A 72,089-nucleotide genomic window follows, 5' to 3' on the forward strand; every position below is an offset into this window, starting at 1 on the left:
ACTCAAGTCGTCCAGGACGAACTCGTTAACCATGGTTAGTTGTTGGAAAGCCTATAAATAGAGCTTGATGTTTTCATTTGAAAACAACTACACACTTTGTAAGTGCACACACAATACACATTCTCGAGAGTTAAATTTGAATATCGTTTTTATCGAGAGTTTGTATTAGAGTGATTGTAGTCTCTGCAGCCGACACTTGTGTTGGAATTTGTAGCACCCGAGGATTATTTCTAATACAAAGAATATTCCCCGACTTGCCGGAGTTGTTTATTTACGATTGATTTAACATGGACTGAAACAGAATTATCCGCAATTAAATTAAATCGAAGAAAATTGGTATAGACGTATTCAACCCCCTTCTACGTCTGATTGGACCTAACAATTGGTATCAGAGCGACGCTGATCGATATACAGATCTGAGATCCGTTACCAATATGAAAAGCTAGCTGTCCGTCCAATCGTAATTTTATCTGATAACAATGTGGACACACAAGTTAGGAATCAAAGTACCTCCATTTGACAAAGATGACTACAACAACTGGAAGATGAAGATGTTGCTGTACATCAGAGTTGCTAATCCCATGTACATTGGGATTCTGGAAAATGGTCCGTTTATGCCTATGAAGATTATTCCTGAATCTGTTGAAAATGGTGTTCGTATTCCACAGAAGTCTGTTCCCAAAGAGAAAAGCGAATACACTGAGACTGATAAGGAATATATTGCACATGACCATAATCTGCAACTCATAATTGTTGAATCAATGACCAAGACTATGACACATCTGATACTGAGTCTGAAAACTTCAAAGCAGATGTGGGATACTATAGAGGCATTGATGGAGGGATCTGAAGAAGTCAGGGAAAATAGATACGATATGCTAATTGCCAGATATGAAGCATTTCAGGCAATACCTGGAGAGAACATTTCTCAAATCTATGAAAGGTTCATGTTGCTGTTGAATGAACTCACCCTGCATGGAAAGACTTATCCACAGAAAGAGATTAACAGAAAGTTCTCATTTGTGATGCCACCCCATCTAGTTGTAAAGACTGAGACCATCCGGGAAAGAAGCGACTTCAGAACTATGACTTTGGAAAAGCTGTTTGGAAAACTGAAGACGTTTGAGATGGAACTTGAACAAAGAAAGATCATCTATGGTGGTGGATCATCTGAAGCCAAGAGTATGGCCTTACAAAAGACCACTGCACTTATTGCTGATCAACCATACTTTGGTTATCAACAATTAGTTGAATATGGTATTAATGATCACACTGTTACTCAGAGTAATTGTTCATCCATCAAAGCTGATTATCCTTCTACAAATACTGAGATTGTAGAAGCTGAAATTGATGAAGTTTCTGGTGAACCGGAGGATGAGTTCTATACTCAGGAAGAGCTGGAGCAGCTGGAAGATAAGTCTATGGCTTATATGGCTGCAAGGTTCAAGCATATCAAGTTCAGGAAGAACCCCCGGTACAAGAAAACTTCAGGGAACAAGTTTCAGGGTAGAGGAGGATATTCAGGGTCAGGGTCTTAGAGTACTGGCAGTTACAAATCAAACATGTATGACAAGAGCAAGGTCAGATGCTACAACTGCAATGACTTAGGGCACTTTGCAACAGAATGCAGGAAACCTAAAGCGGCTCCTGTCAAAGAAAGAAGGAACTCATATGATAAGAAGAATTCTTCTGAGGATCTGAAAAAAGAAAATGAAAAGCTGAAAGCTAAGTTGGAAGCAATGGTGGCCAAGCATAAAGGAAGGGCTTACATTGCTGAGGGAAAAAGCTGGGATGACACAGATTCTGATGATGAACCTGTCCAGAGCAATTATGCATTTGCATTAATGGCTGACACTGTCGAGGAATCTCTATCTCAGGTATCTCCTGAAATTTCTGTTGATGACATGACTACTGCTGATTATAAAAAGACTATAAATGAACTAGGTCAAGAGATGTATAACTTGCACACTAGTTTATTAGCTTCAGAATCAGACAACTGTAGTCTCTCTCTAAAGATAGCTAAACTTGAAGAACGAGTAGATGAATTAGCTTTAGAGAAACTCATGAACACTAACCTTAAAGATAGAATTGAATATCTAGAGAATAAGGAGAAGTGTAGTGCAGAAATTGAGGAATCCCTTAGGTCTCAGATTGCTGACCGAGAAACTAAGCTTAGGGCCTATCAGAATTCTGCTTTTCTACAGAAAGAGATCTTGGATAGTCAACGGGTTGATAAGAAGGTTGCTATTGGCCTTGACTATAGTTCTTTGGAAAGTGCTAAAAGAAAGAAGAGAAAAGAGAATGAAGGCATATTTGTTTCAGCAGGAACTGAGAATGCTCCTGAAGGAACAAATGTACCTAAAATTCTAAAGAACACCAAGACCCCTATCTTTAGAAAGGCACAAACAGAACCTCTGATAGAAGAAGACCTTGTCATCAAGGAAGAGTTGAAAAATGAGGAAGTTGTTAAGCCTCAAGTAAAACAGGAATCACATGATGTACCTTCTAATTCCCAAGTCAGAGAAGATTCAGATAAAACTGGATTAGGAAGTACTAGTTCCAACAAAAAGAAGAACAACAGAAATGGCAAGCTAGATCCTAAGAACACCAACTCTAGGAATTCTAATGCTAGAAAGGTTTGTAATAATTGCAATTCTACTAATCATCTTACTCATGCATGTAAAGTGATTAAAGTAGATAATTCTGTTACTAGCATGCCTAATACTGTTAACATGAATGCTGTTCATTTGCCATGTGGTAGAGTAGGTTGCATGCAATGTGCTATGAATATGATGTCTGCATGTTTTACCATGTTAAATGCATCTTTTTCTGCACCATCTACCATGAATATGAATATGCCTGCACCTTCTATTGCCCCTGTGGCAAAGACTGCTAGTCCTTCTAAGAAGAAGGAAACTCCAAACTCCAAGTCTAAAAGCACTTCTGCTAAGACTAAAAAGGAGAAGAGTCTAGTCACCCCTGAACAAGCACATGTTAAAACAGATTCTGTTGATAATCCTGTTTCTACTAAACCACCTGGACCCAAGAGTGTCTGGGTACCAAAGAAAGTTTAATCCATTTGTGAATGCAGGGCACAGGAAAGAAAAGTAAAGTTGTGTGGGTTCTTGATAGTGGTTGTTCAAGACATATGACTGGAGAAAAGTCCCTGCTCACAGATGTGGTGATGAGAACCGGCCCAATTAAAATCTTTGGAGATGACAGCAAAGGATTTACAACGGGATATGGTAAGCTGAAAGTTGGAAATGTCATCATTGAAGATATCTCTCTGGTAGAAGGACTCAAGCACAACTTACTGAGTATCAGTCAGTTCTGTGACAAAGGATACGACGTAATCTTTTAGAAGAAAGTTTGCTTGATCCAGAACCGGAAGAACAAGGATTTTACACTCCGTGGTGTAAGAAAATCAAGTTTGTTTATAGCCGACATAGATTCAGCAAGTAAGGGGGAGGTCAAGTGTTTCTACAGCAAGGCCTCTGCTGATGATAGTTGGTTATGGCATCGGAAGCTCTCACACTTGAACTTTAAGACTATGAACTCTTTAGTCAAAAGAGAACTTGTGAGAGGTCTGCCACAGAAAGAATTCTGTCAAGAAGGACTCTGTGATGCATGTGAAAAAGGGAAGTCAAAGAAAGCATCACACAGGAGCAAAGGCATGACTGACATTGGTTCACCCCTTCAACTGATTCATATGGATCTGTTTGGACCAGTCAACATTCCTTCTATATCAAGGAAAAGATATGCTCTTGTGATCGTCGATGACTACTCAAAATACACATGGGTATTATTCTTACATTCAAAGGATGAAGCAGAACTCGTCATCATTGATCATATTAAGAAGATTGAAAAGGAAGCAAATATGCCAGTAAGGGCAATCAGATCAGATAATGGAACAGAGTTTCGCAATGCTGTTCTTAATGACTTCTGTACTGATAAGGGCATCTCTCGTTAGTATTCAGCTCCAAGGACTCCACAACAAAATGGTGTCGTAGAAAGGAAGAACAGAACCTTGATTGAAGCAGCAAGGACTATGATTAGTCAATCAAGACTTCCAATCTATTTCTGGGCTGAAGTTGTAAGTACTGCTTGCTACACTCAAAATCGTACCCTGATTAACAAGGATTTGGATAAGACTCCTTATGAAGTAATGGCCAACAGAAAACCATCACTGAGTTACTTTCCTGTGTTTGGTGCAAAATGCTTTGTGTTAAAAGAAGAGCATCTGGGAAAGTTTGATGCCAAAGCTGAAGAAGGCATCTTTCTGGGTTATTCTTTAGAGTCTAAGACCTACAGGGTTTATCTGATCAATGACGACAAGCTGATTGAAAGCATCAATGTAAGATTTGATGATACCAAGCTCCCAAGTCTCCAAAAGGAAAATGAATCTGATTCTCTGGAGTTTGAGAATTTAGAAGACATCTATATAGGAGAAGATGTACCTGAAGCTGATGCTAGGGAACCTAATGTAAATAGAGGAAATGCTGATCCTGAACCATCTGGAGGAAGTATTGGCAACAATACAAATGATCATCATGATCACAGTGGTCAAAGTGGAGGATCATCAAATAGAATTAGCATCAGCTCAGGGGGAGCAAGTCAAAGTGGATCTACTAGTCATCACACTCAACACAACTATGATTATGGTGAATCATCAAGATTGAATCTGCCAAGACAAAGGGTATGGAGTAGAGCCCATCCTGTTGAACAAATCATTGGTGATCCAGACACAGGAGTGCAGACTAGAAGAGCAACTCAGAATGAATGCAACTTTGCTGGATTCTTGTCTCAGACAGAACCAAAGAAATTTGAAGAGGCTCTAAGTGATCCAGATTGGGTATCTGCAATGCAGGAAGAACTCAATCAATTTGAAAGGCAGAAAGTATGGAAGCTGGTGCCAAGACCTAAAGGAAAATCTATAGTTGGCACTAGATGGGTTTTTAGAAACAAACTGGATGAAGATGGTATTGTTACGAGGAATAAGGCAAGACTGGTTGCAAAGGGTTATTCACAAGAAGAAGGAATTGATTATGATGAAACCTATGCTCCAGTTGCTAGGCTTGAAGCAATCAGAATGTTCTTAGCATTTGCTGCACACTCCAACTTCAAAGTATATCAGATGGATGTGAAAACTGCATTCCTGAATGGTGATCTGGAAGAGGAAGTCTATGTTGAACAACCCCCTGGGTTTGAAGACAAGGAATTCGAAGACTTCGTATACTTTCTCTTCAAAGCACTCTATGGCCTGAAGCAAGCCCTTCGAACCTGGTATGACACTCTTTCCAAGTTCTTGCTTGAAAATGGTTTCACCAGAGGTATCATCGATAAAACTCTTTTCCATAAAAAGCATAAGGATGATATAATTCTTGTACAAGTATATGTCGATGACATTATATTTGGTTCTACTAATGATCTTTTGTGCGAGAGATTTGCTAAGCTGATGCAGAGCAGGTATGAGATGAGCATGATGGGAGAATTGTCCTTCTTCCTAGGACTTCAAGTTATTCAGAAGCTGACGGTATTTTTATCTGCCAATCTAAATACATCAAGGATCTTCTGAAGAAATATGGAATGGAAGAAGCATCTCCTGCCAAAACCCCTATGCCAACTGCTGTCAAACTTGATCAGGATAAATCTGGTAAGTCAGTTGACATCACGAAGTATCGAGGTATGATTGGCTCTCTCTTGTACCTAACTGCTAGTAGACCAGATATCATGTTCGCAACTTGTTTATGTGCTAGATTCCAGGCTGATCCTAAAGAGTCTCATCTTATAGCTGTTAAGCGTATTTTTAGGTATCTTAAGGGAACCCCCAATCTAGGGATTTGGTACCCTAAAGATACAGGTTTTGATCTAATTGGCTATACAGATTCTGACTTTGCAGGATGTAAGATTGATAGGAAAAGTACTTCAGGAAGCTGTCAGTTTCTTGGACGACGGTTGGTGTCATGGTATAGCAAGAAGCAACACTCCGTGTCTACGTCTACAGCGGAAGCTGAATACATAGCTGCTAGAAGTTGCTGTGCTCAAATCTTGTGGATGAGGAATCAACTACAAGATTATGGACTCATGTTGGATAAAATTCCGATTCTGTGTGATAACACTAGTGCCATTGCCATTGCCAACAATCCTGTTCAACACACCAGGACAAAGCACATTGATATCAGGTATCATTTCCTTCGCGAGCATGTCATGAATGGAACAGTAGAGTTACACTTTGTACCTACTGATCAACAAATTGCAGACATCTTCACTAAACCACTAGACGAATCCACTTTCTCTAGATTGGTTGGTGAACTTGGGATGTTAAATATGTCTAATTAATTAGACAAGAGATAACTGCAATTTGTTCGTAAGTTCACAAGTTTTAAAATGTACATATTTTCAGGACTTGTGAATTTACAAAGAGCGTCCAGTATTTTACATAATTATCTGTTAATTAGTTTTAATTATTTGCCATGATTTATATGATTTGCATGATTTTATGTGATTATGTGATTATTTGCTAAGTGGTAGATATTTAGAATTAATTTTCTTGAATTAATTAAGTGCTTATATTCAGTTAATGAATATTAGTGTTTATTTGATTCGTATTTTAATTATATTTGATTAATGGAGTTGAAGCAATTCAAATTATTTTAATTTAGTTACATTTTATTTAATTTAGTTGTGATATCAATTTGTTAGAACATTTGATTTTAATCAAATACGTTTAAAAAATTGATATGATTTTGAGAGTGTTCGTTTATTATTTGTCCAAGTATATATACATACTGATGTTAACACCTGATAGGCGCAACATTTGACCTGGTCAAATGTTGCGCCCCTGATTAACACATATATATACATATGCAATATACTCTAACTCCTCTCTAATCAGTTGGGCGCCACTGTGCTAGGCGCAACATTTGACTAAGTCAAATGCTGCGCTAGGGTCCTCTTATGTATCTACTGTGGCTTTAGACTTAGTTGTTTAGTCTAAGTCCCAAGTTGCGCCACTTATACACTGTTTGTGTATAAGGGGCAATACAGTAAATTCACATGTTGCGCCTCTCTCGTCCCTCTGTGTGACCCATGGAGGGCAACTTGGTAAATAACCAAGTTGCGCCTCGGTATACTGTGAGTGTATATATGCACGACTTGTGTTTTCTTTTCTCATCTCTCAGCCGTATACACACAAATACATACACACGAACGCACCTCTCCTTTTTCATTCAAACTGCCGAGTTCTTGTTATTTCAATCGAACAAATTACCGACAAAATCTTGCCCATTTTGCGTTTTGAAACTAGTTCTGGAATCCCTGAGTCGAGACCTACACTTTCATATAAGCTTTTTCACGATCCATTACGGTTTTTCGAGAGGTTTTTTCGAGCCTTTTCATATTCTAGGACTGATTTGTTCGTGATCTAAGTGTCAATAATTTGCATAACCGATCCCATAATTCTTAGAATTTCGAGAGGAACAACATACGTTAATTTCATCGAAATCTGAAATTCTTGGAATTAGGGTTTTACGGAGTGTTATTAATTAATTATTTTCGTAACATAAGTGACAATTTGTTCGTAATTATTCAGGAAATGAAATTTATAATCATTTTTAATTCTAATTAAAAATGGCTGCAAATTTTGATATTCTGAAAACAAATTTCACAATTGTTGAGAATAATAATTTAATTACGCAAGCAAATTATCGACGCTGAGTTCGATATATGTCTGAATTTTCATTTGCACGATTTGCTATGACAGAGTCTGTTTATCTTAACAAATCTCTTCTACGAGATTTCTTGTCTTCTTTTTCTGTTGTGAACGCAGGACAGGTACTTGGTCTTACTTGTCAAATTCAGGGACGAACACTGTCAATTACTGAGAACACCCTGAACTCTGCTCTCCAATTACCAACAGAGGACTTTGAAGCAGTTCCTGATAGAGCTGAAAGGGCTAATTTCTTCTTTGCTATCCACTGCCAAAGGGAGCCAACTGGTGATCTTCCATCAAAAATGTATGTCAAGCACTTACCTCGAGAATGAAATTTCTTCTTTAATTCCATCTCTCATGTATTTGCACCAAAGACTGGAGGGTTCCATGGAATCACTACCTTCAACCAGGAAATTGGGATTGCAATAGCACAGAACACAAGGATTAATCTGGGTCATCTGATCATGGGAGCTTTTCAGGAATCTCTAAGGAAGAACAGACATGTACTTCTCTATCCTTGATTCTTCCAGATAGTGCTGAATCAGATGCTGACCCCTGCTGAAAGAGCTGTCTATCCAAATATCGACAATGTCATTTGTTCTTTCATGACCACAAGGGTAATCTCAATGCTGGAGAGTCATCAGAACTACACCAACAATGAACATGTGGTGCTTCCTGAGGCGATGCAAGACTTTCTTAATCTCCAGAACTTGCCTCCACCTCATGTTCAGAATGTTGTTCCTCCTGAGGTTGCTGAAGAGACCCTTGAAGCACAAGCTGAGACAGTCACTGAGCCACTTATTCAAGCCAATATTCCTGAGGCTCAAACTACTCCAGTTGAAAAAGAGGTGATAGTGGAAGATGCTGCAGAAACATCCTCTGACAACAATGCTCAATCTGAAGGAGAGGATTCATTACAGGATAATTCCACTGATTCTGATGATGAAGTGGTTAGTCCTGTTCAAACCACTGTAGCTGCACCTTCTGATGATGCCATGGTGGATATTGATGAGCTTTTCACCAACACCTACAATCCACTGCTTCAGTCAGGTATCCCTTCTGACTCTGACAACTTGTCATTTAGTGCACCTGATTGGGTTCAGAATCTACTGGATTCCAATCAGCTATCACCACCTATCACACATGCCAGTGAATTTGAAAACCCACAAATTCATAACCAAGGCATTTCTTCACAAATCCATGAAGCAGAAACTTCTCAACCCCTCAGCCAACCACTTGTTATTTCTGAGAGAGAGGGAGAAAGTGCCTTAAGTGCACCACACAAGGAGATTGTTTCTGAAACTGCAGCTCTGTCTCCTAGTCAGGAAAGCAGAATAGAACCTGAGACAACTGCAGATATGTCTATTTCTTCACCACCTCAGCCACATGATATTCCAATGCACAGTGAGGTTGCACACACGATTGAAGAATTGACGGTTGCTAACACTTTGTCGTCCATGTCAGGGATAGACACTGTTGTTTCTGATCCTATTCAGGATCAAGTGCCTTCACAGGCTTCTGGGGGAAACTTGGATGAATTGCCAAATTCTCCATCCTTGTCTACCCCCCTGGGAGGAACATTCCCAGATCCCCTAAGGGACTCTTCACCTCTCGAAGGTGAACGACAATCTGTTTCTGAGCCCTTCATATCAGAAAGTGTGCCAGTCTTATGCCAGTTACTGAGGACTTGTCACAAAGTCATTCGCCGTCAAAGGCAGTTGTGGGAAACCAGGGTGCTTCGCCAATTCAAGGATCACATCCTTCGAGCCCTGTGTCTACCTACCCTGAGATTCCAACTCAGGATCCAACTAAGGACTCACTACCTTCGAGTAGTTGGCAACTTGTTTCTTATGACTCAAATTCATCTGACGAGGAAACTGAGGACGAAGGCTCACGAACCTTCATTGCACCTTCTGTGACCTCTCTAGAAGAGGCTAAGAAGATTTCTTCTGCAGGTACATCTATGGATGCTGAAACTTCTTTGAGTGAGAGGGAAACACCTACAGAACTTGCTATACAGAAACCCTCTGACCCACTGAGTGTTCTAGCTTTGAGTGAAACGAGAGAAACACCTACAGAACGAAGAAGTGAGAACCCAACAGCCCAACCTACAATTGAATCTACAATTTCAACTGTATCTGTGACAGAATTTGAAGCTCTGAAGTTTAAAGTTCAACATCTTGAAGCTGAGAATCTTGTTCTACGGGAGGAGTTGGTGGAGATCAAATCTACAATGGAGCAAAGGTTGGCTGCTCTCGAAGCTAAGTTGCTGGCATCTCAACCTTCCAGAGAGGATTACTCAACTGAGGGGAAGAGAGCAGCACAAAAAGCAAGAGGAAAAAGGGTGATCACAGGGGTGTCTGAAGAATTGATTGACTCTGCTCTTAGAGGTCAATTCAGTTACAGTCATGATGAATACATCCCTGAGTTTGTTGATGACAGGGTGATAAGGATGGTTGGTGCTGAGGATGATGATCTGGAAGAAGGAGAAATCCCAGACAATGAAGTCTTTGCTGATGAACTTGCATATCACAATGACATCTTCCCTCCTGAAGAGTTTGAAATTGCAAATCCTCAAGATATTGCTGATGTCTCTAGGGATTTTGCTGAGCAAAGGAGAGCAAGGGAGAAGTTATAAAACCAAAGACGGATTCGTAGGGAAAGGAGACTTGCCAACTTACACAAAGATGGAGATGAATGGGATATTGCCAGGGCTGTGTTTGATTTCCCAGAGGTCACTCAGGAAAATAATGATGACGAAGTAAAAGATATCTTTGACTCCTTCAGAAACAACTACAAGGATCTACATGATTATCACGAGGTGTTAAATGATATCATTTCTACTGTGTCAGTTGCTGTTCTTCCAAGAAGAGGATGGATGGTCAACATATCATTTGAGCTAAAGACCATGGACTCAAACATGTGTCAAGTCAATTTCTCAGAAATCTCTCTCTGACTGAGTTGTTTGTGGTAAGGAATAAGGTCATTTCAACAGGGAAGAAGCACAATGAAGTATTCAGAGATATGGTGGAAGAATGGATCACTAATATTGGACTAGAAATTCATGACAAGCCTTCAGTTATCAAGTATTTCAAGGATGGTATGATTCAGAGTATTGGACTCACTGATGAAGCATTGTCAACTTACAATCCTCGTATACTGAAATATCTGGAAGCTCAAGTCAGAGAAAAGTGCTCAAGGACAAGCAAGGGAAGACTAATTGCTGAACTGCTATATGCTTATCGTCTGAACTTTGCTGCTCTTAGAGACTTGGACTTATCAGCCATCAATCGTCAACCACCATATCCATTGCCTCCACTCAACCCTGAAGTACCTGAGAATCCAAATGCTCCTGTTGTCACTTACAATCCAACATCCATTATATTCAAAAAGAAAAAAGACTCTGAGGCCACTGCTATACCACTTACAGAGATTGGAAAATTCTCCTCCAAAAGAATTATTCGTGCAGTTGCTGCTGTTAAGTGGTCAGTAGTATAAGAAGACAAGAGTGTGCTCAAAGATGTGATTGATCTTCTGGAGATAAGGAAAGCTGTAGAGACTGTTCACAACACTTCTAGGGTTCGTGCTCATCCATCAAGAATCATCATGAAAATTGAAGGAATGGAGCTGAATATCACTTTTAAGAAGCTGAAGAAGATGGTCCATCTACAAACTTTAGAGAAGATGAAGAAAAATCTGGAGCAACCACCACCTGAGAATACACTGGAGCAAGTGGCACTGAGTACCATAACTGCAAGGATTGAAGAGATTGAGAATAAACTCACTCAGAAGAGAGTAGAGGAAGCTGCAAAGAGGAGAGCTGAGCTTAATCTGATGAATGCAAGAGCCAAGAAGCCAAGGAGAGATTAGTTCAGGCTAGAGGAACAATGGCTGCTTGTATTTACTTTTGATTTCTGGAAATTGTAAGATATAATCCAGACTGTACTTAGTATTATTTCCTGTTTAAATTAGTGTGCTTTTTCATTGTGTCAGTTGAGTTATCCTCTTAAAGGATTTGCTTGTCGAACTTTAACAATCAAATAGGGGGAGATTGTAAAGCATAATGTAACGTAAATGTAATTACGATAACTCAACACAACAAAAGACAGGAAACAATACGTAAGTATAATACAGGGATCTACAGGTTGGAGATTCGATACGAACAGACAAAGACAATCAAGATATCTGAGACGAGCATCCGTCCACTGGAAGAAGTTCATTTACATGTTCAAGCCTCAGTGAAGAATAAAGCGTAATCAGTTTATGCTATCCAGATTGCCTGAATATCAAGTATCAAAGACCAGAAGATTCCAGTACATCTATTTTGATTATTTATAATCAAATTTATCGAAGCAACATCTAACCCGGAATGACTGATCAAGTATATTATCAAGCAAAAGAATTCAAGGAATTATTTCAGTTCGAGTCGTTCGTGAACCAGACCAGTGCACAGGACGTCAGGACATACGAAAGTATTCAGTGGATTCGATCAACGAATATTTGATCAAGTCAAATGAGCTATTCCTGAAAGTGGCTTAAAGGAATTAAAATTAAAATATAGATTTATATATATTTATATTTATATGTGATATTAATTGATTATTACTTGAATAAGAAATTAATTCAAGTAATTATCAAATCAATTAATAACTTATAAATATACATACATACATACACACACACACACATATATATATATATATATATATATATATATATATATATATATTATGGAAAGCCTCTCCAGGTCAACTCTCAGTCTTATGAGAGATATCAAGGGAGTCCTGTTCAAACCACTGTAGCTGCACCTTCTGATGATGCCATGGTGGATATTGATGAGCTTTTCACCAACACCTACAATCCACTGCTTCAGTCAGGTATCCCTTCTGACTCTGACAACTTGTCATTTAGTGCACCTGATTGGGTTCAGAATCTACTGGATTCCAATCAGCTATCACCACCTATCACACATGCCAGTGAATTTGAAAACCCACAAATTCATAACCAAGGCATTTCTTCACAAATCCATGAAGCAGAAACTTCTCAACCCCTCAGCCAACCACTTGTTATTTCTGAGAGAGAGGGAGAAAGTGCCTTAAGTGCACCACACAAGGAGATTGTTTCTGAAACTGCAGCTCTGTCTCCTAGTCAGGAAAGCAGAATAGAACCTGAGACAACTGCAGATATGTCTATTTCTTCACCACCTCAGCCACATGATATTCCAATGCACAGTGAGGTTGCACACACGATTGAAGAATTGACGGTTGCTAACACTTTGTCGTCCATGTCAGGGATAGACACTGTTGTTTCTGATCCTATTCAGGATCAAGTGCCTTCACAGGCTTCTGGGGGAAACTTGGATGAATTGCCAAATTCTCCATCCTTGTCTACCCCCCTGGGAGGAACATTCCCAGATCCCCTAAGGGACTCTTCACCTCTCGAAGGTGAACGACAATCTGTTTCTGAGCCCTTCATATCAGAAAGTGTGCCAGTTACTGAGGACTTGTCACAAAGTCATTCGCCGTCAAAGGCAGTTGTGGGAAACCAGGGTGCTTCGCCAATTCAAGGATCACATCCTTCGAGCCCTGTGTCTACCTACCCTGAGATTCCAACTCAGGATCCAACTAAGGACTCACTACCTTCGAGTAGTTGGCAACTTGTTTCTTATGACTCAAATTCATCTGACGAGGAAACTGAGGACGAAGGCTCACGAACCTTCATTGCACCTTCTGTGACCTCTCTAGAAGAGGCTAAGAAGATTTCTTCTGCAGGTACATCTATGGATGCTGAAACTTCTTTGAGTGAGAGGGAAACACCTACAGAACTTGCTATACAGAAACCCTCTGACCCACTGAGTGTTCTAGCTTTGAGTGAAACGAGAGAAACACCTACAGAACGAAGAAGTGAGAACCCAACAGCCCAACCTACAATTGAATCTACAATTTCAACTGTATCTGTGACAGAATTTGAAGCTCTGAAGTTTAAAGTTCAACATCTTGAAGCTGAGAATCTTGTTCTACGGGAGGAGTTGGTGGAGATCAAATCTACAATGGAGCAAAGGTTGGCTGCTCTCGAAGCTAAGTTGCTGGCATCTCAACCTTCCAGAGAGGATTACTCAACTGAGGGGAAGAGAGCAGCACAAAAAGCAAGAGGAAAAAGGGTGATCACAGGGGTGTCTGAAGAATTGATTGACTCTGCTCTTAGAGGTCAATTCAGTTACAGTCATGATGAATACATCCCTGAGTTTGTTGATGACAGGGTGATAAGGATGGTTGGTGCTGAGGATGATGATCTGGAAGAAGGAGAAATCCCAGACAATGAAGTCTTTGCTGATGAACTTGCATATCACAATGACATCTTCCCTCCTGAAGAGTTTGAAATTGCAAATCCTCAAGATATTGCTGATGTCTCTAGGGATTTTGCTGAGCAAAGGAGAGCAAGGGAGAAGTTATAAAACCAAAGACGGATTCGTAGGGAAAGGAGACTTGCCAACTTACACAAAGATGGAGATGAATGGGATATTGCCAGGGCTGTGTTTGATTTCCCAGAGGTCACTCAGGAAAATAATGATGACGAAGTAAAAGATATCTTTGACTCCTTCAGAAACAACTACAAGGATCTACATGATTATCACGAGGTGTTAAATGATATCATTTCTACTGTGTCAGTTGCTGTTCTTCCAAGAAGAGGATGGATGGTCAACATATCATTTGAGCTAAAGACCATGGACTCAAACATGTGTCAAGTCAATTTCTCAGAAATCTCTCTCTGACTGAGTTGTTTGTGGTAAGGAATAAGGTCATTTCAACAGGGAAGAAGCACAATGAAGTATTCAGAGATATGGTGGAAGAATGGATCACTAATATTGGACTAGAAATTCATGACAAGCCTTCAGTTATCAAGTATTTCAAGGATGGTATGATTCAGAGTATTGGACTCACTGATGAAGCATTGTCAACTTACAATCCTCGTATACTGAAATATCTGGAAGCTCAAGTCAGAGAAAAGTGCTCAAGGACAAGCAAGGGAAGACTAATTGCTGAACTGCTATATGCTTATCGTCTGAACTTTGCTGCTCTTAGAGACTTGGACTTATCAGCCATCAATCGTCAACCACCATATCCATTGCCTCCACTCAACCCTGAAGTACCTGAGAATCCAAATGCTCCTGTTGTCACTTACAATCCAACATCCATTATATTCAAAAAGAAAAAAGACTCTGAGGCCACTGCTATACCACTTACAGAGATTGGAAAATTCTCCTCCAAAAGAATTATTCGTGCAGTTGCTGCTGTTAAGTGGTCAGTAGTATAAGAAGACAAGAGTGTGCTCAAAGATGTGATTGATCTTCTGGAGATAAGGAAAGCTGTAGAGACTGTTCACAACACTTCTAGGGTTCGTGCTCATCCATCAAGAATCATCATGAAAATTGAAGGAATGGAGCTGAATATCACTTTTAAGAAGCTGAAGAAGATGGTCCATCTACAAACTTTAGAGAAGATGAAGAAAAATCTGGAGCAACCACCACCTGAGAATACACTGGAGCAAGTGGCACTGAGTACCATAACTGCAAGGATTGAAGAGATTGAGAATAAACTCACTCAGAAGAGAGTAGAGGAAGCTGCAAAGAGGAGAGCTGAGCTTAATCTGATGAATGCAAGAGCCAAGAAGCCAAGGAGAGATTAGTTCAGGCTAGAGGAACAATGGCTGCTTGTATTTACTTTTGATTTCTGGAAATTGTAAGATATAATCCAGACTGTACTTAGTATTATTTCCTGTTTAAATTAGTGTGCTTTTTCATTGTGTCAGTTGAGTTATCCTCTTAAAGGATTTGCTTGTCGAACTTTAACAATCAAATAGGGGGAGATTGTAAAGCATAATGTAACGTAAATGTAATTACGATAACTCAACACAACAAAAGACAGGAAACAATACGTAAGTATAATACAGGGATCTACAGGTTGGAGATTCGATACGAACAGACAAAGACAATCAAGATATCTGAGACGAGCATCCGTCCACTGGAAGAAGTTCATTTACATGTTCAAGCCTCAGTGAAGAATAAAGCGTAATCAGTTTATGCTATCCAGATTGCCTGAATATCAAGTATCAAAGACCAAAAGATTCCAGTACATCTATTTTGATTATTTATAATCAAATTTATCGAAGCAACATCTAACCCGGAATGACTGATCAAGTATATTATCAAGCAAAAGAATTCAAGGAATTATTTCAGTTCGAGTCGTTCGTGAACCAGACCAGTGCACAGGACGTCAGGACATACGAAAGTATTCAGTGGATTCGATCAACGAATATTTGATCAAGTCAAATGAGCTATTCCTGAAAGTGGCTTAAAGGAATTAAAATTAAAATATAGATTTATATATATTTATATTTATATGTGATATTAATTGATTATTACTTGAATAAGAAATTAATTCAAGTAATTATCAAATCAATTAATAACTTATAAATATACATACATACATACACACACACACACACACATATATATATATATATATATATATATATATATATATATATATATATATATATATATATATATATATATATATATTATGGAAAGCCTCTCCAGGTCAACTCTCAGTCTTATGAGAGATATCAAGGGAGATCATTGAAGAATGGCGCAAGTTGGTCTCGACACTTAGATTATTTTTAAGTATCTATTCCTGTGAACACTGGAGAAGGGTTCTTAGCGCAAGGTTTGACTTAGTTAAAACCTGCGCTAAGATATCACTACTGGACTTGGCAATTCTCTCTAACTTCACTCAATGAAGTACTGAAGGCGCAATGTTTGACCAAAGGTCAAAGCGCAAGTTCATCAACTCTGAAATTCTCTAAGTACTCTACACAGTGGACACTCTCTTGGCGCAACTCTTGACTTTAGTCAAGGCGCAGCCCTTGACTAAGTCAAAGCGCAAGTTTGGTTGATTAAAAAGAATCTAAGTCACAGGGAAGCCACATGAGAACACTGTATAAGCGCAAGATTTGACCACGGTTGACTTCCATTGAAGAATGGGTGTATTTGGGGCGCAACTTTCATATATATATATATATATATATATATATATATGTTTATATATATATGTATATGAAAGTGGCGCCACTCCTTGTATGCACCTGAGTTAGATTTATTTTTTATAAATCGAATCTGTCCCGAACGAACTCAAGTCGTCCAGGACGAACTCGTTAACCATGGTTAGTTGTTGGAAAGCCTATAAATAGAGCTTGATGTTTTCATTTGAAAACAACTACACACTTTGTAAGTGCACACACTATACACATTCTCGAGAGTTAAATTAGAATATCGTTTTTATCGAGAGTTTGTATTAGAGTGATTGTAGTCTCTGCAGCCGACACTTGTGTTGGAATTTGTAGCACCCGAGGATTATTTCTAATACAAAGAATATTCCCCGACTTGCTGGAGTTGTTTATTTACGATTGATTTAACATGGACTGAAACAGAATTATCCGCAATTAAATTAAATCGAATAAAATTGGTATAGACGTATTCAACCCCCCCTTCTACGTCTGATTGGACCTAACACACCAAGGACACAACATCAGATCAGAAGTACCATGGCTCTCCACACTTACTCTAAACGCTTCACGGACATAATCTCCAAACGTCAAAGGGGCGACAGGTAAGACATTACAATTTTCTAATTGCAGGTCTCAAGGATGAAGCATATAAGGAGGTGGAACAAAATCCTTGGCTAAAGACAAATGAAGGAGCTGGGGATAACGCAAAGGAAAGAAAACGGGGCGCGCCTTCCCCTAGAAGGGAGCGACATAAGGTGAATACTAATCTTACTATTTTACTAAATATGATTATATATATATGTAATTGTGTACAGGGACACGTCCAACATTCTAGTCCATCCTGGGAACTCCATCTTCACAATACTTTCTTCGTCAATCTTCAACAGTTTCTAGACAGATGATCTTCAACTTTTAACGGCACACCCATACATCTACCAGGTCATACTTCACTCATCCTGCCAACATCTCCATCCATCATAAATGTCAACCGTCAACGGCTTACCCTACATATCTTCCGCCAAAGACCTAGACCATGGACAGAGTTTTAGCTTCATCCAAGTTATCAGTCTTAGAAGCATTTAAAGCAACATATGTTTGGTCAATGATCCAAAAACTACAAAGATGCGGTGCACTCCTACGAATAAACTTTATGGTAAAAGGCTTGTTGTAGAAGCAGAATTTCGAAGAACTCCAACCTGCATCTTCAAAACAAGTCGGAACCGACGGGTAGTAGTTGCTACACCCAAAATCCAACATTAGGCGCGCCTAAACATAGGGAGCGCCCGAATCGTCTATAACTCAAGCGTCTGCCGATCTGAAATCCTTGTCAAAAACAATAGCTCCAGGGCGCGCACACTAAGGCACGCCAAGTCTACAAGCACTTAGAAGATTTTGCGTTATCATGAACCTACTAAAACGTATGGGAGCAATGTCATGACTAGGGGTGTTCGCGGTGCGGGCGGTGCGGTTTTTTCCTAAAACCGCGAACCAACCCGCATATGCGGTTTGGGAAAATTCGTAAACCGCAACCGCACCGCGTGATATAAAAACCGCGTAAACCACACCACAAAATTGCGGTGCGGTGTGGTGCGGTTCATGCGGTTTGCATGGTTTATAAATTCAAAAAACTTATACTTTTGAATGACAATATAAATATAATTTGAAATTATGTGTACTTTTAATTTTATAATACACACACACACACACAAATTTAGAGTTACTCATCAAAAGAAATATAAACTAAAATATGAGTATGATAATGATGAAGATGAAAAGATTTTAACACTAAAAAGTTGTTTTATAGAAAACAAATATAATTATAATATTTAATTTGTCGTCTTAAAACTAACCTTAATTTGTATTGTAAAATTATTAAAATTAAGTTGAGTAACTTGAACATACACATAGGAGATAACATCATAATAAATAATCTATCTATATAATATATATTTATAATTATATGTGATATATTTTTATATATTACAAAATAGTGGTAAGGTGCGGTTTGAACCGCGCTTGTATAATGTCAAACCGCAACCCGCACCGCACCGCGCGGTTTGTTAAAATTTCAACCCGCAACCGCACCACGAAAAAAAAACCGCATTTTGCAGTGTGGTGCGGAGCAGTGCGGGCGGTTTATGCGGTGTGGGCGGTTTGATGAACACCCTTAGTCATGACTGAACAGATCAAAGATAAAACAAGTTCAAAACCAAAAAAGGCATCCTCTCATGAAGGGCTATTATATCAGCAAATACAGCTACATAGGGCGCGCCGTGATATCAAGCCACATCGACATCTAGTTGAAGGATCATCCTGAAGACCAGTCTGATTGGACACATCTATGGCATCTTCATTGGCACGTCTTCACCATCAAGGCGCGTCTCAACTAGGGAAGCAGCTTCAAGATCAATTTTTAGCCTCTTATCTCCTCAGCCTTGGAAGGCCTCTATCAGCTCTGGTCTCATACTCTCCCAAGTTGGACTTGTCTTTCTCAGCAGCGTCTAGTTTTCGCTTCAACTCGTCCTTCTCTTGGTTGGCGGCATCCAGGCTTGTCTTCAATTTCTCCGCATTTGAGGGATTGCAGCTCATGTGAAGAAATGGTTCGGCCAAGGCGCGTCTACATACCTCAGACATCATTCAATCTCAACACCTGAAGCAGTCGAAAAGAGACCTAAAAGAGACCTACGCACTCCATCTACCCAGCCTTCTTGCGCTTGCTAGCCTTGACGGTTGCGCCAAGTTGAAGCTTACAGAGAAAGATTGTCATTTGAAGGGCAGGAGGAGACATATTTTACCTAGGGGGACGCCCTTAGGTGTATATGGGCTCTACTGTTAACATGTCGAAGACTCTACCTTGTAGTCTAAGGAGTTGACCTCTTTGGGAGATAGAGAATGAAGATTAGAGGAGGCCTTGCTCTGTAGTCTGGCGAGTTGTCCTTGTCGGGGAGCTTGTGGAACCTTCTCAAAGACACGCCATGGAAGGCTCTATCTCTGTAGTCTGGAGGGTTGTCCCTGTCGGGGAGTAGATAAGCATCCTTTCATTTGGGGTAAGCCTTGGGTGCTCGAGAGTCTACAAGGCTCAAGGCTAGGCCTCATCGTATTGGGCCCCTTTCAGGTGGAAGACAGCAGAAGGGGAAGCCTAATCCAATTAGGTTTCTTAGGAGAAAGAACTACGTACCGGCTTGATCCCCTATATATATGGGTACATAGGCATATCGTAGGCATGGGTAAATCTTGGGAACGAGAGGCCGGTGAATAGACCCCTAGTTTTCTTCACGATCTTGAACCCTATGCCTACGATCTCAGCCACATCAAAAAACACATCATCACCACCCCCTATTCCGACGAACAATCGCAGCGACAAATCTTGATTCACGCCGAGAACCTCATCTTTGTTAACAAAACCGGATTTCTCCGTTAACAGCGTGCATGTGTACAATATATCAAAAGTGTAGAAATTGATGATATCATGTAAAAATAGGTTGAAACAAACCTTAACCTACGACTTTATTCACATAGGAGTTACTGAAATCCAAATGTAATTTTCTCTTGGACATGAAATTACTTTATTTTACAATACCCATAGACGATGACACAAAACGAAACCTAAATTGCAAAACAATCCACCAACCCCCCCCCCCCCTAAAAAAAAACAAATCGGTTGCAGATGGTACGAAGTACTGTTAGGATTTATGGGTGATCGAATTCATACAATTTAACTAGATGTAATTTACGTAGTTTATTCTAAGTAAAACATATTGTCACATCCAAAGTATGTCTTTGTACTTTCATTAATAACTGTCATGTAAAAAGTATACACTTCGAAGAAGTTCATTCATTTGTTCGTGTATCAAGATGTACAAGAATATGACTGCAAGAATAAAGGAAGAGTTACCATTAATTGTTATAAGACAGCAAGTTGCAGGTCATGACAGATTGATTATCTGAAAGAAAATAAATAAATATTTATCTTATGAAGTTAATTTCAAGTCTTCTTACGAGTTCTTAATCTAGAGTATCGATAAGTTTGAATCTTGAATTCGTTGTTGATTCGAGATCCGAATTCATCAGTGTTGCATTCAACCCCCTTCTGCAATACTTTCAGCCTTCAGGGACCAATAAGTACCTGAAAGGATATCTTCAATATATATTTAATTATATATTTGTTTTGGTATTTATGACGAACATTAAATTTAAATTCACTTAGTAACCCTCCCAAATAGGACATTGATTTATTTGATTAATTAAAAGTGAAAGGTTATCTTGGCAAGTTATTTCAAAATCTTTGAATATTTTCTTGGTACTAAAATAAATCTGTTTTAAGAAAATATTCATTATGCAATAGGCATGCTGTGGAGTTTCATACTTCTACGATTGCCTCTCTTTTCCTATTGCAACATTAAATACATGAGACTGGATGAGGTATCATCTACATATGATATTCTTCAAATCACTCATGTGACATTATTTTTTTAAGTAATTTATTCCATTTTACTTCTTCGGAATAAATTATGTTAAATCTCTCAAAATTAATAAATCATTCACACTCCTATATTGGTATTTTTCTATGGAAGGATTGATCATCTCCTTATTAATATTTGTCTTGAAAATATTAATATCGTCTTTGATTCCCTTTCTGGAATATTTTTCTCGGTCTCTCAAATTCAGTATTTTTCGGAGAAATATATTTTCGATACTTAGAAATCACTTCAAAATTGTCAAATTCATGATTTCTCATGAACATCATTTTTTATAAGTATTTTGGAGCCAAAAAGATCGTCAAAGAGTCTACTTGTTCTGACTAAAGACGAATTATTTCGGTTTTACGAACATCGTTCATTGAAGAATATTTGGGTTTAATACTCTAAAATAGTTCCCTAATCTCAAAAGTGTTTTATCTTTGAGGGAATATATTTGAAGTATTTTTTCAAGTCTATACTTGGGGAAAATCTCGTCTTGGGTTTGTCAAAATAATTTTCATATCGTATTTGGAACCCGAAAACCGTTAAATCGTTCTAATTCCAAATAAAATACTTCCACTTGCCGAAATGACTTGAAACTTGAGATTATCGAATCAAATATTATTTCTAGTGCATGGTGAAAGTTTTGTAATTTTTCGAGAACTTTCATTTTGGTGAGATTTTCCGACCTGTTGACCCGACCTTAGACTGAGCGTTTGACCTATCTAGAGTTGACCAAAAATTACCAAATTTGGCAGGATGTCATTTTCCAATATTCTGAGATTTTTAATATTTTTTTTGGAATTTTTCGAAGTCGTTCGAAAAATCGCATTATTTGGTGTAACGTTTAGCCGTTTTCTCAGTTTGCGTGCCACTTTCTAGAGCCTCTAGTGCTGAGATTTTGTGACAAGATGCTGGTCAACTATGCAATAAATGCTAGTTGAGCACATGAGGGACAATGGATGACAAGTGTGGAACCCACCCACTTTAATTCAAATTAATACGGCATTTTACATTAATTTTAATTCACTAAACCCTCTCATCTTCTCCTATAAATACCGCCATCACCCAACTCTTTTCTTCAAGCTAAGAGCCAAAGAATTGCTGGGATTTTTGAAGTAAACACTCTCTCAATATCTCTCTTCATCTACTTCTCCATTAAAACCTTCTCATTCTTATATATATATTCATATATACACAAGGTTTTAATCACCAAAGCTTTGTTTCACCCAACCAAGCTTTTTCCCACCTAGCCAAGCTCTCCACCACATGTTTTCGGCCTCCCGAAGGGCTGCCCAAATTCGTCCGTGTGCTCAAATCATATCGAACCTCCGACGAACTTTTTCGTTAGTTTTCGTAAGTGGTTACTTTCTTAGCTTCATATTCGAGTCTTAACCGACCGATTTGTTTTCCTATATAAGAGCTCATACTTAAATATATATTTTCATCTCTAAAGCTCTTCATATACGGATCTATCTTTTCGAACAATATATTCGAAAGATTAGTTACCCGATCTAAATATTCGGGTTAACGAACAAAGTTTCGTACTCCAAAATATACGGAGTTTGGTGTTATTTTTATACACACCAAAATAGCTTGATCTTAATCCTCATAATCTTAACTTTATTATCTCGGAGGAAAAGATATTTTTAATAAGCTCTCTTCAATATTATAGCACTCGAGTTGGCCGCTCGTTATTATCGGGAATATCTGTGCACTAACTGTAACATCCCAGATTTTCAGAATTAGTTTATTAATATAGAAATAAATTTTTGAATATTACTATTGGCTTTAATTGATTTCTTTCTGATAAGATGAACGGTCTGTGTAATATGAGTATAATTGTGATGTGAATTATAAGGTTAAAGACGGAAGATGCATTCTTCTGTTGTGATTTCGTTTATTTTAGCGACCCGGATTTTTCGAAAAGATTGTTTATCTTTATAAAAGTAATTTTCTTAGAAAGAGAGGAATAAAGTTTAATATGTTATTCTAGTTTAATGTGTTTTCAAAATTTTATATTTAAATTCCGGGTTATTGTTTTATCAATACAGGGTTGTCTTTTCAAAATTATATTTTATATAATTGATTTTAAAGATTTAAAAGATTGCTATTGTTACATGGCTAAGTGCTGCATGTGAATTGCGAGTTTAATTAGTTATAATAAATAAATGTGAATATTGCATGAATTTTGGTGTGAATTGATTTTCTGTAATTGTTATTTATACGTGCCAGAACTGTGAGTTTAATTATTGATATTATCAGACTGAGTCATATTTAATTTAGATATTTTCAAATGATTTATATATGGATATATGAATATCCTTTCAAAACTTATTTCAAATATTATTTCTGAAAATACAGAGATGGGTTATGCAAAAGTTAGATGGTTGATATGTGAATATATGTATTACATGATTAAGTGTTACGTGTGTAATGGTCGTGTAACCAGTTATGGTTATTTACGAATATTATTTGAATATTTGGTAAATTATTTGATAACTAGTTTTCTATTTTGATTGCTTATATATGTTGCAATCACGAGTTTTCAATTTTCATATTCTCAGAATAAAATATGGAACATTTGGGTATTTTCCTGATAATTTATGAATAGTATGTGATATTTATATGAATATTTGTGAGGTTTGTGTTATCGGATTTATTAAATTGACTGCTCATATGTGTTCGGATTTGAGATATTTCAATTTTGATATGATCAGGATAAAATATAGTTTATTTAGATATGTTTATATCGATTTGTGGATTGCTATGTGATTTTATAATCGATTTATGGATTTAATTTCGTTTAATTATTAATGATATTAAAATAGTTATTTAACATTTAAACCCCGTGGGCGTTCGGGAAAATTTCGCCATTAGGCTATGTGGGACATTCTGAGCAATATTCGTGTTTTAACTTTTTCAATCCGGAGTACGGTTTGCCCCGTAAATGATCCGGTACGGTTTTATTAATATTTTTAAAGTTAATAATTATCTGGTTGTCTCGTAATGCGTGAAGCATATTCAAGGAATATTCCAAAGCATATTCAAGGAATATTCTCTTATCTTCTTCTATAAATATCCTTTACCAGTTTATTTCGCACGTACAATCATTTCGTCAGTTTCTCTGCACGAATACCGAGAGAAGACGAACGGGTGTTCTTCGTGTTCTTCATATTCAAACGAGGATTTGAAGGCGTTATTGGAATCCGATGGAGGCGTATAAATAGTCAAAACGAAGCTCTCGACGCGTAGAATCTAGTTTAATCAACCGTAACACTGCAGATTTCACGGGTAAATTATTATTAATTTTCGAAAATTCGAATTATTAAGATTTAAATAGTGAATTTTTGCAAACGTGATTATTTGATTAATTTGATGATTCCATGTTGTAGAGCATATCTTGCCATTCGTTTTCATATATTATATGTCGATTTTTGACTTCCGTATCATATAGAAACATGGGTTTGATTCTTGAGGCTGTGTTCTTGAGTGTTCTTGAAGCTTTTTAATTGAAATTTGGGGGTTTCTTATTCTGTGAATCTGGGCAGTTTTTGATGTTATGTATGTGTTCATCTTGATGAGGGGAGTCGAGGGATGTGATCGAAATCAGTGTGAGAGCTCGGATGAGAGCTCGATGGTGTTTCAAAGCTTCGCCGGCGGCGAAGTTGTGATTGGAATTTTCTACCGTTTCGTTGCATGTTTGTTGATTTTAACTACATATATAGGTTCCTGGTAGTGTGTGTATGTAATCTGGACAGTTGGGTGGAGTTTGGTGGCCGGGAACGAGTTTTCCGGCGAGTTAGAAGGTGGCCGGCGGCTTATTGCTGTTTGGTCACCGAAGTTATGAAGGTGGTGAAGTTTCTGCACCGGAGTTTGCATTCTGACAGATTGGCCCCTGTAACTTTGAAAAGTTACAGTTTAAACCTTGGACCAAAACTTTCAAAAGTTTACAAAATAAACCTTTTGATTTAATTTTCTAAAATTGTTTTATTTAATTATTTTAAATTTCAAATATAGTTTTTAATTATTTCTTTATTCAAAAATAAATCTAAATTAGTTTCTTAATTAATTTTAATTAGTAATTAATTATTTTAATTGGTCAATTAATTTAAATATTAATTGATTAATTAATTTAGTTAATTATTAATTGATTTTAATTGATTAATTAATTAGATTTAATTGTTCCTTTTGATTTAAAAATTCCGAAAAATAGTTTCGAGCTTTGAATTATTTTTCTAAAATATGTTCGAGGCTCGTTAATTGATTTCAAATGATTTTGGATCCGATCTTGAGCAATCGGAATTGATTATTTATTCAAAAATGGATTCTTTTACCCGTTTTAATTCCGAAAAATGTCTAGAAATTCCAGAAAATTCCCGAAAAATCATTTTTAACCCAAGACTTGATTTGACATCAATCGGGATGGGAGACCTTATATGAAATATGTTGTCTGCTATCTGTTTGATGTGTTATGTGCTGATAAAGAGTAAGAAAACAGTTTTGTTCATAACTTTTGACTCGTAATTCAGAATGGAGTGAAACGAAAAAGAGATTAAAGCTTATAAAGTCTATTTTAATGTGACATAATAATATGGTGGAATATAGAATGTGAATAATTGTTGTTAAATGTATAGAATATGATGATATGTGATCTAATTGCTATTAATTGATGATTGCATGGACTATCTGGTTGTTCTAGTATTACATACATGTGATAAATGATTAAATGACATAGTGTCGTGTCTTGATAGATGTCGGATAAAAGCATATGGATTATAGTGATTGGATTTGGTTGGTTGATTGTTGATTGAGATAGGATAACAGGTGGATAGTCTAATAAATAGACGAGACGATGTCGGATTTTCGATAAGATTTATATGATATTTAATTGATAATATGTTATGTGAAATATTATTAGACTATATGGTAGAGTCAAAGCATGATTATGTGTTAAGTGATATTTGATGAGTTTAAAGAGTTATATAAGTGGGTATCGATATACGTGATATGTGTATGCGATAGGTTATGCTACCGAGTTGATAAGTAGAGATAAGAATCAATAGATTATTTAGTGATAATGGTAGTATCTTATTCTCGTAAAGGGTTTGGACGAGACGGATACGATCGAAGACGTTCAGAAGGTCAAACGATGTTACAAAGCGAATAAGGAACGAATCGAGTAAACGAAGCAGTGTGGCGAATAGAGTATAACCAAAGATGGTTTAGAGACTATGATATGCATAGAGTGTGAAAGTGGAAAGATGAGATTGAGATATGAGACTGGAATCGGATTTAAGGCAAGTTTTCCTAAATCCTTCCTCATCTATATTGCATGTTCTGATTACTCTGTTAAGATTATGATATGGTTTATACTGAAACCCTTCTCAAATAAACTCTTACTTCTGGGAATGAAACCCATGATTGTTTTCTTCTTCCAAGTTTTGAAAAGCCAAACACCTAATTACTCTCAATTTCTACTACAAGTATTCTGATCCATCCTTTCCAAACCTCAAGATTTTAAAATACCAGCTTTACAAATTAATTCGAAGTTCAGACCGTCATTGAAGCATGGGTTGCTCAGTGATAGTTAGAACCTAGAATGAGTTGGGATCTTCTTAATTATTCAACCCGCCATTGTCATGCTGGTTTAGCAGGCTAAATTCAGTTGCTTAGCCGATAATGGAGGATACTGAATAGTTAGGAATTTCCTGAACTATGATTTATCAAAAACAGACTGTGGTTTATGAAATGTTGATCCTCAAAAGTTGATTTGGAATATTTCTGTTGTTGATAATGATTATAATTCTGTTTTGTTGATTGAATTGTCTATTGCTTTAAATTGTTAGAATTGGATTAGTTTTTATAAAATATGTGGACCAGATTCGTGGTCAGACCAGATTCGTGGTCAATTATAGGCCAATGTGTGCCTTGGATCCAGTATAGAGAACAGGGCTGTGTGCCATGTTCGGGGTTAGTGCGTGACTGATCAGCAGCCTAACCTTTGGTTTTTAAGTAAAAATGTGATGAATCCAATTCGACAATTCTTCTGTAAGTTTGAATTCTGATTTCAATTGCTGATAAGAATTGTGAAGTTTTCAATTACATATCCTGAACTTGTGAACCCTGATAAGATATTTCAGGACTATTGTTGCTTATGTACACTTGCTGAGCATTGTTGCTCACCCTTGCTATTCCTTTTTAACCATTTCAGAAGAGCTTAGAGATGAATTGCTTGATTGAGGTTGCGAGTATGGCTAAGGCTAAGCGAGGAGTCAGAGTTATAGAATATCCAGAGGACAAGTGGAATGTCCATGGAGATTGTCAAGGTTGGTTCTAGATAGAATTGTATTGATGAGATTCAGTTGTAAGTCATAATTGAGGTAGACTGGTAGTGATTCTTCTTATCGAAGATGATTTGAGTTTGTAAGATAATGTTTATTAATAGTGGTTGATTCTAATTTCAATACTGTAACCTGGATGCGATCCTGTTTTTAGGGGGTTAAAGTGTTTTCTTTTAAATCTTTTACTAAAGTTTTCAGGTTTTAAATCCTTTGATTTTATTACCTTTTTCAAAAATACAGGTTTTCAAAAGTGTTTTAGAATGATTTTGTGTGGTGACGTCAGAATCCAGACCCCCGGATTCTCGGGCTGTCACAGTTGGTATCAGAGCAACAGGTTATGAGTTATTGAAATTAGAATATAGGTTGTTATTATAAGTTTATAGAGAAGAAGTGGTCAGTAACCTCATATAGAGGTATTGTGAGACTGTCTGGGGATAGTCTAGAGAGGTAATCGGAATAGAATCTAGATAGTTAAATTAAGTTGAGGGTACATGTTTAGATGGATCATGGTTCCTAAGTCTAGACACTTGGTTTCTAGTATGGGGACTGATTGAAATAGTGAATTGTGATAAGGGTCAGAGTCAGACCTAGTCAAAAGAGTATTAATAATGAATGATTAAGTTAAGAATGATAAAGATGCATGGTTTGGAGTATTCTGACCATGTTACATATTTGAAAGTGGTTTATCGTTTGAATTGAGATGTAGAAGAATGGGTGTTGAATATGAGATATTGTGAATTAGAAAGAGAGTTTTGTAGATAGATGTGATGTGAATGATAGAGAGTATGTGGAATTGAGTCTAGTTATCAGAAGTGATATTGTGAGTGAGATAGAACGTTAGTCTTAACGACGACGCTTCAAGCTAACCGGGATTTCTTCTGATATCAAGATGAGCCAACTTCATTGCGAACGATAATGTTTACAAGGGATCTTACGAAGCTATCACGAGCGAGAACGTCGAGAAGAGGACATACCTTGAACAACGGCTTATGGGAGCAGAGCAAGAATTTGAGAAGACCTTGGCAATATCTTTCTTCAATAAAAACTTATTTTAATTCTTCTCATCATCATTAAGTCCTTATTGGGATATCTTTTCTACAAAAGTTTTGATAAATGAGATTTCTTATTTCTCGAATGACGAGAAAACATTGGTATTAATTATTGATATTGGTATTGAGTCTTGGTGTGTAATAAAGGTTATTGTGAGAAGACAATGATATTTCTTGATATTCTTTGGTATTCTTTGAGATTCCTTGGTATTTCTTCCATATGATTGGGATGAACAACCCTATGTATAGGGGACACAAGGTATACCTGTCTGGGTGATAGGAGTTGGATGGGACGCCATCACTTGTGTGTGTTGTACTTACAAGAAGGTTAACAACCTTTAGTAGTGTCTAATATGGGCACGCAACACTAAGTTCGTTTGATCATATTGATCTCTCAGTCACTCTCTTATTCAAACATGACCTATTTTGAAAACCTTTTGTTCCATTCTAAGTTCTTAAAGAGTGATTCCAAGAACTGAGCTCTGTAATGGTGAAAGTTTTAATACTCTTATTTGTTTCAAAGTCAAAGGTATGCCAAGGTCGAACGAAGGTGGGAGGATGATAGTACGAAGGATGTACATTTTCGTTCTTTTCGCGGATTCTGAGGACAGAATCCTTATAAGGGGGGTAGAATGTAACATCCCAGATTTTCAGAATTAGTTTATTAATATAGAAATAAATTTTTGAATATTACTATTGGCTTTAATTGATTTCTTTCTGATAAGATGAACGGTCTGTGTAATATGAGTATAATTGTGATGTGAATTATAAGGTTAAAGACGGAAGATGCATTCTTCTGTTGTGATTTCGTTTATTTTAGCGACCCGGATTTTTCGAAAAGATTGTTTATCTTTATAAAAGTAATTTTCTTAGAAAGAGAGGAATAAAGTTTAATATGTTATTCTAGTTTAATGTGTTTTCAAAATTTTATATTTAAATTCCGGGTTATTGTTTTATCAATACAGGGTTGTCTTTTCAAAATTATATTTTATATAATTGATTTTAAAGATTTAAAAGATTGCTATTGTTACATGGCTAAGTGCTGCATGTGAATTGCGAGTTTAATTAGTTATAATAAATAAATGTGAATATTGCATGAATTTTGGTGTGAATTGATTTTCTGTAATTGTTATTTATACGTGCCAGAACTGTGAGTTTAATTATTGATATTATCAGACTGAGTCATATTTAATTTAGATATTTTCAAATGATTTATATATAGATATATGAATATCCTTTCAAAACTTATTTCAAATATTATTTCTGAAAATACAGAGATGAGTTATGCAAAAGTTAGATGGTTGATATGTGAATATATGTATTACATGATTAAGTGTTACGTGTGTAATGGTCGTGTAACCAGTTATGGTTATTTACGAATATTATTTGAATATTTGGTAAATTATTTGATAACTAGTTTTCTATTTTGATTGCTTATATATGTTGCAATCACGAGTTTTCAATTTTCATATTCTCAGAATAAAATATGGAACATTTGGGTATTTTCCTGATAATTTATGAATAGTATGTGATATTTATATGAATATTTGTGAGGTTTGTGTTATCGGATTTATTAAATTGACTGCTCATATGTGTTCGGATTTGAGATATTTCAATTTTGATATGATCAGGATAAAATATAGTTTATTTAGATATGTTTATAGTGATTTTATAATCGATTTATGGATTTAATTTCGTTTAATTATTAATGATATTAAAATAGTTATTTAACATTTAAACCCCGTGGGCGTTCGGGAAAATTTCGCCATTAGGCTATGTGGGACATTCTGAGCAATATTCGTGTTTTAACTTTTTCAATCCGGAGTACGGTTTGCCCCGTAAATGATCCGGTACGGTTTTATTAATATTTTTAAAGTTAATAATTATCTGGTTGTCTCGTAATGCGTGAAGCATATTCAAGGAATATTCCAAAGCATATTCAAGGAATATTCTCTTATCTTCTTCTATAAATATCCTTTACCAGTTTATTTCGCACGTACAATCATTTCGTCAGTTTCTCTGCACGAATACCGAGAGAAGACGAACGGGTGTTCTTCGTGTTCTTCATATTCAAACGAGGATTTGAAGGCGTTATTGGAATCCGATGGAGGCGTATAAATAGTCAAAACGAAGCTCTCGACGCGTAGAATCTAGTTTAATCAACCGTAACACTGCAGATTTCACGGGTAAATTATTATTAATTTTCGAAAATTCGAATTATTAAGATTTAAATAGTGAATTTTTGCAAACGTGATTATTTGATTAATTTGATGATTCCATGTTGTAGAGCATCTCTTGCCATTCGTTTTCATATATTATATGTCGATTTGTGACTTCCGTATCATATAGAAACATGGGTTTGATTCTTGAGGCTGTGTTCTTGAGTGTTCTTGAAGCTTTTTAATTGAAATTTGGGGGTTTCTTATTCTGTGAATCTGGGCAGTTTTTGATGTTATGTATGTGTTCATCTTGATGAGGGGAGTCGAGGGATGTGATCGAAATCAGTGTGAGAGCTCGGATGAGAGCTCGATGGTGTTTCAAAGCTTCGCCGGCGGCGAAGTTGTGATTGGAATTTTCTACCGTTTCGTTGCATGTTTGTTGATTTTAACTACATATATAGGTTCCTGGTAGTGTGTGTATGTAATCTGGACAGTTGGGTGGAGTTTGGTGGCCGGGAACGAGTTTTCCGGCGAGTTAGAAGGTGGCCGGCGGCTTATTGCTGTTTGGTCACCGAAGTTATGAAGGTGGTGAAGTTTCTGCACCGGAGTTTGCATTCTGACAGATTGGCCCCTGTAACTTTGAAAAGTTACAGTTTAAACCTTGGACCAAAACTTTCAAAAGTTTACAAAATAAACCTTTTGATTTAATTTTCTAAAATTGTTTTATTTAATTATTTTAAATTTCAAATATAGTTTTTAATTATTTCTTTATTCAAAAATAAATCTAAATTAGTTTCTTAATTAATTTTAATTAGTAATTAATTATTTTAATTGGTCAATTAATTTAAATATTAATTGATTAATTAATTTAGTTAATTATTAATTGATTTTAATTGATTAATTAATTAGATTTAATTGTTCCTTTTGATTTAAAAATTCCGAAAAATAGTTTCGAGCTTTGAATTATTTTTCTAAAATATGTTCGAGGCTCGTTAATTGATTTCAAATGATTTTGGATCCGATCTTGAGCAATCGGAATTGATTATTTATTCAAAAATGGATTCTTTTACCCGTTTTAATTCCGAAAAATGTCTAGAAATTCCAGAAAATTCCCGAAAAATCATTTTTAACCCAAGACTTGATTTGACATCAATCGGGATGGGAGACCTTATATGAAATATGTTGTCTGCTATCTGTTTGATGTGTTATGTGCTGATAAAGAGTAAGAAAACAGTTTTGTTCATAACTTTTGACTCGTAATTCAGAATGGAGTGAAACGAAAAAGAGATTAAAGCTTATAAAGTCTATTTTAATGTGACATAATAATATGGTGGAATATAGAATGTGAATAATTGTTGTTAAATGTATAGAATATGATGATATGTGATCTAATTGCTATTAATTGATGATTGCATGGACTATCTGGTTGTTCTAGTATTACATACATGTGATAAATGATTAAATGACATAGTGTCGTGTCTTGATAGATGTCGGATAAAAGCATATGGATTATAGTGATTGGATTTGGTTGGTTGATTGTTGATTGAGATAGGATAACAGGTGGATAGTCTAATAAATAGACGAGACGATGTCGGATTTTCGATAAGATTTATATGATATTTAATTGATAATATGTTATGTGAAATATTATTAGACTATATGGTAGAGTCAAAGCATGATTATGTGTTAAGTGATATTTGATGAGTTTAAAGAGTTATATAAGTGGGTATCGATATACGTGATATGTGTATGCGATAGGTTATGCTACCGAGTTGATAAGTAGAGATAAGAATCAATAGATTATTTAGTGATAATGGTAGTATCTTATTCTCGTAAAGGGTTTGGACGAGACGGATACGATCGAAGACGTTCAGAAGGTCAAACGATGTTACAAAGCGAATAAGGAACGAATCGAGTAAACGAAGCAGTGTGGCGAATAGAGTATAACCAAAGATGGTTTAGAGACTATGATATGCATAGAGTGTGAAAGTGGAAAGATGAGATTGAGATATGAGACTGGAATCGGATTTAAGGCAAGTTTTCCTAAATCCTTCCTCATCTATATTGCATGTTCTGATTACTCTGTTAAGATTATGATATGGTTTATACTGAAACCCTTCTCAAATAAACTCTTACTTCTGGGAATGAAACCCATGATTGTTTTCTTCTTCCAAGTTTTGAAAAGCCAAACACCTAATTACTCTCAATTTCTACTACAAGTATTCTGATCCATCCTTTCCAAACCTCAAGATTTTAAAATACCAGCTTTACAAATTAATTCGAAGTTCAGACCGTCATTGAAGCATGGGTTGCTCAGTGATAGTTAGAACCTAGAATGAGTTGGGATCTTCTTAATTATTCAACCCGCCATTGTCATGCTGGTTTAGCAGGCTAAATTCAGTTGCTTAGCCGATAATGGAGGATACTGAATAGTTAGGAATTTCCTGAACTATGATTTATCAAAAACAGACTGTGGTTTATGAAATGTTGATCCTCAAAAGTTGATTTGGAATATTTCTGTTGTTGATAATGATTATAATTCTGTTTTGTTGATTGAATTGTCTATTGCTTTAAATTGTTAGAATTGGATTAGTTTTTATAAAATATGTGGACCAGATTCGTGGTCAGACCAGATTCGTGGTCAATTATAGGCCAATGTGTGCCTTGGATCCAGTATAGAGAACAGGGCTGTGTGCCATGTTCGGGGTTAGTGCGTGACTGATCAGCAGCCTAACCTTTGGTTTTTAAGTAAAAATGTGATGAATCCAATTCGACAATTCTTCTGTAAGTTTGAATTCTGATTTCAATTGCTGATAAGAATTGTGAAGTTTTCAATTACATATCCTGAACTTGTGAACCCTGATAAGATATTTCAGGACTATTGTTGCTTATGTACACTTGCTGAGCATTGTTGCTCACCCTTGCTATTCCTTTTTAACCATTTCAGAAGAGCTTAGAGATGAATTGCTTGATTGAGGTTGCGAGTATGGCTAAGGCTAAGCGAGGAGTCAGAGTTATAGAATATCCAGAGGACAAGTGGAATGTCCATGGAGATTGTCAAGGTTGGTTCTAGATAGAATTGTATTGATGAGATTCAGTTGTAAGTCATAATTGAGGTAGACTGGTAGTGATTCTTCTTATCGAAGATGATTTGAGTTTGTAAGATAATGTTTATTAATAGTGGTTGATTCTAATTTCAATACTGTAACCTGGATGCGATCCTGTTTTTAGGGGGTTAAAGTGTTTTCTTTTAAATCTTTTACTAAAGTTTTCAGGTTTTAAATCCTTTGATTTTATTACCTTTTTCAAAAATACAGGTTTTCAAAAGTGTTTTAGAATGATTTTGTGTGGTGACGTCAGAATCCAGACCCCCGGATTCTCGGGCTGTCACACCAACCTTATTTGCTCTCTAACAAATATTTGTGCTCCCTTTCCCGTCACTCCCATACCCTTCTTGTGTTGGTTAAATACCCACGTGGTTTACGTGTTTATTTACCGAACGTGTGTGTTGGGGTGTGATTTACTTTCCGCACGATATTATTTGCTATATTGCGTGTCGTACTAACGCGGATACTTTGGCCTAATATTGTTGAACTTGTGCTATTATTAAAGACTCTCAAGAACTCTCTCTCAATCTAAACATTACTTATTAGTCTCGCAAAGACTACATTAAACGAGGAGTTATCTTGTAATGAAGTTGTATACTAAAACACTTCGTATCTTTTTATACTTCGTCCTAAGACAAGTATATTCGTCCATATAGCTAAAAGAGCTTAAAAGGACTTTAGTTTTATCTACAAATTCCAAGACACGTGAATATTATTTATTCGAAGGATTTTGTACGATAAACGTATTCATCGATTTTAAAGACTAATCTATCGAGAAAGAATACTTTTGAGATCTTAAGCTTTCGGAAAGCTTAAAGAACTCTTGATCTTTAATATTCTTCAACCAAGAATATTATTGTTAAACTCGGCTTAGTTAATCTAGCTAAAACTCTTTTTATAAAACAAGGATATTCCGTAGATATTGTTTTCTGAGATTTGCAGTGGGGTGAAAGTGAAGTGAGGTGATCTTCGTTCTAAGACCCAAGTCCTAGACGTGCTAGCGGGGAGTTAGTCGTCTTCGCACCGTGAGGAAGAGAAAAGACCCAAGACCTAAGACCTAAGATCCAAGACCGGCAAAAGCTGAGAAGTTCAAAGACTACACTTGGAGTACAACGACTTTGAGGAGGTAACGGGGAGTTACGCTCTAAGTAGAGTCTTGTAAGTTTACATTTATAGTGAGGAGGTAACGGGTAGTTACGCTCCAAGATATATATTTGTAAAGGCTTCTCCGCCTAATTTAAAGGAGTTTCTTTATAGTAGAGAAAATCTCGAGTCCGTGGAGGAGCTCGAGGACTGGACTAGGGGTGAGTGGACTCCAAGGTTTGAGTTAGCCACCGCGAACTAGGATAAAATCTCTCGTGTGGTATTTCCTTTTCTTTTCGCATACTTCCGAATATTATAACTGCTTATGTTAGGTCCAGATACGATTGTAGAAGGGGGGGTTGAATACAATCGTCACAAAATAATCGCGGCGGAATAAATCTGATTGGAATGTAACTTGTTAATCAGATTAAGATTAATTAATATAACAATGTTTTAAGTCGTTATATAATTAATATGGTTCGTTTTAATGTCCACTAGTTCGTAGAATAAATTTGACAGAAAGTATTCTAACTCGGTGGAACAAAACAACCGAATGATCAAAGCACAGTAAACTGTGGTTTTAACGAATAGCAAGTTTAGCACAACTTGAAAGCTTACAAGCACTTTGAACACTTAGAAATGAAGGAGAATGAGCCATATTTATAGGCAAATCTCAAGAACTAGGCAAGACAAAGGTGCAAAGACAATCTAGTGGTTGCTATGACAATTTGGCACTTTGTCTTGCTGAAAAACATAAGGTAAGACAATCATAAGCATTGTCTATAGCTTAGTAAGACAATCAGAAGTGGTAAGACAATCTTTGGGAAGCGGTAAGACAATCTGGGACATTGTCTGACACTCCAAACGGTAAGACAATCATCCTGATTGTCTTTGGAGCCACACGGTAAGACAATCAGAATGATTGTCTTGCCAACCATGCGGTAAGACAATAGCAGGGCACGGTAAGACAATCTGAGGGATTGTCTTACCGTGTGTTGGAGGAGGGAAATGGCACGGTAAGACAATCTGTTTGATTGTCTTACCTTGTTATTTCTCAAGACAATCAAGGAAATTGTCTTTCCTTTTGATTCCAACAAGACAAATGCTTATTTCTCTTTAATTAATTAACCAATTAACATCCACTTAATTATATTAAATGCATAAATTCATAAATTAAATTAATTCGAGATAGAATTAATTTAATAAATAAATTACACATCATATATAATTATTTTGAGAAGTGGATTAAATAATTAGATAATCAATTATCCCTTTTCTTCTTCTTCAGAGTCTTCAGTCTTCTGTAAACAATTAAGATCTTCGACTTGAACGAATGGCCACTTTCTTTTGACGTAGAATATTTAATCAGATGAGCTGATACACAAATGTACTGTCTGGTTCATCTGTAACTAGCTCAATTAAATATTCCTTGTCATTTAAACATTTAAGCTGTGACTTGTTCGTCGATTCTTCGTCTTCTTAGTTCTTCTTCATTTGTAGACACAATAATGGAATCTTCTGAATAAATAAAGTATTGAAACTTTATACCTTCTGATCTTCTGGACGTGCCACAAAAGATTATTTGTGCACTGAGGCTTGATCATATTAATGAACTTCTTTCAGTGGTTTGCAGCAGCATCCTGAAATTCTTCTGACATAAAATCTTCAATAAATCATTTGACGTTCTTCGTACGGATTCCGGATAACAGTACTTGCTATTTACTTGCTTTCTTATCAGAGTTGAGTTGATTCCTCTTAAATACAAATAGGCTTAACATATGCCTTTCAATCTCCCCCTATTTGTTTGTTAACATAACATGCAAATTATCGAGAGGATAACTCAACTAACTGATAAGACAAAGGATTAAACATTGAAAGATAAATAGCAAAAGTTTCTGGTATTCATTAAACATTTACCAGATTCAAACATAATAAGTAGATTACAAAAGGGGTGTTCATTTAGAACATATATTACAATACCCTATATAATCTAAGTATCAACTTCTCCTTCTTCAGTGTCAGAACTGTGAAGAATAGGAGTTGAAGGTTCTTCCCTGGATGGCTGAGCAGCAGTAGTGGCTTCACCACGTTTCTTCCTTTCATTAGCCAGAGCCAGTTGGTGCATAACTTCCAAATCCACAGGGTCCTCCTGAAAGTCAGCAGGCTGAGTCTTTGCGACTTGCTTCATCTTCCTTGTATATTTGGAAATACCATTCCGAAGACAGTAGTCAGCTATAACTTTATCAGCATCAGCCTTTTCTTTCGAAGCGAATCCCTTGGTTCTCAGGAGAGTAGATGCAAGGATCAGTTGGTTCACAGGGTACTTGGGAAAGGACTCATCATTCAGATACAAGGTATTAATGACGTCGTCATTGATGAACTTCAGACAATAAGGATTCTTGACAATCTGAGGGCTATTGAAATCAGCATGTTCCATCAGCTTGTCTCGAAGGAGTTCATTCAAATTAGAGCTTCGCTTGACTTTGTTACGAAGCACCCAGAGCTCAGTTACTGTAAATGACTTTAAGAATTCAACTGAGAGTCTGAATGTCCCGTTTCTCCTTGTGTATATGATGAGTTCCCATTGATCTAGCAGATTCCTGACTGCAACAGTAATGTACCATAACTCAAGAGATAGGGCATGCATAAATAAATCCTCATCAGGGTTTACCTCCCTTAGATCATAGATCAAAGACATGAACTTCTTGTCGTCGAAGGGTTCCCTTTGAGGTCCATTGATGATTCTCCGTGCAATGTCCCAACTCTTACCAACTTTGTGCTTAATATCAAGATTCTTCTGCACACAGGCAGCATCATAGATTTTCTGTTTTTCCTTCTTGATTTCTTCTTCAGTAATCAGCTTGTCTTCTAGGAGCTTCTGAAAGTCCCTGAGCTTTCGCTTCCTAGCTTCATTTTCCATCTTGAACTTTTTCACCAACTCTTCATGTTCAAGATCTACAGCTTCCTCTTCTGTCTGGAACAGATAAGCTTCATCAAATACACCATCTTCTTGATTCTGGCAGTAAGTGGCATCAAACACATCATCATCATCCATTTCCTTAGGAAAGGCATCATAATTGTCTTCCTGTTGATGCATGGGTTGCTTGCCTTTAGACTTTTCAGTTTCTCTGCCAGGTGCAGAATCAGAAGTATTGGTGTTAGTGTTCCCTTTATTGCTTTGATTGGAGCTGTTTCCTTTGTCTTCTCCTCCCTTGTCTCTATTCTCCCCCTTAGTTGAGGGATCCTCTCTGGAGGTTGGATCATCAGACTTGGAGTTACTGAGAAGTTGATCCAGTTTGCTGTCGATTTCATCAAATTTAGACATATAGAGCTCATGGTTGGATCTCATCTCGACAGCTAAACCCTGGATATCAGCTCTAAGCTCATCCCTGTAAGTACTGGATGGCTCCTCCTCTACTTTCTTTTCTAAGGTGACCAGTTGTGCACCTTTCAATTTCTCATTCTCCGCAATCATCCGGGCAAGTTCAGCTTGTAACTTAGCAATTTGTTCCTCGAACAGAGCTGGGTTAGTGTGTGCACTCACCTCACGTACACTCAAAGCTGTTTCACTAGCCTCACGTGCATGTGTATCGCTCAGTGTTTGCCTTTCATCACTCGATTCACTCATAGCTCCAGATGTACCTGTATATACTACCAATGTTCCCTGAAATGGGTTCAAAGGTAGTGGAGGAACAAATTGTCCTCCGGAAGCCAGTGACGGCAAATCTACTCGCACATTGCCAAGCAGTTCCTGATCATGAAAGAAAGGGTGATCAGCAAAGTTTTCATGCATAGTAATTTGATTTTGAAAAACTGTGCTCTCAGAAAGTGTAGTAACCTGTGTATTGGCTTGATTTTGCACTAGCGTGAGTGCTAGAGCAGTGCTAGACTCTGTACAGGATACCGTGGCTGGACGGTCAACTTCAATGGCTTCATTCTGTTGAGAGAATGAATCCAGAGACTGTATTGCCATTTCAGTGTCCAAGCCCTTTTGGGAAGGCGAGGAAGTGGCTGCAGTTGTCTCCGAGGCTTCGACTCTTTGTTTCTTTTGAGAAGACAGAGCTGCGGGTTGATCCATTAAACTACTCAAACTCCTCTTTCTGGCAACCTTCTTAACAGGTTTTGAAGTAGTGTTGGTTGAAGTGTTTGGAGAAGAGACAGTTTGTGGAAATGAATCATCAGCAGGGTTATGAACCTGTGTGTTGTCAGGTTCATTGCTGGCAGGCTGACAAAACAAGTCAAAGTTACAACCATAATCAGATATATCAATATTAAAGTTAGATGAGAAGTCAGTAAGTACCTGAGCTACCTGTAAGTTATCTCTGAATTCCTGAAGATCAGGATTGATATCTGAATCTGATGGCAGAGGTTGTGAGGTTGATTGTGTTTGTGGAGAGTATTGTGGTTGAGCAGTAGGTTGTGTGGGTGCAGATGAAGATGGTTGAGCTTCGAAGAAGTCAAAAGGTAGAGGCTCATCTTCAAATGATGGAAACTGTCGTTGGGGGATTGGTGATTGAACTGGTGATTGGTCAGGGGATTGATCTGGTGATTGTTGTTGTTGTTGTGGATCTTGAGGTTGAGGTGGTTGTTGATCTTGTTGCTGGTGTTGTTGATGTTGTTGTTGTTGAGCCACTTGAACTTGATAAGGAACAACTTGAGCATTGAACCTTTCCAACATAAATGGAGTAACAATAAGTGGTACTGCGTTGTACTTACTTCCTTTAGCCAGCTTGTTGATTAATTTGAGACTGGTTTGTTTGACATTGAGTCTCTCAGCATTGAAGTAGAAGTTCTTGTCGGCTTCAGTCATCTTATCATTTAACAGCAACATCAGAAATCGTGGATAAAAGCATTCAACTTTATCATTAGATTCCACGTTTCGACATCCAAGTGGTCCCATCTTCCTCAAAATCTCCTTCAGAATAATTGTACCAAAATCAATCTGACGATTAAAAGCAATACATACTCCAAATACCTGCAGTATGTTGGATATGTTGTGAAAATTTCTCCTGTCAGTGGGAGAGAACACCTTAGCAAGCGTGTCGAAGAAGATCTCCCATTCTGGCTTCAGTTTTCCCTTCGTCATCTTTGACAAGTGAATTTCCCCTTGATATTGGATAGTCTCAAAGAACTGCATCAACTCAGGTTCTTCAGGAGCATTAACAAAGTTAGCACGGGGGAAACCCAACACACGATTCACATCATCAGCAGAGATTGTGATCGTCCTTCTTCCATTCACGTCACCTACCCTTATATCTCCTGTAACCCTGTGATTGTCCAGAAGGGTAGTATTTAGAGCCGTGGAGTAGAAGTCATACAAAGGTTGAATCTGTAATTCAGCTGATGCAGTGATTGCAGTACTCGCAAGGCATTGCTCGTTCAGAAATTTGACCCAGGGTCTGAACCGGGCAGCAACTGCTTCAGGGTCTTGAAATCCGTTGTAGTTCGTCTCCATAATTTTGAATTTTCCAACCATTTTGTTAATTAAAAGGTGAATTAAGCGAGAAGTTTTTCAAATAAAATGATAATTCTCAAATATCTCGCAAATTTCACGTAATAATTAATTTAATGATTAATTAATTAATTATTAATTCGAAATGTTAAATAATTCCGAATTAAAATTTAATTAATTTATAACGGTTGTAAAATTCAATCCAAAATGTAATGCAAGGGATTAAATCAGTCCAATAGTCTCCAAATATCTCCAATGATTCGAGATAACCACCAAATAACTCGAAAACCCCTAAAATATCAAGAACACCGAAAGAGGGTTTCGAAATCCACCTTCAAAAACGTGATTAAACTGGCAGATATTGCTTCAAATCAGTTCGAACACACCCAAATACTCCTTAATCAGTTAATTTTAAGCCCTAAATCGCAGCAACCAGGAACGAAAATCGCGAGTTTGAGTCAAAAATCCGGCAGAGTTTCGTTTGTATTAGGACTAAAAACCAAACCAGCAAGTTTATTAAGCATAAAACTTGAAAAACCAAGCAAGAATCAGCAAGTTTTAAGCGAAAAAACTTGAAAAATCGAGGTGTGTGTGCGAGTTTGTCAATGGCAGTGTGTTTGAATGTAGAAGATGAAGTGAAAAAGAGATAAGACAATAGAAGGGATTGTCTTATAGGGTTTTAAATCTCGGTAAGACAATCTAAGTGATTGTCTTGCCGAGAAGTTTAAACAGTGGCTGAAGGACACGGTAAGACAATCGAGCGGATTGTCTTGCCGTGTAGAAAGAGGCGTACAAGAGAAGCTAACACGGTAAGACAATTTTCGAAATTGTCTTGCCGTGTATACATACAGAAAATAAGAAAAAGCGGTAAGACAATGATAGAAATTGTCTTGCCGCATGGAAAATAAAGAAAATAAAGGAAAAATCTGGAAAAGAGCTCGGTAAGACAATTAATCAGATTGTCTTGCCGAGTTTTTCAACAGAAAAACACATAAAATAGTATAAAATTATGATTTTTGATTTATTTTAAAAGATAAAATGTTTTACACATTAAATCAAAAATCTAATATAAGAACAATATTATATAATACACAAATATTTTGTAAAATTCAACTTTAATTAAATATAAATACTTATGAACTTAACTTTAATCCATGAAAATGAATTAACTTAAATTCAAATATTTATGCTTAATTAATTTTGAAAAATACAAAATAAATACAAATAATTATCTAAATGCTTAGAAAATAATACAGGGGAGTAAGCAGGCATTTAGAAAATTACAGATAAATATATAGACATGCATAATTACACAGATAATTATCAAATAATATACAGACAATCATATAAAATCTAATAAAATACCTATAAATACACAGAAAATTCACAAAATTATATAAAAACATATAAAGTATATTAAAATATATACAATGAGAATCATGTCATATTTAACATCCCTAGCTCACAAACCAACTTAGAGAAAGTGGATTCATCAAGTGGTTTAGTGAAGATGTCAGCAATTTGATCAGCCGTGGGTACAAAATGTAACACCACTGTACCATTCATGACATGTTCCCGAATAAAATGATACCTGATATCTATGTGCTTGGTTCTGGAATGTTGAACCGGATTGTTGGAAATGGCTATGGCACTTGTGTTGTCACAAAATATTGGAATTTTGTCGACAGAAATACCATAATCATTTAGTTGGTTTCTGATCCACAATATCTGAGCACAGCAGCTTCCAGCAGCTATATACTCAGCTTCAGCAGTAGAAGTAGACACTGAATGCTGCTTCTTGCTGTACCAGGAAACCAACCGACGTCCTAGAAATTGACAGCTTCCAGTCGTACTTTTCCTATCAATCCTGCATCCTGCATAATCAGAATCTGTATAGCCGGTTAAGTCAAAACCAGTATTCTTAGGGTACCAAATACCTAAACCAGGTGTACCCTTAAGATATCTAAAGATTCTTTTGACGGCTATAAGATGTGATTCTTTAGGATCAGCTTGGAACCTAGCACACAAACATGTTGCAAACATAATATCTGGTCTACTAGCAGTGAGATAGAGTAAAGAGCCAATCATACCTCGATAGCTTGAGATATCAACTTTCTTACCAGATTTATCCTGGTCAAGCTTTGTGGCAGTGGCCATGGGTGTCTTTGCCGGAGAAGAGTCTTCTAGATTGTACTTTCGCAGAAGATCTCTGACATACTTTGACTGGCAAATGAAGATGCCATCTTCCTTTTGGCTTACTTGAAGACCAAGAAAGTAGGATAGCTCACCCATCATACTCATTTCATAATTGCTCTGCATTAACTTAGCAAATCTCTTGCACAAGTTATCGTTAGTAGAACCAAATATAATATCATCAACATATATTTGAACAAATATCATATTATTATCATGCAATTTGTAAAAGAGAGTTTTGTCTATGACACCTCTAGTGAAATTGTTTTCAATTAAAAATTCAGAGAGAGTGTCATACCATGTCCTTGGTGACTGCTTGAGCCCATAGACAGCTTTGAATAAGAAGTAAACAAAATCAGCAAATTCTGGATTTTCAAAGCCAGGGGGCTGTTCCAGATATACTTCTTCTTCTAGCTTTCCATTCAGAAATGCACTCTTCACATCCATCTGATAAACTTTGAAGTTGGAGTGTGCAGCAAATGCAAGGAAAATTCTGATGGCTTCAAGACGAGCAACTGGAGCATAGGTTTCATCGTAGTCAATTCCTTCTTCTTGAGAATAACCCTTTGCGACCAGTCTGGCTTTGTTTCTTACAACAATGCCATCACCATCTAACTTGTTACGGAAGACCCATCTAGCTCCAATTGTAGACTTTCCTTTTGGCCTTGGAACTAGGGCCCAGACTTCTTGTCTCTCAAATTGATTGAGTTCTTCTTGCATGGCAAGAACCCAATCAGGATCAGCAAGTGCTTCATCTATTTTCTTTGGTTCTAATTGTGATAGAAAACCAGAGAATAGACATTCATTTGTCGTAGCACTTCTAGTCCTTACACCAACATCAGGATCACCAATTATAAGATCAAAGGGATGATCTCTGCTCCAAATCCTTTCCCTTGGAAGTTGTGTCCTAGATGATTCAGCTGTATTGTCAGTAAGCTGATGTGTATGACTAGTTGATCCACCAGCTCCCCCTGAGTTGTTGCCAGGTTGACTTGATGATCCACCACTAGCATCAGTGGAATCTCCAGCATTATTGCCATTTCCTCCACCATTGCCTGGATCATTATCATCATTGTTGACATCACCTGTTGCAACCTCAGGTGGCACATCATCATCTGAATCAGAATCGGGATAGTTGTCAAACTTCAGAGATTCAGATGGATCAGCAGATTGTATACTTGGAAGTTTAGTGTCATCAAATGTAACATTGACACTAACTTTCACTGACAGAGTATCAATTACAAAAACTCTATAAGCATTATTAGTATAACCAACAAAAATTGCTTCAGATGCCTTTGGTTCAAACTTGTTCAAGTTCTCTTCTCCATCTTTGAGAACATAACACTTGGCTCCAAAGACATGAAGATGTTTGACATATGGTTTCTTGTTGTTATACAGCTGAAATGGAGATTTCATATGATCCTTATTGATCAAAGTTCTATTCTGGGTATAGCAGGCAGTAGACACAGCTTCAGCCCAAAAGTACAGAGGAAGCTTTGCTTCAGCAATCATAGTCCTTGCAGCTTCAATCAATGTACGATTCTTTCTTTCGACGACTCCATTCTGCTGAGGAGTCCTTGGTGCTGAATACTGCCTTCTAATTCCCTTTTCAGAGTAAAAGTTGATTAGAGTTTGATTCTTGAATTCTGTGCCATTGTCTGACCTTACAGCTTTGACTGGCACACCTTTATCCAATTCAACTAACTTTATATGATCAATCACTGTCAACGGAGTTTCATCCTTAGAAGTAAGGAAGTAAACCCAAGTAAATTTCGAGAAGTCATCCACAATAACCAAGGCATATCTTCCTCCATCAATTGATGCAACATTTACGGGGCCAAACAAATCCATATGCAGTAAATGAAGTGGATCTGTAATGGTATTGATGGTCTTGCCTTTGTGAGATGCTCTCTTCGCTTTTCCTTTCTAACAAGCTTCACACAGATCATCAGATGAGAATTCCAGGGAAGGCAAACCTCTCACTAGATCTCTCTTGACTAGAGAGTTCATGGTTTTGAAGTTGAGGTGTGAGAGTTTCTTATGCCATAACCAACTATCTTCAGCAGACGCTTTAGCGTAGAAACAGTGAACTTCGTTTCCTGGTCCTGAAGATAAATCAGCTACGTATATGTTGCCTTTCCTTACGCCACATAGTGAAGAACGCTTATCCTTGATATGTTTGATGATACATATCTCCTTTTCAAAGTGAACATAATATCCCTTGTCACAGAATTGACTGACACTCAGGAGATTATGTTGAAGTCCTTCAACTAAAGCAACATCCTCTATGATGATTTTTCCAATTTTGTACTTGCCATATCCCACAGTACGACCTTTGCTATTATCAGCAAAACTGACTGTAGGGCCAGCTCCTTCTCTTATGTCTTCTAGCAGGGATCTATTGCCAGTCATGTGCATTGACGCTCCACTGTCAAGCACCCAGGTAACACGAACAATTCCACTGGCACCCTGCACAAGACAACTTGATTAGACATTCTTTGGGACCCACACTTGATTGGGTCCAGCAGACTTGAAGAATTGATTTCTATTAGGTAATACAACAGAGCCTCTTGGACTGATATTTGGCTCACTCTTGACTGAACTTACTTCCTTAACAACAGCCTTGTAAACCTTGGTTTTAGGCTTTGGAACATAAGTCTCCTTTCTCACATGAGAAGGACTAGCAGTCTTTGATCTAGCATGCTTATTGTTTGTGTGTTGTCTAGGTGATGTGTTTTCATTTTTAGCATGCAAATTTCTAAAATAAGCAGACATAGTATTGAAAGCACAAAGCATACAGTTATCAACACCACAACATTTATGACATGCATCAAAAACAGGAGCAACAGGCATATCAGTCATAGTAGCAGGAACATCAATAGATTCTACTCTAACCTTGTTAACAGATTTAAAGTTCTCAGTAGAATGACATCTATTGTCTCTGTTCTTACTATTCACAAAGTTATTAGGCTTGTTGAATTTAGTTCTCTCAGAGTTGACACCTAAACCAGCTTTAGGCAACCTAACATTGCCTTTCACTTTGATTGGTTTCAGTGATGTCAAGATCTCATCTCTCTTCTCATTACTCTCTTTCAATTTAAGGTCTTCCTGTTTGAGTTCATATCTAATGACAACAGGAGTCTCTAAAAGAGGTTCAGCTTCTGAGGTTTTAAACAAAGGTTTAGGGGAATCTTTCAAAACAAAAGGAATCCCTCTCTCCTCAGCACTCTTCTTAAAAGGAGTAATGTTACTAGCCTTACCTACAGATTTGTTATAGTCAAAACCTATTCCAACAGTTCTCTTGATCTCTTGTTTATCATTAAGCTCTTTGACTATAGTGGAGGCATCCTTAAAGGCTTTACATTTCACTTTCTCTTCGTCTAGCTGAAGTCTTAAAGCAATCTCACCTTTCTCTAGAACTCTGACTTTAGCACATTGTAATCCTAAATCCATAGTCAGTTGTTCTATTTTAGGTTTTAATACTTTCATCTCATTCATCTTATAAGCATGAATTTCTAAGACTAAAGTATTAATTTTAAGATTGGCAGTTTTCATCTTTTTAATAGCATCATCTCTTTCAAGTCCTAATTGCATAAAAAGTTTAGGGCATGTAGGATCTACCTGAAAGCTTCCAGCAGGAGGAGGTGAAGATGATCCAGCATTAGCCATGAGAGCAACATTCCCTATCTGCTCTTCTTCATCACTGTCTGTATCATCCCAGCTTTTCCCTTCTGCCAGATAAGACTTGCTTTTGAAACTTTGACTTCCAGAAGTACCCTGATGCTTTCTCACTAGTGCATCATACTTCTGCTTCAGCTCGTCGTACGAATCCTTTCTCTTTCCTTGAACCTTGGGCTGTTTGCATTCAGTTGCAAAGTGTCCCGGTTCACCACAATTGAAACATTTAAATTTGATTCGATCCACCATCCCAGTCTTGTATCCTCCTTTGCTCGTAGAAGATGAATAACCTCCTTTTTGAAACCTGTTGGCAGTAGGTTTGTACTTGTAGGAGGAATTCTTCCTGAATCTCATGTTTCCAAATTTCTTGGCAAACAGTGATAGAGATTGATCTTCTAACTGTTCTAGCTCTTCCATTGTATAGAACTCTTCGTCACTACTGGAAGAAGCAGTCTGACCCATCTCAGGTACAACAAATTCCTGAGTGGTTTTAGAAGGAACAACAACATCCTTCTTTTCTTCCGGTGCAGGTGACTCAACAACTAGAGCTCTCGAATGGTTCTGTGTTTTACCCCAGCCATATCTCTGTTTACTCTGAACTTGCTCAAGTTCATAAGTTTTCAAAACTCCGTAGAGTCTTTCCAGAGAAATCTCATTCAGATCTCTGCTTTCCCTGATGGCAGTGATTCTGTGTTCCAGATGTTCGGGAAGGGTTAAGAGAAACTTCATGTTGACCTCTTTCTTGTCGTAGAATTTCCCATTCAGATTTAAATTATTTATCAAATTATTAAGTCTGATAAATACTTCAGAAATCCCTTCACCGGGATGGGAACCAAACTGTTCATACTGAGCCATCAGTATCTCTTTCTTGTTTTCCCTAACTTCCTCTGAGCCTTCATTGATAATCTCTAACGTATCCCAGATTTGCTTGGCGTTCGTACAATTTACAACAGCATTGTACATCACTGGATTTAGAGATTCAACCAAAATTAGTTGAAGAGCGTCATCTAAGTTCATCTGTTCACTCTCTTCATCTGTGTACTCAGAAAGTTCTTTCGGAATGACCTGATGAGGTATTAACACACCATCCTCTTCGTGTGCTAATATGACATTCATCGGAGTAGTAACACCTTTGTCCAAAATCCCGATGTATTTTCTGTTCGTTGTTCGGAGGAATAGGAACATGTGCCTTTTCCATAGGCCAAAGTGTTCTTGGCTGAACGGTGGGATTTTAATGCTACTGATCTTTTGGGTACTCATTTTTAAGGATTTAAAGTGAATAGTGTTTGGATGAGAAATGGATTTTTGAAAGAAAAATATTTTAAATCAAAATTAATTTTTGGAATAAAATTAATTCGAATAAAAAATATTTGGACGTTACAGAGTTTGTATAGGATCTGATATGGTAAAATGGTATCAACCGCTCTGATGCCAATTGTTAGGTCCAGATACGATTGTAGAAGGGGGGGTTGAATACAATCGTCACAAAATAATCGCGGCGGAATAAATCTGATTGGAATGTAACTTGTTAATCAGATTAAGATTAATTAATATAACAATGTTTTAAGTCGTTATATAATTAATATGGTTCGTTTTAATGTCCACTAGTTCGTAGAATAAATTTGACAGAAAGTATTCTAACTCGGTGGAACAAAACAACCGAATGATCAAAGCACAGTAAACTGTGGTTTTAACGAATAGCAAGTTTAGCACAACTTGAAAGCTTACAAGCACTTTGAACACTTAGAAATGAAGGAGAATGAGCCATATTTATAGGCAAATCTCAAGAACTAGGCAAGACAAAGGTGCAAAGACAATCTAGTGGTTGCTATGACAATTTGGCACTTTGTCTTGCTGAAAAACATAAGGTAAGACAATCATAAGCATTGTCTATAGCTTAGTAAGACAATCAGAAGTGGTAAGACAATCTTTGGGAAGCGGTAAGACAATCTGGGACATTGTCTGACACTCCAAACGGTAAGACAATCATCCTGATTGTCTTTGGAGCCACACGGTAAGACAATCAGAATGATTGTCTTGCCAACCATGCGGTAAGACAATAGCAGGGCACGGTAAGACAATCTGAGGGATTGTCTTACCGTGTGTTGGAGGAGGGAAATGGCACGGTAAGACAATCTGTTTGATTGTCTTACCTTGTTATTTCTCAAGACAATCAAGGAAATTGTCTTTCCTTTTGATTCCAACAAGACAAATGCTTATTTCTCTTTAATTAATTAACCAATTAACATCCACTTAATTATATTAAATGCATAAATTCATAAATTAAATTAATTCGAGATAGAATTAATTTAATAAATAAATTACACATCATATATAATTATTTTGAGAAGTGGATTAAATAATTAGATAATCAATTATCCCTTTTCTTCTTCTTCAGAGTCTTCAGTCTTCTGTAAACAATTAAGATCTTCGACTTGAACGAATGGCCACTTTCTTTTGACGTAGAATATTTAATCAGATGAGCTGATACACAAATGTACTGTCTGGTTCATCTGTAACTAGCTCAATTAAATATTCCTTGTCATTTAAACATTTAAGCTGTGACTTGTTCGTCGATTCTTCGTCTTCTTAGTTCTTCTTCATTTGTAGACACAATAATGGAATCTTCTGAATAAATAAAGTATTGAAACTTTATACCTTCTGATCTTCTGGACGTGTCACAAAAGATTATTTGTGCACTGAGGCTTGATCATATTAATGAACTTCTTTCAGTGGTTTGCAGCAGCATCCTGAAATTCTTCTGACATAAAATCTTCAATAAATCATTTGACGTTCTTCGTACGGATTCCGGATAACAGTACTTGCTATTTACTTGCTTTCTTATCAGAGTTGAGTTGATTCCTCTTAAATACAAAAATAGGCTTAACATATGCCTTTCAGCTTACACTTTCGATACACATATTTAAAAAGGAGATAAACTTTTTAAATTGGGATATAAATTTTTAATTGGTGATTAAGTTATTCAACCCCCCTTCTAACTTAATTAACCTTTGTATCGGACCTAACAGTACCACATCCCGCTTGTCATGAAATTTACTTCTTGAAAATTTAATCAGCCCGTCTATCTCACTTGAACCTTGTGGCCGTGGTTCTAGCGGCGTCGTTTTGTTCTATATTCACTTTAATAGTAATAAATTATATTGATTGGCTATATTTTAAAAACAAGATATTATTAATATTTTAGATTATTATAAATAATATAACTCTTAGTGTTTTTTTATTTATAAGACATATTAATAATATTTAGTTTAGATATGAATAGGGTTGAGCATCGATCCTAACAAGATATTATTAATATTTTATATGAATATTTGTGAGGTTTGTGTTATCGGATTTATTAAATTGACTGCTCATATGTGTTCGGATTTGAGATATTTCAATTTTGATATGATCAGGATAAAATATAGTTTATTTAGATATGTTTATATCGATTTGTGGATTGCTATGTGATTTTATAATCGATTTATGGATTTAATTTCGTTTAATTATTAATGATATTAAAATAGTTATTTAACATTTAAACCCCGTGGGCGTTCGGGAAAATTTCGCCATTAGGCTATGTGGGACATTCTCAGCAATATTCGTGTTTTAACTTTTTCAATCCGGAGTACGGTTTGCCCCGTAAATGATCCGGTACGGTTTTATTAATATTTTTAAAGTTAATAATTATCTGGTTGTCTCGTAATGCGTGAAGCATATTCAAGGAATATTCCAAAGCATATTCAAGGAATATTCTCTTATCTTCTTCTATAAATATCCTTTACCAGTTTATTTCGCACGTACAATCATTTCGTCAGTTTCTCTGCACGAATACCGAGAGAAGACGAACGGGTGTTCTTCGTGTTCTTCATATTCAAACGAGGATTTGAAGGCGTTATTGGAATCCGATTGTTATAGAACTAAAAACGGGGGTGAGCGATTCGTGCTTTGGACTGGTCTCGGTGCGAGATGCCTACGTATCTTCTGCGTGGAGAAGAATCAAGTCCAAAACGTAGTTCTAGTTACGAGGGGTAGAGCCCTTTATATAGGCGCTTCGGAGTCAGAAGTCGGATGGAAGTATGTTTCCGTGTATCAGACTTCTTATCGAAGTATGCCTCGAGGCAAGAGATAAGATAGAACTCTTATCCTTCCGTTGTTGATATTTATTCGAACTCCGGGATGTTTATCCGCTAGAATCAGATGTATTGTAGAATTTAGACTTGTAACTGGACCTTTAACCGAGCCTCTATTAATTAATTACGAAATTAATATCTCAGGCCCTATTTAACTGGGCTTTAGTATTCATGGGCTTTTAATATCCAATAATAATCAAATATTATTTCCGACCCCTATCATTTGCCCCCCAACTTTCGACAAGTTTCGTAGAAACTTTTCAAAAGTTGCTGAGACCTTATCGGCTTTCCGAGCTTCATTCATTACGCGAGAAAGCTAACTTCTGTCAATTCTTATCACCCAAGGTCTGAAGTTCCATAAATAGCGCAAGGATCCCACCGATCTTGACTACTTTGAGATAATTCGAAAGATAATTTGAATTGACTGTATAGTAAAGATAGCTCTGTTTCGTATCCTTTGGGATTGCATTTCATATTTTGTTGGAATATCAGAAGATACGAGTCCTTTTTATTTGTACAACAAGTATCCTTTTCAGATATATGCTTGTAATGGTGCTTTCGAGCATTTCCGTGTTTTTTCAGGGCTAAATTCAAATTAATTGGAATTTTTATGATTAAATTCCAATTTTCCAGAATTTTTCGAGCCTTTAAATAATTTTCAAAATATTTTTTGAAATTAAAGTCCCAATTTCACTATTTTTCCTGAATTTCCAGGGATTTTTCTTGTATTTTTCCAACTTTTTAGGAATTCTCAGAATTTAATTAAAGAATTAAATAATTCTTTAATTTGATCAATCCGACCTTGAATGGAATGTGTCTCCTGGGCGTGCTTTGCCACGCCAAGGAGACATGTATAATACCACGCCTAGGAGACATGTCTCCTGGGCGTGGTTGCATTAAGCCGGCCAAGGCTGATTCTTATAATGCTTCCTTGGCGTGCTTAGACACGCCAAGGAGACATGTTATGTGCCACGCCTAGGAGGCATGCCTCCTGGGCGTGGATGGATGATGTCCGCTTTGGATTGCCAAGTTGACGCTTCCTTGGCGTGCTTTGGCACGCCAAGGAGGCATGTTCTTAACCACGCCTAGGAGACATGTCTCCTGGGCGTTGGCAAGAAAGGCCTATCATAGCTCGTCAGGTTGATGCTTCCTTGGCGTGCCTTGGCACGCCAAGGAGGCATGTTTACTAGTACGCCTAGGAGACATGTTTCCTGGGCGTGTATAGGTGAGGCCTGTCCTGGCTAATTAAGATGATGCTTCCTTGGCGTGCCTTACCACGCCAAGGAGGCACGTTGTTTGACAGGCCTAGGAGATACGTCTCCTGGGCGTGGGTTGGTGATGCCCATCACAAGTTGAAGAAGTTATTGTTCTCTAGGCGTGCCATGCCGCGCTTAGGGAACATGGTTTTTGACCAACGCGAAGGATACGTGGTTATGAGATAATCGACGCTTTTGTTGAACGAGTGAATGTGCCCTGGGCGTCGCATGCCTCGCCAGGGAAACATTGTGCGTACCATGCGTAGGAGTCATTTTTAGGACTATAGTCGTGTTATATGTTGTGGGCCTTAGTCTATAAACTTGTCAGGCCTATATTTCGAATTATTCTTTTATTTTATTTTTGTGAGTGTCTTCAGGAATTCTCGAGACCCTTCTAGAATAGGTTCGAATTTTTCAAATTTATGGGCTTCCCGCCTGTGACACGGCTTGGTGACCGGCCCAAAGCCCAATCTACGGGCTGTTGCCAGTTCATTTTAGGGTTTACCGGTAGATGAACCGGTTGTTGATCGCCTATATAATGAGTGACTTGAGAGTTCATTTCTCATTTCACCCAAAGTTTCCAAGTTTAAGAGCTAAAAAATCCTCCCAAACACTCTCAAACCCTCTAGTTTTTCGGCGAATTCTGAGGCGTATTTCCGGCTGTCTTCAAGTTCTTCTGCAGTTTCCGGCCAATCTTCAAAGCTTTTTCCAGTTTCTGGGCAATCTTCAAAGATTTCCCCAGATCCCGTTCAATCTTCATCCTCCTTCCTCAATTTCTGGGCTTTCATTCTTCATTTCTTTGAAGATCAATGGCGGATTCTTCATCCTCTCAACAATCTCAACAATCTCAGCTATCCCAGCCTCCTGTGGCCACCGCCAAGGTCAACCGAGGTAAAAAATCTTTTGTTCATGCAAGTGTTTTTTCTCTTCGTGACTTGCTTTCTGAATTCGGCCAAGCTTTTCCAAATTTACTCCATTTAGATGCATATAAATTTCCTTCCAAATATGATCAAAAGGACGTTGATGCCATAGCCTATCTTTTTGGCATCAATGGGCCTTATAGTGCCGTGGCCCCAGGTCCAAATGATCGAGCCTGCTATCCCAAACCTGGGGCCATTAGAATTTACAAAGAAACTTTTTACGCGGGCTTCAGATTGCCTCCTCCAGAGTTCGTTTTTAGACTACTGGCCGAGGCCCGCGTTTGTCCGACCCAACTCCAGCCCAATGGCTGGAAATTTATTTATTGCTTTTTAGTCCAGTGTAAAAAGCACGGCATCGAGCCCAGTGTCTCGGTGTTTAGATACCTCTTCAAATTCGTTAATGCGCCCAACGATGAGGGTTGGGTCAAGATCCAATATAGGACCTTGGCCCGTAGCATCTTTGTTTCAGGCACCGCCCCTGACTCACTTCCCCACTGGAAAAAACAGTGGTTTTATTTGTATTTGAACGAGGGGAATTGGGCCGACTATTTTTATTCGGACTTTAGCAGAGCCGAAGATGGGCCTGTTAGGTCCCTAAAGTTGGGGGTGGAGGAAGAGGCCGCAATAAAAATCTTGACCGGGGACTGCCTCCACCACTGCTCCGTTCTTGTTTCTGAGGCCTCGCTCCAGGAACACGGGCTTAGCGATTTGGGCCCAGAGGGTATTTTACTTTTACCCCTTCCTTTTTTGGGCCGTATCTATTTATCATGTGTTCTAATTATTTCTTGTCTTTGTGTTCGCAGCCCAGGAAAGATTGAACACAATCTTTGCAAAAAGGGAGAAGGCCGCGGCGAAAGCTGTACCGTCCGAGGTCCAGCGGGTCAAGAGGCCCAGGAAGAGTGGGGCCCAAGAGGTAGTGGAGAGGGTTCCTACCTTTTTGGCTCCAAGGCCCAAGACTGTGGATGAGGACCCGAGTCCTTACGTGGTCCAATGGGGCCTTTTAAACAAGGACACCATTGTGGGCGACGCCCGGGCCGCTGCGGAGTGGTCCAAGAACGTGGTGACCCCTCGCGACCGGGCCCACGTGGTCGAGTCCTCAGAGGACCTTCAAATAGAGATGTTGGGGGCCCAAGCCGTGGCGACGGTAAGGCCCATTTCTCTTTCGATGTTTTATTCTTACTTAGGAATTTTTCCTTCGTTTTGTCTTACTTAGACATCTTTTGTTTGCTCCCTGGCAGGTGAACACTTATCTCCAGGCGGCCGTCCACAACCTGAAAACGGTGAGGGCAGAGAAGGCGATCGCGGAACGTGACCGTGATCGTTACTTCGAAGCCTCAGCCGCCAATTTCGAGCAGTTCAGGAAGACGGAGGCCGAATTGGTGGCCGAGCAGGAAAAGGTGCGGTCGTTGGAGGCCGAGTTGGAAAGGGTGCGCCGGGAGGCGATCGCGGACTACAAGGCGTCGCCGGAGTTCGCCGACCTCCTCGCGGCGGAGTACGACGCTTCCTTCCACGAGACTTTCAAGTCCTGCTGGGAGAGAATCATAGATGAGGTGGGGGCCCAAGTCGAGGGGGTCACGTTGGAGCGGTTCCCGGTTCCTACACTTCCCGGAGAGGAAACCCCTTCTCCGATGGCGGTAGAGGATCTCGGCGATTCGCACCCAATTGATTCCCAAGATGGGGGAATCCCCACCGAGACTCTTGTGATCGAGGATCCCAAGCGGGTCGAGGAGGATCTAGAGGAGGGGGTCGAGGCCCAAGACGAGGAGCTCCAGGAGAAGGAGGCCCAAGAGCAAGAGAAGGCCCAAGAAGATATTTTTGATGATGGGCTTCCCTAGACTAGGCCTTCCTTCAGCCCTGCGAGGCTTGTTTTCTGTAATTATTTAATCGTTCGGATATTTATACCCTTCGGGGTTTTAACTTATTTATTCAAGTTAACTTTGCTTCATATCGCGCATTCCATATTCCTTACTTAGAATATTTTAGATTAACTTCCGTTTTATGCTTTTATCTGCTTTTCTGCATATCGTGCATCTAGTTTAGGATAAAACTAACAATAAAATATCCTTAACTTTGGATTAAAATTAAACTTGGGAAACCAAGTCTAAGAATGATCTTCTGATTTTTGTAATCACCCCGCGGGGTTTAACCCTTACGAGTCAGTATATTATTTTATGAGCTTTCTATCCAAAGCGGTTCGTACTCAGGATTTCTAGCCTTAAGCGTGTAAGTTCAAACTTGAAACTCGTGGACTTCTATTGAAGAAAACACAAGTGGAAATACAAGTAAGAATAACTTGAATAAACAAGTTAGATAATCCTCAGGACTTTATTAATATCATAGTAAAGGAGATAAACTACTTTCGGAAATCAACTACATGGCAGTGGTCAACATGACCTTATTCTTGTGGTAACTACTAACTTCTGTCATTGTAGAATAAATATCAAGTGTAATATGTCTTCAAGTTGGTTGCATGCCAACTCCTAGGAACTTCAACTCCTTCCAGGGTCTGGAGCTTGTATGAGCCATGGCCTGTGACAGCTTTAACCTGGTATGGGCCTTCCCAATTTGGAGCCATCTTGCCTTTGGGACCCACTCCAGAAGCTTCAATTTTTCTAAGTACCAGATCTCCTTCCCGGAAGTATCGCTCCTTAACCCGTAGGTTATAGTAATAGGAAGCTCGTTTCTGGTTTTCCACAATCTTAGCATGAGCTTCGTCACGAATCTCATCAATCATATCAAGTGCGAGTCTCATACCTTCTTCATTGGCTTCTGGCTCATACTGCTGGACCCTGGAGGATGTATGAGTGATTTCAAGTGGCACCACTGCCTCGGCTCCATAAGCCAGCTGAAAGGGGGTTGCCCCAGTTGAAACCTTGCAAGTGGTTCGATACGCCCATAGTATAGGGAGTATGTCATCGACCCATGACCCCTGGGCCTTCTCAACTCTTTTCTTCAGTCCATCAAGGATTATTCTATTGGCCACCTCAGCTTGTCCATTAGCTTGAGGGTGAGCAACTGAAGTAAAGCGTAACTCAATCGAGTAATCCTCACAATAACTTTTAAACTCGGCGTTATTGAACTGAGTCCCATTGTCCGTAACCATGACTCGAGGTATTCCGTATCTGCAAATAATATTTTCCCACACAAACTGAGCAACCCGCTTGGTGGTTATCTTGGCCAGTGGTTTGGCCTCAACCCACTTAGTAAAATAGTCAATAGCTACCAATAGAAACTTCCTTTGCGCGCTAGCAAGTGGAAAAGGTCCAAGAATATCCATCCCCCACATTGCGAAGGGGATAGGAGTATGGATAGATGTTAGCATCTCAGGTGGCTGTCGTACAACAGGTGCAAACCTTTGACAACGATCACACCTTTTCACATAGTCTTGAGCGTGCTTTAGCATATCTGGCCAATAGAATCCAAGGCGAGTCACTTTATGAGCCAATGCTCTTCCACCAAGGTGTTGGCCACATACCCCTTCATGAACTTCTCTAAGGGCTTCTCGAGCCTCATCCGGCCTCAAACATCTTAAATAAGGGATCACAAACGATTTTCTATATAAGACCCCCTCAATGAGTACATACTTAAGGGCCCTTACTTGTAACTTTCGTGCTTCATCAGCATTAGGCGGCAGATGACCGCTTTGTAAATACAACTTAATCTCATCCATCCAAGTGGCCCCTGTGTCAATAGGGGCAATTAACTTTGCTTCGATGCTAGGGGTTCTTAAAACCTGATAATAAACGCTTCCTGAGCATACCTCATCATCGGAGGATGCAAATTGCGATAAGGCATCAGCCTTGGTGTTCTCCTCCCTTGGCACATATTCTACCAAGCATTCTTCGAATAGCGCCATCTGGGTCTTTACAATCCTTAGATATTTTAGCATAGTCTCCTCACGGGCTTCAAACTCACCATTCACTTGGAAGACTACAAGCTTTGAGTCACCACAGACCTTCAAATTTTTCACCCTCAAGGTTCTGGCTAGGCCAAGTCCAGCTATCAATGCTTCATACTCTGCTTCATTATTGGTGGTCGGAAAGTCTAGCTTAATAGCATATTCCACAGTAAAGCCATCAGGGCTTTGGAGCACAAGTCCTGCACCACTACCTTTTGTTTTTGAAGCCCCGTCAAAAAATAGTAGCCAGTATTCTTTAGGTTTTTCTTCCTTAGTAGGTTCTTCTACCTTGTCTCCTTGCCCCCCGACTTCCTGGTTGCTAATGGTGCATTCAACTAGGAAGTCAGCTAAGGCCTGTGCTTTAATCGCCGTTCGGGGTTTGTATCGGATATCAAATTCTCCAAGCTCAATTGCCCACTTGATCAATCTTCCACTAGCCTTAGGGCTATGTATAACATTTCGGAGAGGTTGGTCTGTCAGGACTTCTATCTTATGAGACTGAAAATAAGGTCTCAACTTCCTCGAGGCCGTAATTATGGCCAAAGCAAACTTTTCGATTACTGAGTAATTGAGCTCCGCTCCATGCAGAACCTTGCTCACATAGTATACTGGTTTCTGGACTTTGGATTCCTCCCGAACCAAGACGGCACTTAGCGCTTGTTCCGAGACAGCTAAATATACATACAAGGTTTCACCATCAATGGGTTTCGATAGAAGAGGTGGCTCCGCCATGTACCTCTTCAGTTCCTCAAAAGCTACCTGGCTCTCTTCTGTCCACTCGAAATTCTTAACCTTTTTCAAGGCTCTGAAGAAAGGTAAGCATTTGTCTCCCGACTTGGATACAAATCTTCCTAGGGCCGCAATCCTTCCTGTTAGCTTCTGTACATCCCTTACATTCTTGGGAGGTTCCATGTCAAGGATAGCTTTTATTTTGTCAGGGTTGGCCTTGATACCCCGTTTGGAGACCATTAGACCAAGAAACTTCCCGGACCCAACCCCAAAGGCACACTTGGCCGGGTTTAACATCATCTTATGCGTCCTCAGGACTTCAAAGGCCTCTCTAAGGTGTTCAAGGTGATCCGCTTTGTTCAAGCTTTTCACCAGCATATCGTCTACATATACCTCCATAGTCTTTCCAATCAGATGTTTAAACATCTTGTTTGCAAGGCGTTGGTATGTTGCTCCTGCATTCTTAAGTCCAAAGGCCATAACCAAATAACAAAATACACCAAAGTCAGTGATAAACGATACCTTGGGTACATCGTCCTTGTCCATCCGGATCTGATTATATCCGCTGAAGCCATCCATGAAGCTCAGCATCTCATGGCCAGCGGTGGCATCTATTAACGTGTCTATCCTTGGAAGAGGGAAACAATCCTTGGGACAAGCATCATTCAGATCAGTGAAGTCTACACACATCCTCCACTTTCCATTGGCCTTCTTGACCATAACCGGGTTAGCTAGCCATTCTGGAAATTGAATTTCCTCAATAAACCCGGCTTCCAACAACTTATCGACCTCCTGTTTAATGGCTTCCTGCCTTTCGGGAGCGAAATTTCTCTTCTTTTGCTTAATCGGTTTCCTATCAGGGTTCACATTCAACTTATGAGTCATGAATAAAGGATCAATACCTGGCATGTCAGCCGCTGTCCAAGCAAAAACATCACGGTTGTTCCTCAAGAATTTTACTAGTTCTTGCTTCAAATCTTCCTGAAGTAGGGCTCCAACGTAAGTAACCTTTTCGGGTTCCTCATTATACAATGAGATCGGAATCAAGTCTTCGGCGGGCTTGCCCCTCCTTTCTTCCTTTTCTCGGACATCGAGGTCCTCTATGGGTAGTACTTGCCCCCCGGCTCCTCCAGATCTTAATGCCCCAATATAACAGCTTCGGGCCATTTTCTGATCTCCTAATTCTTCCCCAATTCCGTTCCTAGTCGGGAATTTGATCTTCATGTGGTAAGTAGATGGGATTGCTTTAAAAGCATGTATTCCAGTCCTCCCAAGGATGGCATTATAGGTTGATGAGGCTTTAACGACCAAGAAATTTACCATGCACGTGGCTTGTCTGGGTTCGGTACCCATAGTTACCGGAAGTTGGATCATGCCTTCAATTTTGGTTTCCACATTGTTGAAGCCATATATAGGCATGTCTGAGGGTGTTAACTGAGTATCAGAATACCCCATCTTTTCATAAGCATCATAGAACAAGATATCCACCGAGGCTCCATTATCAACAAGCACTCTCTTTACGGACGAGTTTCCAATCACTGGGGTAATTACTAAAGGGTCATCATGAGGAAATTTCACCTTTTCGAGGTCGATATTGTCGAATGCTAGAGCATAATCGATTCTTGCCCGCTTCGGAGGTTCTCCAACTATGTTCATCACTTCCCTTGCATAAGCCTTTCTTGAATTGCTTGACGTGCCTGCAGCCGTAGGTCCTCCGGAGATTACATTAATAACAGGCCCTCGAGGCTGAGTTCTTTTGTCATCGTTGTCTCTTCCGCGATTATCACTGTCTCGATGATTCTTGTCTCCATCCTTGGTAAATTTGGATAACTTGCATCTTCGGATCAAGAACTCAATCTCATCCTTCAACTGCCGGCAATCATCGGTCTTATGTCCTGTGTCTTTGTGGAATCGACAATATAAATCTTTGTTACGTTTCTCCGGATCGGTCCTTATAGGCTTCGGCCATCTAACACTTTCGTCCTTCTCAATTTCCAACAGGATTTGACTCCTCGGGGCGTTAAGCCTGGCATACTCAGTAAACCTCGGCCCCATCTTCTTTTTAGCAGGCGATTTTTCCTCATCTTCCTTCCGGGAGTACTTATTCTCAGCATTATACTCCGTATCATTCCCACGCTTCTTGAAGTTGGTATTCGGTCCCTGATTGCTCTGGGATTTTCTCAAACTTTCCTCCGCCTTTATATACTTTCCGGCTCTCTCTTGTAAATCGTTCATATTGTCCGGAGCCCTCTTGGCTAGAGATCGGCGAAAATTGTCATCAGTGGTGCCTTGTTGGAGTGCAATCATGGCTACCTTCTGATCTAGATCTGGGACCTTCAAGGCTTCTTTGGTAAAACGATTCATATACTCTCGGAGCGATTCGTTCTTACCCTGGTGCAAATTCATTAACGAGGCGGAGCTTTTGGCGTGAGTTTTGCTTCCAACGAACTGTCCTATGAAGGCCCTGCTCAGGTCAGCAAAACAGGAAATAGAGTTTGGTGGTAAGCGACTGTACCAGTGCTGAGCCATTCCGCTCAAAGTTTGAGGAAAAGCACGACACTTGATTGCTTCCGTAACGGGTTGGAGTAACAGAGCGTTCATGAAGGTTCGAACGTGGTTGGCGGGATCACCCGTGCCATCATAAGCTTTAATGGTTGGGAGCTTGAATTTTCGGGAAATCCTTGCACCCATGATTTCTTGCGTAAAAGGGGGAACCGGGTTATCAGGATCGTCTGCTGGTAACAAGTGAATTTGATTCATCACGGTTTGACGAGGGTTTTCATCCCTAGATTCTGGGGGTTACATCCTTGCCTGGTCTCTTTTTAACCGTGCGATTTCCTCTTCATAGGCTCGGATTCTTTCCTCATAAGTTATTGGCCCCCGGGGCTCATTAGCTTCTTGCCTATGGCGGCGTCGACGGTGTCGATCAGCATCTCTCCTCCTTCGAGGGGGTGTATCATGCTCCTGCTCCGATTCGGAAGAGTTGTAGTCAGTTACATGCACATAGTCATCTCTTGTGCCTCCACGGGTGGTGGTAGTGACCGTTGAGTAATGTGTGCCGGCGTCGGTGACGGTTGCAATTACTCGAGTCAGAGGGGGCAGCGAGCCAAAAGTCAGGGGAGTAGTAGTTTGAGCAATGGTCGTACCAAGCGGGAGGGTGGTAGTTACAGGGGTTGATTCAGTCGAGACCCCGGTGGTGGTTCGACTGCGTGGAACATGGATTTCTGAACGTGGTCCGGTTGGATTCGTCATGGTTGTTGTCTTAGGTCCCACAGACGGCGCCAAATGTTATAGAACTAAAAACGGGGGTGAGCGATTCGTGCTTTGGACTGGTCTCGGTGCGAGATGCCTACGTATCTTCTGCGTGGAGAAGAATCAAGTCCAAAACGTAGTTCTAGTTACGAGGGGTAGAGCCCTTTATATAGGCGCTTCGGAGTCAGAAGTCGGATGGAAGTATGTTTCCGTGTATCAGACTTCTTATCGAAGTATGCCTCGAGGCAAGAGATAAGATAGAACTCTTATCCTTCCGTTGTTGATATTTATTCGAACTCCGGGATGTTTATCCGCTAGAATCAGATGTATTGTAGAATTTAGACTTGTAACTGGATCTTTAACCGAGCCTCTATTAATTAATTACGAAATTAATATCTCAGGCCCTATTTAACTGGGCTTTAGTATTCATGGGCTTTTAATATCCAATAATAATCAAATATTATTTCCGACCCCTATCACCGATGGAGGCGTATAAATAGTCAAAACGAAGCTCTCGACGCGTAGAATCTAGTTTAATCAACCGTAACACTGCAGATTTCACGGGTAAATTATTATTAATTTTCGAAAATTCGAATTATTAAGATTTAAATAGTGAATTTTTGCAAACGTGATTATTTGATTAATTTGATGATTCCATCTTGTAGAGCATCTCTTGCCATTCGTTTTCATATATTATATGTCGATTTTTGACTTCCGTATCATATAGAAACATGGGTTTGATTCTTGAGGCTGTGTTCTTGAGTGTTCTTGAAGCTTTTTAATTGAAATTTGGGGGTTTCTTATTCTGTGAATCTGGGCAGTTTTTGATGTTATGTATGTGTTCATCTTGATGAGGGGAGTCGAGGGATGTGATCGAAATCAGTGTGAGAGCTCGGATGAGAGCTCGATGGTGTTTCAAAGCTTCGCCGGCGGCGAAGTTGTGATTGGAATTTTCTACCGTTTCGTTGCATGTTTGTTGATTTTAACTACATATATAGGTTCCTGGTAGTGTGTGTATGTAATCTGGACAGTTGGGTGGAGTTTGGTGGCCGGGAACGAGTTTTCCGGCGAGTTAGAAGGTGGCCGGCGGCTTATTGCTGTTTGGTCACCGAAGTTATGAAGGTGGTGAAGTTTCTGCACCGGAGTTTGCATTCTGACAGATTGGCCCCTGTAACTTTGAAAAGTTACAGTTTAAACCTTGGACCAAAACTTTCAAAAGTTTACAAAATAAACCTTTTGATTTAATTTTCTAAAATTGTTTTATTTAATTATTTTAAATTTCAAAAATAGTTTTTAATTATTTCTTTATTCAAAAATAAATCTAAATTAGTTTCTTAATTAATTTTAATTAGTAATTAATTATTTTAATTGGTCAATTAATTTAAATATTAATTGATTAATTAATTTAGTTAATTATTAATTGATTTTAATTGATTAATTAATTAGATTTAATTGTTCCTTTTGATTTAAAAATTCCGAAAAATAGTTTCGAGCTTTGAATTATTTTTCTAAAATATGTTCGAGGCTCGTTAATTGATTTCAAATGATTTTGGATCCAATATTGAGCAATCGGAATTGATTATTTATTCAAAAATGGATTCTTTTACCCGTTTTAATTCCGAAAAATGTCTAGAAATTCCAGAAAATTCCCGAAAAATCATTTTTAACCCAAGACTTGATTTGACATCAATCGGGATGGGAGACCTTATATGAAATATGTTGTCTGCTATCTGTTTGATGTGTTATGTGCTGATAAAGAGTAAGAAAACAGTTTTGTTCATAACTTTTGACTCGTAATTCAGAATGGAGTGAAACGAAAAAGAGATTAAAGCTTATAAAGTCTATTTTAATGTGACATAATAATATGGTGGAATATAGAATGTGAATAATTGTTGTTAAATGTATAGAATATGATGATATGTGATCTAATTGCTATTAATTGATGATTGCATGGACTATCTGGTTGTTCTAGTATTACATACATGTGATAAATGATTAAATGACATAGTGTCGTGTCTTGATAGATGTCGGATAAAAGCATATGGATTATAGTGATTGGATTTGGTTGGTTGATTGTTGATTGAGATAGGATAACAGGTGGATAGTCTAATAAATAGACGAGACGATGTCGGATTTTCGATAAGATTTATATGATATTTAATTGATAATATGTTATGTGAAATATTATTAGACTATATGGTAGAGTCAAAGCATGATTATGTGTTAAGTGATATTTGATGAGTTTAAAGAGTTATATAAGTGGGTATCGATATACGTGATATGTGTATGCGATAGGTTATGCTACCGAGTTGATAAGTAGAGATAAGAATCAATAGATTATTTAGTGATAATGGTAGTATCTTATTCTCGTAAAGGGTTTGGACGAGACGGATACGATCGAAGACGTTCAGAAGGTCAAACGATGTTACAAAGCGAATAAGGAACGAATCGAGTAAACGAAGCAGTGTGGCGAATAGAGTATAACCAAAGATGGTTTAGAGACTATGATATGCATAGAGTGTGAAAGTGGAAAGATGAGATTGAGATATGAGACTGGAATCGGATTTAAGGCAAGTTTTCCTAAATCCTTCCTCATCTATATTGCATGTTCTGATTACTCTGTTAAGATTATGATATGGTTTATACTGAAACCCTTCTCAAATAAACTCTTACTTCTGGGAATGAAACCCATGATTGTTTTCTTCTTCCAAGTTTTGAAAAGCCAAACACCTAATTACTCTCAATTTCTACTACAAGTATTCTGATCCATCCTTTCCAAACCTCAAGATTTTAAAATACCAGCTTTACAAATTAATTCGAAGTTCAGACCGTCATTGAAGCATGGGTTGCTCAGTGATAGTTAGAACCTAGAATGAGTTGGGATCTTCTTAATTATTCAACCCGCCATTGTCATGCTGGTTTAGCAGGCTAAATTCAGTTGCTTAGCCGATAATGGAGGATACTGAATAGTTAGGAATTTCCTGAACTATGATTTATCAAAAACAGACTGTGGTTTATGAAATGTTGATCCTCAAAAGTTGATTTGGAATATTTCTGTTGTTGATAATGATTATAATTCTGTTTTGTTGATTGAATTGTCTATTGCTTTAAATTGTTAGAATTGGATTAGTTTTTATAAAATATGTGGACCAGATTCGTGGTCAGACCAGATTCGTGGTCAATTATAGGCCAATGTGTGCCTTGGATCCAGTATAGAGAACAGGGCTGTGTGCCATGTTCGGGGTTAGTGCGTGACTGATCAGCAGCCTAACCTTTGGTTTTTAAGTAAAAATGTGATGAATCCAATTCGACAATTCTTCTGTAAGTTTGAATTCTGATTTCAATTGCTGATAAGAATTGTGAAGTTTTCAATTACATATCCTGAACTTGTGAACCCTGATAAGATATTTCAGGACTATTGTTGCTTATGTACACTTGCTGAGCATTGTTGCTCACCCTTGCTATTCCTTTTTAACCATTTCAGAAGAGCTTAGAGATGAATTGCTTGATTGAGGTTGCGAGTATGGCTAAGGCTAAGCGAGGAGTCAGAGTTATAGAATATCCAGAGGACAAGTGGAATGTCCATGGAGATTGTCAAGGTTGGTTCTAGATAGAATTGTATTGATGAGATTCAGTTGTAAGTCATAATTGAGGTAGACTGGTAGTGATTCTTCTTATCGAAGATGATTTGAGTTTGTAAGATAATGTTTATTAATAGTGGTTGATTCTAATTTCAATACTGTAACCTGGATGCGATCCTGTTTTTAGGGGGTTAAAGTGTTTTCTTTTAAATCTTTTACTAAAGTTTTCAGGTTTTAAATCCTTTGATTTTATTACCTTTTTCAAAAATACAGGTTTTCAAAAGTGTTTTAGAATGATTTTGTGTGGTGACGTCAGAATCCAGACCCCCGGATTCTCGGGCTGTCACACCAACCTTATTTGCTCTCTAACAAATATTTGTGCTCCCTTTCCCGTCACTCCCATACCCTTCTTGTGTTGGTTAAATACCCACGTGGTTTACGTGTTTATTTACCGAACGTGTGTGTTGGGGTGTGATTTACTTTCCGCACGATATTATTTGCTATATTGCGTGTCGTACTAACGCGGATACTTTGGCCTAATATTGTTGAACTTGTGCTATTATTAAAGACTCTCAAGAACTCTCTCTCAATCTAAACATTACTTATTAGTCTCGCAAAGACTACATTAAACGAGGAGTTATCTTGTAATGAAGTTGTATACTAAAACACTTCGTATCTTTTTATACTTCGTCCTAAGACAAGTATATTCGTCCATATAGCTAAAAGAGCTTAAAAGGACTTTAGTTTTATCTACAAATTCCAAGACACGTGAATATTATTTATTCGAAGGATTTTGTACGATAAACGTATTCATCGATTTTAAAGACTAATCTATCGAGAAAGAATACTTTTGAGATCTTAAGCTTTCGGAAAGCTTAAAGAACTCTTGATCTTTAATATTCTTCAACCAAGAATATTATTGTTAAACTCGGCTTAGTTAATCTAGCTAAAACTCTTTTTATAAAACAAGGATATTCCGTAGATATTGTTTTCTGAGATTTGCAGTGGGGTGAAAGTGAAGTGAGGTGATCTTCGTTCTAAGACCCAAGTCCTAGACGTGCTAGCGGGGAGTTAGTCGTCTTCGCACCGTGAGGAAGAGAAAAGACCCAAGACCTAAGACCTAAGATCCAAGACCGGCAAAAGCTGAGAAGTTCAAAGACTACACTTGGAGTACAACGACTTTGAGGAGGTAACGGGGAGTTACGCTCTAAGTAGAGTCTTGTAAGTTTACATTTATAGTGAGGAGGTAACGGGTAGTTACGCTCCAAGATATATATTTGTAAAGGCTTCTCCGCCTAATTTAAAGGAGTTTCTTTATAGTAGAGAAAATCTCGAGTCCGTGGAGGAGCTCGAGGACTGGACTAGGGGTGAGTGGACTCCAAGGTTTGAGTTAGCCACCGCGAACTAGGATAAAATCTCTCGTGTGGTATTTCCTTTTCTTTTCGCATACTTCCGAATATTATAACTGCTTACACTTTCGATACACATATTTAAAAAGGAGATAAACTTTTTAAATTGGGATATAAATTTTTAATTGGTGATTAAGTTATTCAACCCCCCTTCTAACTTAATTAACCTTTGTATCGGACCTAACAGTACCACATCCCGCTTGTCATGAAATTTACTTCTTGAAAATTTAATCAGCCCGTCTATCTCACTTGAACCTTGTGGCCGTGGTTCTAGCGGCGTCGTTTTGTTCTATATTCACTTTAATAGTAATAAATTATATTGATTGGCTATATTTTAAAAACAAGATATTATTAATATTTTAGATTATTATAAATAATATAACTCTTAGTGTTTTTTTATTTATAAGACATATTAATAATATTTAGTTTAGATATGAATAGGGTTGAGCATCGATCCTAAATTGAACTGAATCGATTAGACCAAAATTTTATTGTCGACCGAAGGTCCCGTCCGACCCAAAAGAATCAAAATTACTTTTAAAATATAAATTTATATTATAAATAAAGTTAAAATTCATGATTTATTTAAAAAAAAATAATATTACTTAATCACCACAACTTCACCAAAGATGGATTAAATCTATAAATTAGATATTATAATCATAACTTATATAACTTATAAGATATATATCAAATATATACAGTGTTGTAAAAAGTGGGAATCAGACTTAGTCGATGAAGGCACCGCCCAATGATTAATCGGATAATCAGAGATTAATCGGATCATTAATCGTAATCAATTTAATATTATTTTTTAAATTATATATATATATATATATATATATATATATATATATATATATATATATATATATATATATATATAGAGAGAGAGAGAGAGAGAGTTAAGTTCTATGGAGTACAAAAAAATTTGGAGTATTGGAGTACAAAGTTTGATAAAATGTAATCTAGTCATCTAAATTTCAATTTTTTTTTGTCCAATAATATTTGTAAATATTTGACAACCTGCACATTATATTCTGCAACATAAACATCGTGATCAAATGGTAGAATAATTACTTTTATAAATCATAGGACTCTATGTTCTGCAATATAACTAATAAGCAGAACAATAATCTTAATACTTGTTAAAGTTGAAAGATATTAATGATTAATTGACAATTATGTGCAAGACAACTTATAAATGATAGATTATATCAAAATTTGGATAATCAAAGATATTATATAGGATCAAACTAAAAAATTATGATTTGTACTCCAATACTCCAATGTTTTTATGTACTCCATAGAACTTAACTCTCTCTCTCTCTCTCTCTCTCTATATATATATATATATATATATATATATATATATATATATATATAATTATATATATATATATATAATTATATATAGTATAAATTTATAGTTATATAAAATCAAAAGATTGATGATTTTTTATAACACAAAACATGATACAAGTCCAGTCATCTCATATATAAACTTGAATTTGATTGAATCTGCGAAGGAAGATATTGCAAATTTATGTAATTAGAGTTTAGGAGCTAATATTGAAGAAGTGGAAAGTTATAAAAAAACAACTTTAATTTATGTGTTTTGTCAATTCCGTGGCTTTTGTTTTATTTAAAATTAAAATTTTAAATTTTTTTTACTTTTTATTTTAAATTTTTTTAAATTCACCGACCTTTGACCGAGTTTTTCCGATTAATCCCCACTTTTGACCGATTAATCCCGATTTTGGCGGATTTTTAGAAAAAAATGATTTTTTCACCGATTAACGCTTAATCGAGACGGTAGGCGATCGAATCCTTTCGATCCGGACATAATCCGAATTTAAACAGTTGAGTTCTGGTTCGATTTCGCTGACAGGTGCCTGTAGCTCATACATATGAGATACCCTGATGGAATAAATTTAGGAAGAAAATAGTGAGACAGACTCTGGATCTAAATCCATGGCTGGTTTTGCGGCGACACGTAAAGAGGCGAGAAACACAATAGCATCCTTATTGGGGAGCCGTTTGAATCTTTCACCTCCGATCAGAAATGGAATGAATAGCCACCATTTTTCTAAGCTGGTTCAATCTAATAATGGCAACCGTGTCTTTCTTGTTGACACTTTAGCCCTTGTAAGTATCATCATCTATACCTTACTTGTAATAATAAATAATATGCTTGCTAATAGTGTTTGTTGTTAATTATGTACTACAGGTTAGGAGATTAGAAGCAGAGGGTGTGCCATCAAAGCAAGCAGAGTCAATTACTTCTTGTATTACTCAAGTCTTAAATGATACTTTAGAAAATGTGGCTCATTCTTTTCTCTCTAAAGCTGAAATGGAAAAAGTTGGTTTCTCTCTCTTCTTCATTTTTGCCTTGTATTTACTAGTATATTATTTCATTAAAACTCTGCTCTGGGTTCTTGTGTAGATTGTCATGACTCAAGATGCTCATTTATCCAAGTTTAAATCACAAGTAACTAGTTCCCAGGTATCTTTTTATTCTACTTGCTTTCCGGGCTACTCATTTCTATATTTTACGTTTTCTTTTCTTCTCCGGGTTAAGTCAATTGCATAATTTATGTTGTAGTTGATTTTAATTTAACGCGAACTCTGGCGAAGTTGAGATAAAATATATTGGGATCCCCAAATTCCTTAATTAAGTGAAGAATATTGATTTGAGAGGGTATTTTTTTATGATGATTGATGTAGTCTTATTTCTGTCGAAATATTAGTCGCGGAAGTATTTTTCCAAGATAAGAGAAAACGGTAATTATCATAATTAGGATTTGACATAAATTATGATTAGAATTTATGTGTATCTTTAGGGGTTTTATTAATTGCAAACGTTAGAGGTTTGTGTGAGAGACACACAAGACAAATTTTTTTATGATCAATGTAAGGTAATTGCATTCAATAGTGTTGAGTAAGTGGGCGACTTCAATCTTGTAATGTGTTCATATTTAGTATATTTGTGATTTTACCCTCCCTAGTGTAGTTGTGATTTTACCCTCCCTTGAAGGATTTTCATTTTGATTGTTTGTGTTATTTACTTTTGTACTTGTTATTGTTTTTGGTTAATGTCAATCTATAGCGGATACCTAACAAAATATAGTAGAATTGATGTAAAGTGTTTGAGATTTAGGCACAAATTCTTTAAAATCTTATGGATTTAGGAAGGGATTTCGAAAAACATAAAAAACACCAACACATCCCTAAGAATCAATCAATATATAAAGTTTGAAAAAATCTGAAAGAGAAAGACATAGCCTTGCGAGCCATTGGTTTTTGAATGGCATGAGAATTTAACGGAGTTTAAATAATTTTGAATGAACACCACCTAAAGGATAAATATAAAATCATGATTGAATATTCTCGGTATTTTAAGGATAATTTGATCCCTTGTGAATAGGATTTACTGTATTTTCTTAAATCCAGATGGGAAATTCTCGATGGTACCCTTTTAAAATTGGCTTTTCTAATTGGTACATAAATTGTTTTGGCTTTTGAATGGTACCATTCTACTATTATGTCATTCCAAGCAGTACTCCTACCGTCAACCTCCGTTAGCCAAACTTTATATTTTAGGTATTACTAGTATATTATTTCATTAAAGCATTGTGCCGATTGCAGTCGGACTATGTTGGAGTTTATAAACACAATTATTTTGTAAATTAATGTTTGTATTTTGAAATATTATAAAATTATAATGATAAATAGCCTTTAATAATATGTCAAATTTTATAAAATAAAATAAAATTAATTAAACGGAGCGGATATCTGATCCATGATCCTAACGGATCCATATATGGATCGGCCTATAAAAATCTGGGATCGATCTGATCCGAATCTGAATCTGAATCCGATAAAATAAATGGACATGGATATAGGTTGATCCGATCCGAACCCGATCCATTGACATGCCTAACGTTAACAACTAATATTTACTTTACTACGTATATGTTTAATTTGTCAAAATAATAGGATTAAAAAAATCATAATATTATATTTAAGAGAAATTATTAATGGTACACTTCTAGAACTGGCTTTTCCGAATGATACCCAAAATATAACAGTTGACAAACGGAGGTTAACGGTAGGGGTATAGAGAATGACATAATAGTATAATGGTACCATCCGCAAACCAAAACTATTTTGTGTACCATTTGGAAAAGCCAATTCCAAGAGGGTACCTTTGAGAATTTCCCAATCCAGATTGAATAAATCTGGATGTCTTAAATCTAAAATAAAGAATAAATAAATTACTTTGCGGTCCTGATTGGAAGTGCTAGTCTTGCCTATGTATCAAAGTTGCTACTTTTTTCTCGATTAAGCTTTGTCAAATGATCTGGTACATGGGTAATATTAATTTTACTATAAATAAAGTCCGCCAATCATGACTCTTGTTTTATAAAACCAGATGACCAGACCTAAAGACAAATGGTTGTGGTAGTTGTAATTACACATTGAAAGTCTTTGAAGTAATATGTTATTGGTTTGCTACCAGTGATTATCCATGGTATAGTTGCACCCACTGGTATACCTACTTTAAATTGGTGCTCGTGCATCTAACCATTCTAGAAACCAAATTATAAAAGACACTTTAAGAATAGGAGCAGTCCATCAAGTGAGTGCAATACACTGAATGTATTGCCTTCTATACGTTTTGATGATGATATCTTAATTGTTAATATATGTTTCAAGTCTTCTGAAGATTGTCACCTCCAACCATAAAGCAAGGGACCTTGTCTAACCAAAGGAATATAGAATATGGGTTGGTGAACCATCAGCATGTTAAATTTCCTTGGAAGCAAGAACATTCTTTAAATTAATTAATAAATGCACGTATAAGTTATTTGTGATTGTTAATGTAAATAACTAATCTATCATATTGAATATTGGATGTTTTAGCAACTTCTCGTGATAAAGTTATATCATAATAAATCATGATCTTTATATAAACTTTTTTTGCCCTTTCCGTGTTTACGATACAGGGGCACCATTTTTCTATGTTACAGCATGAGACCGAGAAACTCAAGAGTGATATAGAAAAAATGCGCAGTGAACTGAAGTATGAGATAGACAAAGTCACTGCTGGGCAGCGTTTGGACTTAAATCTTGAGCGAGGGTATGGATGAAATATAAAGGCTACTTCTTTTGTTTATTAACGAGGTTTAGAGTTCTGTAATTTTTACAGATAAAAATACTCATGCTGTAATCATACATGTTTTATGTGTGTTTTATGGTAATATGTGTTTCAACTTGAATTTTCAACTATTCACTGGATGCAGGAGAATCCGCGATGAGCTAGCAAATCAGGTCCAGGAAACTTCGAACCTCACTAACACTCTTGACCGTGTGAGTAAACTACATGAATAACTTGGACTTGTTAAGTTATTAGCCTTATCTTCTTGGATCCTTACAAGATATCTTTATCTCAGGAAATACATGCATTGAGGGCTCAGGTAGAAGCAGCAAAGTTTGATATTATAAAGTACTGTATAGGTACCCTTGTATCTATTTCTGCTGTTGGTCTCGCAGTGCTGCGTATCTTGTTGTGAGTTTGTTATACTTCAACTTAGTGATCACCTAACCTATAGGAAAGAAGTGAGACATTGTATTTGTTTAGTTTAGGTAATAGGATACAGCAAGGGATTGGAATATTTTTACTATCCGCAGAATAAGGATACATTTAGCTATCTATGCTGATATCTTCACTGTTCCTTTATGATGAACTGTGATTTCCTTTAGATGTAATCTATTCGTTCACTGTAATTTGCACTCTTGATTTATGCTTAATGTTTTCAGAAGTTGTTTGGATATCATTCTCTTAGTAACTCATCCTTACTGACTGTTATATTTCATAGATAATTGTTCATTATGTATATTTGTTTGTTTGTTATAAGATTAACACCAGGCATAGAGTCGGTATGGCTTTTAGGGGAGCTGCTCTGGTTCATACAGTCAGGCTCAAGCTATTCAGCAATTTCCAGTTGAAACAATAAAGGTGAGCCACACACATTTAAAATTCATCAAGCCCGAGCTGCTTTCCTGGACATGAAACGCCACCCTTCCGTGCATAATGTTGTGATATATTCTTTTTAATAAAACTCTAAAAGACCAAATTTGGTTTAGTATCTTGTATCACATTAAAATGGTACAACTTTTAGAGTGGGGTTAGAGTTGATTTTTACACCATTTTGTGCAGAAGTACATCTATAGAGAATTTGTTTGCAGAACCTATATTGCTGTATTGGTCTCTGCAGATCTTCTTTTTTTTTTGATTGACCTAGCTTCGTATTATTGTCTGCCACCTTGGTATGAAATCGATTACATGAAAGCGTAATGGAGGAAAATGTAGAGGAACAGAGAGAAAAAGGGACACAGAGAGAAGAGGAAAGAGAGAAAGAGAGCAATTTCTGAAGGAACATAGGTCGAAGATTGAGAACCACAACAGAGGAGAATAGTTCGGAAAAACTATAAACCATTACTCGATTAACTTTGAGGCAGGCATTTGGTTCAGTCTAGTATGTTAGTATGTTAGCGCAAAAGAGGGTTGGATGATATAAACCTAGAATCACAGCCATTCTGAGA

The 72,089-nt window shown here is 37.5% G+C and overlaps 1 protein-coding gene and 3 long non-coding RNA genes across 5 annotated transcripts; all 4 read left to right on the plus strand.

The window, feature by feature from the left end:
• The first annotated feature begins 24,174 nt into the window (after window positions 1–24,174).
• On the plus strand, window positions 24,175–27,787 carry LOC135151976 (uncharacterized). The gene is made up of 3 exons (XR_010290990.1): window positions 24,175–24,531; window positions 26,343–26,537; window positions 27,452–27,787. It is a non-coding gene; the product is annotated as an uncharacterized LOC135151976 (long non-coding RNA).
• A 2,668-nt stretch (window positions 27,788–30,455) lies between these two features.
• Window positions 30,456–34,072, plus strand: LOC135151988 (uncharacterized). The gene is made up of 3 exons (XR_010291007.1): window positions 30,456–30,816; window positions 32,628–32,822; window positions 33,737–34,072. It is a non-coding gene; the product is annotated as an uncharacterized LOC135151988 (long non-coding RNA).
• A 26,897-nt stretch (window positions 34,073–60,969) lies between these two features.
• LOC135152009 (uncharacterized) lies at window positions 60,970–64,310 on the plus strand. Of its 2 annotated transcripts, XR_010291068.1 has the most exons (3): window positions 60,970–61,054; window positions 62,866–63,060; window positions 63,975–64,310. It is a non-coding gene; the product is annotated as an uncharacterized LOC135152009 (long non-coding RNA). The 2 variants fall into 2 exon arrangements; XR_010291067.1 differs by lacking the exon at window positions 60,970–61,054 and having other exon boundaries at window positions 62,095–63,060.
• A 3,046-nt stretch (window positions 64,311–67,356) lies between these two features.
• Window positions 67,357–71,315, plus strand: LOC108192410 (protein FMP32, mitochondrial). Its single transcript, XM_017372278.2, has 6 exons — window positions 67,357–67,628; window positions 67,711–67,842; window positions 67,927–67,986; window positions 70,490–70,623; window positions 70,787–70,853; window positions 70,937–71,315. Exons 1-6 carry the CDS (start codon window positions 67,455–67,457, stop codon window positions 71,054–71,056), a joined length of 687 nt encoding a protein of 228 aa, XP_017227767.1. The 5' UTR covers window positions 67,357–67,454; the 3' UTR covers window positions 71,057–71,315.
• Window positions 71,316–72,089: the final 774 nt, after the last annotated feature.

The sequence above is a fragment of the Daucus carota genome, chromosome 4, assembly GCF_001625215.2.
Source record: "Daucus carota subsp. sativus chromosome 4, DH1 v3.0, whole genome shotgun sequence".
In the NCBI taxonomy this organism is placed as follows: domain Eukaryota; kingdom Viridiplantae; phylum Streptophyta; class Magnoliopsida; order Apiales; family Apiaceae; genus Daucus; species Daucus carota.

Coding starts and splice junctions, on each gene's coding strand:
- LOC108192410 (XM_017372278.2), top strand. CDS start 67,455: ATGGCTGGTTTTGCGGCGACACGTAAAGAGGCGAGAAACACAATAGCA. Junction 67,629..67,710: donor TTGTTGACACTTTAGCCCTT/GTAAGTATCATC, acceptor TATGTACTACAG/GTTAGGAGATTAGAAGCAGA. Junction 67,843..67,926: donor CTAAAGCTGAAATGGAAAAA/GTTGGTTTCTCT, acceptor GTTCTTGTGTAG/ATTGTCATGACTCAAGATGC.